At 42.1% G+C, this 72,089-nt stretch overlaps 1 long non-coding RNA gene across 1 annotated transcript; it reads right to left on the bottom strand.

The window, feature by feature from the left end:
- Window positions 1-27,669: 27,669 nt before the first annotated feature.
- LOC103164865 lies at window positions 27,670-68,624 on the bottom strand. The gene is made up of 3 exons (XR_484367.3): window positions 68,534-68,624; window positions 34,802-34,903; window positions 27,670-27,919 (listed from the first exon to the last, which is right to left on the bottom strand). It is a non-coding gene; the product is annotated as an uncharacterized LOC103164865 (long non-coding RNA).
- Between the last annotated feature and the right edge of the window lie 3,465 nt (window positions 68,625-72,089).

The raw sequence follows: 72,089 nt of genomic DNA, 5'->3' as shown, positions 1-72,089 counted from the left end.
CAGAGCCAGGATATCTGTAATACATTTATTTAATGTCTGACTCCCCTTCTACACTGTAAGCTTAATGTTGGCAGGGAGCACGTCTACCAACTCTGTTATACTATACTCTCCCAAGCACTTAGTAAAGTGTTCTGCACACAAGTGCTCAATAAAGACAATTAATTGATTGACTGAGCTATTCGTCAGAGAAGGCCACCTGGAGGAGATGTGATTTCAAGTGGGATTTCTGATTGGGAGAGCAGTGGTCAGCCAGATACAAAGAGGGAGGCATGAGCAAGAAGTGGGTAGTGAGACAGATGAGATTTGAGACATTGAGTGCAGACTGGTGCTTGAGAGGAACAAAGCGTATGAACTGGGATATAACGCGACAGGAGAGAGAGCTGATTGAGTGGCTGAAAATCGATGTGCAGAAGCTTCTGTCAAAGTGCTTAGTACAGTGCTTTACACACTGAGTGCTAAATACCATGGATGGATGTGGGGAGGAACAGGCAACATTGAAGGTTTCTGAGTAGTGGAGAGATGTGCACAAAACAATGTGTAAGAAAAACAGAGCCAGGCACAGTGTTCCACACTAAATAGGTGCCCAATAAATAATAATAATGAAATGTTGGTATTTAAGTGCTTACTATGTGCAGAGCACTCTTCTAAGCGCTGGGGTAGATACAGGGGAATCAGGTTGTCCCACATGAGGCTCAGAGTCTTTATCCCCATTTTACAGATGAGGTAACTGAGGCACAGAGAAGTTAAGTGACTTGCCCACAGTCACCCAGCTGACAAGTGGCAGAGGCGGAATTTGAACCCATGATCTCTGACTCCCAGGCCAGGGCTCTTTTCACTGAGCCACGCTGCCACTGATGGTGATATTGTGGTGTCAAGGAATCAGCTCATCAATTGGAGGTCTGCTTTCTCTTCGAAGAGCAAGCACAGTAGAAAGAATTACTCTTGGTCTGGGGAGAGCCATGGAGTTAATCAGAGTGTAGGAGGTCAATGCAAATTTTGTGGGACAAATCAAATTGTTCCAGTGATGGTGATTTCTAAAACCTTTGTGTGAGGCTGTACTCAAACCCATTTGTGTTCAGACCTTCCCATGATTTGGGAAGCTGCATGGTCTAGTGGAAAGAGCACAGGCCAGGGAGTCAGAGGACCTGAGTTCTAATCCCCACTCTGCCAACTACTTGCTGTGTGATCTTGGGCAAGTCACTTAACTTCTCTGCGCCTCAGTTTCCTCAGCTCTAAAATGGGGATTCAATAGCTGTTCTCCCTTCCACTTAGACTGTGAGCCCCATGTGGGACACGAATTGTGTCTGTCTCCAACCTGATTAACTTGTATCTATGCCAGTGCTTAGAAAAGTGCTTGACCCATTAGTAAGTGCTTAACACAATAACGGCTAGAAGAATAAAAAGAAGAATTAGAATAAAGAACAACCCATAAAAAGTAGGGATATACCTTAGAAGCTGAGGGTATCTAAACAGTCCAAAGTCAAATCCTACTCTCAAGAAAGATTAAAAGATGTAGAATTCCATTTTAAATAGAGTTCACTCCAACAACACTCCCACTAGGCTCCATTGTATTTCTCTTCTGTTCAAGAAGAGAAGAGTTATTCAAAAATACTGAGCACAAGGATCAGAAATGCCTTCCAATGATACAAATCTTGGCATGAGGTCAAGCTCCATCATAAGAATAAGTACAGATGCATTCCTCTGAGGAGCAATATGGGGACATATTGTATTTTCTACACTATTGCGGAGCCCAAGGAAGAACTAAGCTCATGCATGCATTTGAGACAGACTTATACTGAAATGCTCTTATAAAAATAATCCCAAAGAATAAAAAATGTGTTAGTACATTTGTTTAAAGCTCAGAAACCCAACACGTTATGTTAGTCATCCTTGTACTAGGAGAGTAGACACTGCAGGATCCTTCCCCAGATTTCATTCTCATTTCAAGAACAGGCAAGATGTCTGGAACGTGATACATCTCCACATTTCTAAACCTCTTTGTTATCTCCTTGATGAGATATTCATGGGAACACTTTGCTAACACTCTCCTTTGCATGCAGGAACCCAAATAAAGCCAAGTGTAATAAGTGTTCTTGTCGTGTTTTATCCACTTCCTGGAAAAAGTAATAGTGATTTGTTGACCTAATGCCCCCAAACAGGGATTCCAGTCATTTAGGGTAGTAAATAGCACTTTCCTGCAATCTCTGAGTCTCACCCTGTCATCTCTGTGCCCCTCCTCCGTGTGAAATTGCTCTAGAGCCTCATGAATGTGACAGCCGAATCCATCTGTAATTTGATTTCTACAGTCTTTTGCCAGTAATATTCCATTTAAACCGGGAGTCTTAAGGTGTAAACACGTTGGCCTAGTATAGTTCTGCAGGTTTGGCTTCAATGCCTCTTCCCACTTATGGTTTCAATGTCTTATACAGATACGCATAAAATGTTTAAGCTTCTGAAATGGCATGTCCCTTTACACTAGATTACATTTGCTTTGTGCCATCGAGGGAAACACAGAATACATGCAGCAACAGCTTTAGCATCAGGGTCACACCTAGCTTTGTAGGCAGTTGGAATATCCTCCAGCTCTCCAGAGGTAGGTCTCCCCCAACCAAGTGGCTTGGGGAGCCAAGCTCTCCATAGCTGGACCACTCAAAAATGCCCCCGCCGCTCTGTCCCAGCATCCGTCCTCTAAGATGGCTCTTTCCTGTCCTTTCTGACCCTGCCTGAGTCATAGCTACAATTACCCCCAACTTCAGCTCATGGAGAACCCTGATATTTGACAGGGTCCTAAGTCGACATTTTCTTGGTGTTTTTTGAGTGATTAGTGTGTGCTAAGCACTTGGGAGAGTATACAAAAATAATAATAATAATAATATTATTTGTTAAGAGCTTACTATGTGTTCTAAGCTCTGGGGTAGATACAGGGTAATCAGGTTGTCCCTCGTGAGGCTCACAATCTTAATCTCCATTTTACAGATGAGGTAACTGAGACAGTCACACAGCTGACAAGTGGCAGATCCGGGATTCAAACCCATGACCTCTGACTCCCAAGCCTGGGCTCTTTCCACTGAGCCACATGAAAAGTAGGTAGACCTGATCCCTGCCCTCAAGAAACTTACAATCTAGAAGACATTAATATAAACTACAAAGCAGGGAAAGCAAGAGTTTAAGGATGTGTACTTAAATGCTACTGGGATGGGGTTTCCTGTGCTGGTTCTGCAATGTGTTTTTATTTTGTATTCAAAAATCTGCAACAGAGCAACAGCAACAGAGTAGGTAAATTCAAGTCACACCTGCCTCAGTTTCTGCAAAATAGGGTAAGAAACATGCCCACCATGCCCCACTTGAGCCCTGAGTAGGAGAGAGTGTGTCTGATCTCATTAATATTATGGTACTGTGAAGCGCTTACTAAGTGCCAAGCACTGTTCTAACTGCTGGAGTACATACAAGTCAATCAGGTTGGACACAATCCCTGTCCCCACGTGAGGCTCACACTCTTCCTCCCCATTTTTACAGATGAGGTAATTGAGGCCCAGAGAAGTTAAAAGACTTGCCTAAGGTCACAAGGCAGATATGTGGCAGAGTCAGGATTAGAACCCAGGTCCTCCTGACTCCCGGGCTGGTGCTCTGTCCACAAAGCCACATTGCTTCTCAGGGCCCGGGGAAGAGAAAATGTTTGGAAGTCAATGGTAAACTCAAACATATAAATAGCTTGGATAGGCGAGCTGTGTACTAAAGGGAGAGGGGGACGACACTTAAGAAATAGGAACAGGTAGTTTGAACAAAGGTTGAAAGGGTTCCCCAATCCAGTAGAACCACAGGCTAACAAACAGAACGCACCCAACTGCTTTTCACTGTCTTGAGCAGCAATCACCCCTCAGGAAGATGTTTTTTTGGAGACTTCCCAGATATCAGAGCCCCTTGCAGCATTGGGTTGGAAAGAAAGGAGTCAGAGAGCCCCTCCTATAAATCAAATGGTCACACAAACAGCATTCAGGAACAACGGTGAGGGCCATTTCCTGTTATTGGAATAAAAGCTCATAACGATTTGATGCCCTGCACTGCTGTTCCTGGAACCCATTCCTATTTCTTTTATGGGCATTTTGGCTGCAAATGGAAAAATCAATCCTATGAATAGGGGATGTGGCGGCACGTGAATTCACCTGAATAAATATCAGACGGGGCGGTCTCAAAACATGCAGCTTTAAACTGAAATTCTTATGACGATTATAAGAATTTGAAATAAGGCTGACTTCATCAGACCGACGGTCCACCCAGCCCAGACCTCCATCTCCGATAATGGCGCCCGGGTGCTTAGAGGCAGCGGGATGATTCCTCTCTGACATTCAAACTGATGCTTGGGGCTGGACAATCCATCAGCTCTCATCGTCATCATCCACAATTGTATTTATTGAGGACCTCCACAGTGGAAAGCGCTAGAAGAAGCACTTGGAAGAGTTCAATCGTGTTAGCTGACAAGATCCCTATCAGCAAGGAATTTATAATCTGGCAGGAGAGAGAGAGAGAGAGACAGTGAAATAAACTACGGGCGAAGCAGCATAGCCTAGAAAAGCAGTGTTATCTAATGGAAAGAGCACAGGCCTGGGTTTCAGAGGACCCAAGTTCTAATGTTGGCTCTACCAGTTCATTCATTCAATAGTATTTGAGCACTGTACTGAGCGCTTGGAATGTACAATTAGGCAGCAGATAGAGACAATCGCTGCCCAATGACGGGCTGACAGTCTAAACGTCGCTGTGTGACTTCTCGGTACCTCAGTTTCCTCAACAGTAAAATGGGGATTCAGGTCTGTGTCTGACCTGATTAACTTATATCTATCCCAGCATTTAGAACGGTGCTTGATACAAAGTAAGCACTTAAGCATTCAAATAGAGAGACATATTCAGAGAGTAGCCTCCCCTACTCATCCATCACTATTACAGTCTTAAAAATCCCAAGCTTTTCTATCTTTTCTGATTTATTCATCAATAATGTATTTGAAATCCATTCTGAGAAGGTTTTAGGACATCTGCAGCATTTCAATTCATCAATGGCAGTTACTGAGCACTTAATATATGCAGAGCACTCTTCTAAGAACTTGGGAAAATAAAATACAACAGAGTTGGTAGACCCGATCCTTGCCCAAAAAGATCTTACAGTTCATTGGGGGAGACCTATATCAAAATAAATTAAAGATAAAGGAAATAGCAAAGAATGTGGATGTGAACATTAGTGCTGTTGCGAGAAGTGCATTTTCCCAGGAAATGGTGATGCTCCACAGAAAAACCGGTTCAGCAACAGTACTGAGATCACAGGATTCCTGGGGATCAGATGCTTTGTTTTCCATCCAATATCAGCTCTTTCTTGACCTTGGATTCCAAGATGTCAAGTTTGAATTATCTTTACGTCAGCTTGGGTATGGCAACCGCTAGGATAGAAAATAACTCTTCAATGTGGAGGTCACGAGAGGCCAGAGGTCTGTCTGAAGGAGTGTGCAGGGAGGGACAGAAAGAAGGGCTTTTTTGGGGTGGCCCCATCCACCCAGCATCCTATTCAGGTTCCGTTTGGTCCTAAGTGGAGGGATCTCACTGTTTGCCCCAGATCCAAGTCTCAGCAGCTCCACCTTCTCCACGACACGTCTTCTCCCTGCCTCCCCTCTCCTCCTCTGCCTTCCCCAACCTAACCAAGCCTACTTTCAGCTCAGCAGCAGCTATACAAGCAGAGCCAGGATGAGACAGCAAGCACGGTTAGCAAGCACCTCAGGACACGACATCAGGTCTAGTGGCAGGACAGGTGGGAGAGTATCGCCTGTTAAAACTGTAGAGAGACCAGCTTGAATCAGAAGGGACCGTGACTGCATTTGAGGGATCTGAGACGAAGCCTAGTAGTAGCTTTGGAGCAAGACAAACACTCCTATTTTGGGACTATAAACAAGACTACATCATATCCTTACTACTACTAAAAAATAATTATAATAATTGTGGTATCTGTTAAGCACTTACTATGTGCTAAGCACTGGGACTGATACAAATTTATCACATTGGACACAGTCCCTGTCCCACATGGGGCCCTCAGTCTCAATCCTCATTTTACAAATAAGGAAACTGAGGCAAAGAGGAGTGAAATGAGTTGCCTAAGGTTTCACAGCAGACACATGGCAGAGAGATTAGAACCCAAGTCCTTCTGACTCCCAGGTCCATGCTCTAGTATTATTAATAATAATGTCATAATAATGTTGGTATTTATTAAGCGCTTACTATGTGCAGAGCACTGTTCTAAGCACTAGGATAGATACAGGGTAATCAGGTTGTCCCACGTGGGGCTCACAGTCTTCATCCCCATTTTACAGATGAGGTAACTGAGGCACACAGAAGTTAAGTGACTTGCCCACAGTCACACAGCTGCCAAGTGGCAGGGCCGGCATTCGAACCCATGACCTCTGACTCCCAAGCCCAGGCTCTTTCCACTGATAAAATATAGTGATATTTGTTAAACTCTTACTGTGTCAAACACTGTTTTAAGCATTGGGAAAGATAAAGGATGATCCTGTCAGACAGTCTCTGTCATTCCTTCCTTCATTCGATTGTGTTTTTTGAGCACTTACTGTGTGCAGAGAACTGTACTAATTGCTTGGAAAGTACAATTTGGCAACAGATAGCGGCAATCTCTACCCAACAGTGGGCTCACAGTCTGGAAGGGAGAGACAGAAAACAAAACAAAACAAATAGACGGGCTCACTACCATCAAAATAAACAGAACCATAGATAAATGCATATCATTAATAAAATTAATAGAGAAATAAATATGTACAAATATATACAAGTGCTTTGGGGAGGAGGAGCTGAGGGAGGGCTCAGTCTGGAGGATTGGAGGAGGTGAGCTCTCAGTAGGGTTTTGAAGAGGGGAAGAGAGTTAGTTTGGCAGATGTGAGGAGGGAGGGCATTCCAGGTCAGAGGTAGGACTTGGGCCTGGGGCCGACAGCTGGATAGGCGGGAACAAGGCACAGTGAGGAGATTAGTGGCAGAGCAGCAGAGTGTGCAGGGTGGGCGGAAGATGGAGAAACAGGAGGTGAGGTAGGAGGGGGCAAAGTGATGGAGAGCTTTGAAGCCAATAGTGAGGAGTTTTTGCTTCAACCAAAGGTTGATAGGCAACCCCTGGAGATTTTTGAGGAGGGGAGTGACACTCCCAGAGCGTTTTGCAGAGAGATAATCCAGGTAGCGGAGTGAAGACTGAAGCGGGGAGAGACAAGAGGTTGAAAGATCGGAAAAGAGCCTGATGCAGTAGTCCAGTCAGGACATTATGAGAGATTGTACCAGCAAGGTATCAATGTGGGTGGAGAAGAAAGGGCGGATCTTGGCGATGTTGTGAAGGTGAGACTGGCAGCTTTTAGTGACGGAAAACCCGTCCTGTCTCTGTCCCACACAAGGCTCACAATCGAAGTGGGAGCAAGAACAGGTTTTTCTTGTTTTACAAGACAAAGAATCCCCATTTTACAGCTAAGGTAACTGAGGCACAGAGAAACAGTATTGTCTAGTGGATAGAGCATGGGCCTAGGAGTCAGAAGAACCTGGGTTCTAATCTTGACACTGCCACTTGTCTGCTAGGTGACCTCTGGCAAATCACTTCACTTCTGTGCCTTAATTACCTCATGTGCAAAATGGGGATTAAGGCTATGATCCCCATGTGAGGTCATTTATTCACTCAATCATACTTACTGAGAATGAAACATGTGCAGAACACTGTACTAAGGGCTTGGTAGAGTGTAATGTTAAATAGACATTTCCTGCCCACAACGAGCTGTATCTACTCCAGTGCTTTGTTCAGGACCTGGCTTACAACTATCATACAAAAGTGACTTGCCCAGGGCCACACGACAAGCATGTGGTTGGAACCAGGATTAGAACCTTTCAACTTGAAAATGGTGTGTTTAAACTCAGTATAACACAGACTGGCCATTGAAGTGGATCCAAGAGTCTGAATGGGATTCAAAACAAAAACTCATCTCTCTGCTGTACAAATAACTGCAAATCTCGGATGGCTGACAAGTTCAAAGCAGCAGAACGTTGAAATGCACTGGAATTGTTGACTGGCTTTATTTGTTCTATCCTCTTTTTTTCTTCCCCAGTAGGATCTAATTTTGTTGAGTAAGCTCAAGCTGCAATGAAAATGTTTATTAGATGCATATTCAAAACCCCACGGTCACAGGCAAACTGCTGTAGTGCTCACATATCGCAGCTTGGCTATCGTAGGTACCTCTGTAGTCAAAACCAGTTTTCCCATGGGCTGACTGTAATGAAAAAGTCAATGACCAGTAAATTACAACACTCAAGCTGGTCTTGTAGATGAACGCTTTTGATTACAGTCTACACTACATGGCATTCAATCTATTGAAAGCACAGGTCTGAGCTTTCTACCGAGGTTTAAACACAACCAAAATGGAAGTTGTTGGAGAAAAAATAGGAAAAAAAAAGAAAACACCTGTACATTTTTACTTCATCTTTGACAAAGAGCTGCGTGCCTTGTACTTCGGTCAGATACTACAAGATTCAGAAAGCAGTGAGTGGGGAAACTGGAGGATAAAATCAAGAACTCTTGATTTTTATTAATTAGATGATACCATCAATGACCAAAATTGGCTGGCACCAGGTGGATAAAAATGCAGACCAAACTTCTCAATACTCACGTTTGTGGTTTGTTTTTCTTTTTCTACATTTAAACTCCTGTGATTGATTGCCTTTACCTTTTGCATTAGATTACACTGTTGCCATCTGACTGCACTAGTCCAGGGAATCATAATTCATCATCATGAGAACAGAACCCCTTTGGGAGCTCCAACAGATTCATAAAAACGGTGTCACTTTTCCTAGCCACCAGCATCCAACATTTTTAGGTGACGGCTGTTCCTGAAAATCCCTCAAAGAAATGGCAACTCACTGGAATTGTAAGTGAAAGCAACTTTTGCATTCATTTTATTATTCTGTTAATTTTTCTGACGTTCCTGCTGACTTGCGGGGGGAAAAAAAATGGAAGGAAAAGTGGCCTGGCTGAGTGTCTGAGCTCAATCAGGTAAATTTTCAAACTTGCTAAGACTTCTTTAGAAGTAATGTAGTGCAAGCTAAAAGTCAACAGAAACTTAGCAGATGCCAGGGGATCACATCATTATCCTGTCTTTTACACTTCACATTACCCTAGGAAGGTAACAACTGCATTATTGCTACATTTTCAACTGAATGCTGACAAAGTGAAGAAAGGGCAAAACAAGTCATTGAGCATCTGGAGGAATCGACTTATTGGGAGAAAGTTATCGAGTCGTCACAAAGGGTTTTCCATTCAAGAGGGAACCATTCTGGTCTCATCAAGGGTTCACGGACAAAGAACAAGGGTGGGGGGTGGGAAATACCCATCAGTGGTACTAGCTGAGTGTTATTCTGTGCAGAACACTGTATTAAGTGTTTAGGAAGATAAAATAAAGAGTCTTGACCCTCGTCCTCAAATACCTGACAATCTAGAGGGGAAAGAAGACCAGTTAAAGAGACTAGTTTACTGCAGCTCTAGACAACATAAGGAGACGACTATTCGCATGCAATATTTCACCAAGAATTAAAGGCCTCTCCTTTAACAAACGCAGCCAGGATGAACATGTATAAATCACATTAAATAAACTGGGCGGCTGTTTCAAGCGTTACAGAATTTCAAATTGTCCCTTCCAGATATCAAGGCTGCTTGAACATGGTGCTTATTGTTGCTAAACTCCAGACACTTTGGGTTCAAACCCATTTCGTTACCCACCTGCTGTTCTTCCCATGTGCTTAACCTGTTAATCAAAACCTCCACCTGACTCATATGGTTTGGAAATTACTCTGTTTATCACTCCTGGATCATTTTATTGCTCAAGGAGATTTTCTGCCCCCATGAATCACGAGAAAGCGCTCACATTTTCTCCTCAGAACTCTCCTCTAACTATACACCACTAACTGGCTCTGGGTGACCATTTACCTCCTCCGGTAGAGTCGCTCATTGCTTGCTCTTATGCTTCAGGCAAGGAAGTAGCCACTGGGGGAAAGATGTAAGCTGCCAATCACCGGACCTTGTAAGCCAGAACACAGTACAACAGAGTTGGTAGACATGTTCCCTGCCCAAAAGGAGCGTACTGTCTAGAAGGGGAGAGAGACAATAAAGGATATGTGTACATATAAGAGCTGTGGAGCTGAGGGTGGGGTGAATATCAACTGCTTCGCACGCTTCGCTCCTCTCATGCTAACATTCTCACTGTGCCTCGATCTTGCCAGTCTCGCTGCCGACCCCAGTTCTCATCCTGCCTCTGTCCCGGAATGCCCTGCTTACTCAAATCTGACGGGCAATTCCTCTCCCCCACCCCTGCTTCAAAGTCTCACTGAAGGCATACAGCGTGGCTCAGTAGAAAGAGCACAACCTGATTCCCCTGTGTCTACCCCAGTGCTTAGAACAGTGCTTGGCACATAGTAAGCGCTTAACAAATACCAACATTATTATTCCAAGAGGCCTTCGCAAACTAAGCCCCAACTTTCCTCTTCTCCCACTCCCTTCTGTGTCGCCCTGCCTTGCTCCCTTTGTGCTTTTTCTCTCCCAGCCCCAAAGCACTTACGTAATTTATTTGCATTTCTGTCTCCCCCTCTCTAGCCTGCAAACTCATTGTGGGCAGGGAATGTGTCTCTTGGATGTTGTACTGTACTCTCCCAAGCACTTAGTACACAGTAAGCACTTGATAAATATGATTGAATGAATGAAAGTGCTTCAAAACTACACATATCCAAGTGCCCAGGCGATGCAGAAGGAAGAAGAAGTAGGGGAATTAAGGGCTTAGTTGAGGAAATCCTTTTGAAGGAGTTTTTAACAAGGCTTTGAAGGTGGGGAAGGAGGTCAGGAACAGGTCAAGGATGAAGGGTAATAATAATAATGTTGGTATTTGTTAAGCGCTTACTATGTGCAGAGCACTGTTCTAAGCGCTGGGGTAGATCCAGGGTCATCAGGTTGTTCCACGTGAGGCTCACAGTTAATCCCCATTTTATAGATGAGGTAACTGAGGCACAGAGAAGCTAAGTGAGTTGCCCACAATCACACAGCCGACAAGTGGCAGAGCCGAGATTGGAACCCATGACCTCTGACTCCCAAGCCCGGGCTCTTTCCACTGAGCCACGCTGCTTCTCTAATTCCCATACTGGAGCAGGGGTTCCACAAGCCATATTTGACTGAGATTGTTTGGGGGGATGAAGGAGGGGACAATGCAAAGAGTGGGGGTGGGTTGGGAGTGAGCTGACAGGGGAGGGGGATGAGGGGAGGAAGGTGAGGGGGGAGGAAGTTGAGGGATGGCTCTGGGAAAGGACCAAAGATGGGGTTGAGAGGGAGGATGAAAAGGGATGGGTATGGTGCTGGGAAGGTACAACAGAGACTGAATGATTAGAGGGGAGAGGAGAAGGATGGCTCAGTGGAAAGAACCCAGGCTTAATAATGTTGGTATTTGTTAAGCGCTTACTACGTGCAGAGCACTGTTCTAAGCGCTGAGGTAGATTCAGGGCAATCAGGTTGTCCCACGTGAGGCTCACAATCTTCATCCCCATTTTACAGATGAGGGAACTGAGGCACAGAGAAGTGAAGTGACTTGCCCAAAGTCACACAGCTGGCAAGTGGCAGAGCCGGGATTCAAACTCATGACCTCTGACTCCCAAGCCCGGGCTCTTTTCCACTGAGCCACGCTGCTTCTCAAGAGGTCATGGGTTCTAATCCCACCTCTGCTGCTTGCTGGCTGACTTTGGGAAAGTCACTTCACTTCTCTGTGCCTCAGTTACCTCATCTGAAAATGGGGATTAAAACTGTGAGCCCTACATGAGACAACCTGATCACCTTGTATTGCTCCAGCGCTTAGAACAGTGCTTTGTACATAGTAAGTGCTTAACAAATACCACCATTATCATTATTATTATTCAGGGGACATGGTGAGGTCAAAGAAGTTAAGCGTTAAAGAAGAGGTTGTCAACAGTCTTAACTGCTTAATTTGGTGGGCCATTTGACCCACCACTGAATTGAATGCAGGCCTCTGTATCCCCAGGGCACAGAGGCTTGAAAATTCAGAATCAAACAGGTAGGTGAGTTGATGTTAAGGCAGGCATCTGTTGACAAGCAAAAATACTAATTTATTAATAATTCCCCCATATCCAATATTCAGACCAGCCCAAATTTTACTAAAACCATCCTCATTTAAAAGGATTTCCCAGATGCGAAGCGGCCCACAAATCACACTCACTGTTGGTTATCTGATCTAATCAGTTTCCTAATTCCAGTTTTGTTTGGATAATAAAAAACAATTAGAAAAGACAAAAGTGGTGGGAAAACAAACAGGCCTACTGCAGATGATCAAATGCAGTTTTATTTCATTGCACAAAGATGTGATTGTCCAACATAGCACTGATGGCTATTGGTTCACACGCTTCATTTTCTACCGCATTTACGAACGGTTTCAAGTGAATAGGTTTCTGTGTTCAAAATAAAGGGTGCATCAACCCATTATATTTCATGCCGGGGAGGATGTGCACATCTATCAAGTCGGTCAGGCGACGGAAAATGAATTAAAGACAATAATGAGTGTCACTTCAGAGGGCAAGTGCAGATATGTCTTTGTAATCAATGACTCCATAGCATTTTTGTCTATTTGTTAAGTGCTTACTTTGTGCCAAGCACTGCACTGAGCTCTGGGGTCCATACAAGCTAATAAGGTTGGGCCAGTCCATGTCCCACATGGGGCTCACAGTCTAAATACCCATTTTACAGAAGAGGTTACCGAGGTAAAGGAAGCCAAGTGACTTACCCAAGGTCACACAGTGGACAAGCGACAGAGATGGAATTAGAAACCAGGTCTTCTGACTCCCAGGCCCATGCTCCATCCACTAGACCACACTGCTTCTCATCTACTGAGCAACTACTCTGTGCAAAGCAATGAACTAAGGACTAGGGAGTAGTAGAGGTAGACAATCATATTTACTGAGTGTTTACTGTATGCAAAGCATAGTACTAAGCGCTTGGGAGAGTACAATATACCAGATTTGGTAGACACATTCCCTGCCCACGAAGATCCTTCAGATCCTTGACCACAATAGCTTACAATCTTAAAGATAATGAGAAGCAGTGTGGCTCGGTGGAAAGAGCCTGGGTTTGGGAGTCAAAGGTCATGGGTTCTAATCCCGGCTCTGCCGCTTGTCATCTGGGTGACTTTGGGCAAGTCACTTCACTTCTCTGGGCCTCAGTTACCTCATTTGTAAAATGGGGATGAAGACTGTGACCCCCACGTGGAACAACCTGATCCCCTTGTATCCCCCCCAGCACTTAGAACAGTGCGTTGCACATAGTAAGTGCTTAACGAATCCCATCATTTTTATTATTATTAAAGGGGAGAGTGGAGTAAGAAGAGCATAGATGGTAATGTAAATCAATATTTGGAAAGCAAAATGACAGGCTGCACATGAAAAACTATTGTGATGAAAATTGAAAGGGATGTGACATGAGGAGAAGAAAATTTCATTGGAGAAAGCCTCCTAGAGGAAGTAGAATTCCAGACGGGCCTTGAACATGGGGAAATAATAATATTTGTTAACTGCTTACTATGTTCCCCACCACCCTCTGCTCTTCCCCCTTCCCCTCCCTTCAGCACTGTGCTTATTTGTATATATTTATTACCCTATTTATTTTGTTAATGCAGTGTATATCTCCACAATTCTATTTATCTTGATGATATCTTGTTTGTTTTGTTCTGTTTTGCTTTACTGTCTGTCTCCCCCGTTTAGACTGTGAGCCCATTGTTGGGCAGGGATTGTCTCTATATGTTGCCGAACCGTACATTCCAAGCACCTAGTACAGTGCTCTGCACATAGTAAGCGTTCAATAAATACTATTGAATGAATGAATGTGCAAGGCACTGTACTAAGTGCTGACTAGGATACAAAACGAATACAAACGGGGACACAGTCCCTGTCCTGCACAGAGCTCACAGTCCTAATCTTCATTTTACAAAGGTGGTAACAGGAGCAGAGAAGTGAAGTCACTTGCCCAAGGCCACACAGCAGACGAGAGGCAGAGCTGGGATTAGAACTCATGACCTTCTGACTCCCAGGTCTGTGCTCTAACCACAACACCGTGCTGCTTCCACACAGAGACGGAAAATGATGAATAATCCTCATAAACCCATTACGGAAAGCCTCTGTGCAAACCTGGTGGTTTGCCATTGCAGAAAAAAATTGAAGCCTCAGAGGAAACAATGCATGCCACAGTCACCAGTGAATGATGTCACAAGCGCTCTTTTATTAACATTTCAGTAACAACTACGTGCAGTTGGTTGCCTTTGGCACATAAATAAAACTATATTATATATTCATCCACGGGATAGGAATGACTGAGGAAACCAATGCACACTTTTACTTAATATAACAAATAGACTCCCTTCTGAAGTGACTTTTGGTGTTGATTCCGGTTCCAGCTCTTGCTATCACAACCTTCACTGAGCCTTTGCTCTGCTTGAACCTCCTCAGCCTAGTCTAGGTGCTACTGTTATCTCCTGGCACTTTACCACTAAAGCCCATTTTATGAAGCTGAGATTACATCTTGAAACAACTCAACTTGGTTCCCTACTTAAGGCTCCAACTTTAGCTCAACCAAGAGGAACTACTTCAAACAGTCCCTTCGTGGATTTCAAATCAACACCGCTTTGAGGAGGGACAATCAACTGCCTCGATGTTCGTATGGTTCAGCAGCCGGTAAGTGATCCTGCCTTGTCATTTGGTGATAAGGCCGTCAAATGCTTAAAAAAAGCTCAGAAAAGTCAGACGTACTTGCATATACTCCAGGTTCGGCTGGAAACATATTTTGGTTAAATGTTTTGGACACACCACGCTGGAAGGATTAGGAAATGGATTTCCCACACCACACGTCTGTTCTGTGTGGCATAATCCAGAAATCGGGATGAATACATACAGTGTAGATAGAAATGAATGGGCCTCTACAGTGGTGTCAATCCAGGCAAAATGCTGTTACACTCCTAGCCTCCTCCACATCAACCACTGTGGATAGTACTTTGTGATGGTGCTACTTTACAGACTTTCATACAGTAAAATGGCAATTAGTGTCAATGGTGAAAAGGATTGTTCTATTGGGGGAATAAAAATAAGATAGAAATTGGCTTCAAAAGTGTCTGCCACGGTGGAAATTTCACACTCTCTGCCCCCAAAATCGATTAGCCCTCAAAGAATCGGGGGTTATTATAGCATGATTATCCCGTAATTATTTTTAAAAGCATAGTCTCTATGTCATAGGAGGACTCTCTGAATTTCCTTTCAACTATAAAGATGATGTGGTTGATTGTGTAATGTGTGTGGCCATATGAGGGCAATACCTAACCTCTGGTTAGTTTCACACTGCAAAGGTATGGAGTAGCCTCTTTGGTCTATGGCCGCCTAGACAGCCCATTCCACTTTGTTCTTATTGTCTCAGAGAGAGAATTCTGTGCCCATTCGGACACCATCTTTGATTGTGTCCCCAAATTGGCCTCCATGCTCTTATTGCCCAGCATACCATAGTTCTGCCCTCCTGTTTCACCTATACTGCAACCGTGTACCGTTTCTTCAGGAGGCTGATTCGTGTGATTCTTGGATAATTCATTATCCTTAGCTAATTCTCTTTGAAAACTCACCTGATAAATTCACTCTCCTGGCCCTCAGGAGGGACGTTAAGCACTACAGGGGAGGAAATTGAGACCCAGAGAAGTGAAATGATTTAGTAAGGTCACTCAACCTGGCTGTAAAGCCACCAGTCGTAATTTACAGTTCCTGAGGTCATTGGTCGATTCACTCTGCTTGCCCCAACTAGGTGTCTTTGTTCTAGGCATGGGGATTCTCATGCCGATCCTCTGAAATGGAATACGATATCTGAAGATTAGCAGGGGAGCCATGTCGGGAATGACCTAAGTATTTTCCATATTTAATTGCAGAGATTGCTTCCCCTTCACCTCCCCTCTCATGGGTTTCCTAAAACTAGGCAGGGTTAGTAAAGCTCAGTTTGAACACTGGAAAGAAATAAGAACCAGCAACAGAGTCGGGCCAAATCTGGCCCAGGAGCAAGCACTGGGCTTTTGTGATACAGTGTTCTATACTCAGTAAGTGCTCGATGAATACGACTGATTGAGTTTACACAACCTGATTCTTGAGCTGTCCCAAATTCACTTTCAAAAACCAGCGGGCTTCTCCAACACAAACCTTTGCCCGTGACTTTTTCTAGCTGGACGTGATGAAACATGCACAGGTGCTTCTGAAAACTGTAAACTCCTTAAGGATAGAAATTGTGACTTTTGGACTCTGTTGTGCTGTACTCTCTCAAGAAATTAATACAGTGTCCTCGATACCATCAACTGACAGACTGGGTGCGCCTGGATGGGAACTTCTGTTTTGTACAGTGAACCCCAAAAGTTCTTCCTAAGTTTGCCTAGACTCAGCCCTTCCTGCCCAAGCCAAGACTTTACCCTCCACCCCCCAACTCTTCATTTCTACCCTACCTCCACCTAGCCTACACTGCAGCAATAATACATTCTCAGACTTCAATCGATTAGGACATTTTCCACCCAATAAACAACGGCTGTTGCTAATTATCACGCTCGCCTTCCAGTACTTCACAGAACACTTATTTTGGGAAGAAAAACCCTTCACCTCTTGGCAGGAGTTTTTATTGTCACCACCTTCCATTCAATTAATCCCAACGACGCAACCTAGCATATGACACATGGCAATGCGAGATAAGGCATTTTAATTTAAGAACTCGCTCTTTACCAGGGAGTAACGAGAAAACTAATGTGTCACCACCATCCTTTGCCTATGTCACACGGGGTGGCATAGTGGGAGGTTCTGTTGAATGCAAAAATGGAAAGTGAAGTACAAATTGAGCTGGTTGCGGTTGGAAATGTCTCCCAGCAAAAAGCATCAGTGAACTTTGCTGGGTACGTTGAACGTAACCAGCTGGGTAAAGAGAGTGAAATCTTCAATAACTAAGGATGAATAATACACAAAGTGCCTAGAGCACCTGCTAGAGAAGCTCAAGGTCATACCTATGGGCGAGCCACACACAGCATGCGAAGAAACGAAGGGCTGTTTCCGTCGAGTCAGTGATCAGAAATGCCATTAGGGCTTCAGAAGCTTTCTGCTGCCTGGATTCCTTTACCTGTGTCAGCAGCGACGCATCCCCAGAGCCACACAGATTTAATCCAGACAGCTACTTTTTAACGCTTGCAAACATTCCTTTTCAAGACTCAACTTCCAAAGGGTTACTCTGAAATAGTCTTCACCTTCATCTTGGCCTATACCTTGCTTTCTTCCCCAGTATCAGTCTGGCCTGCTCCAAGCTCTGCACAATGGCTGATCTTGGGGAACCTCCCATTTCCTGGGCTCATTTTCCTCTCCTGGGTATCTTTGAAGTGGAAATGAAATGGGATCTGAAAGTGCAAGACATGTCTTTTCTTAATTGCACATAAAAACCCTTGACACCTCTATCTGTCAAGTATTTATTTAAAAATCTCCAGGAGATAGTGTGCTTTTGAGAAGTGAAACAGGGAAATTCACTGAAGAATCACAAGTCTACTGACATCTCTCATGGCTATACCGAATCCATTGAAAGCACTGATAAGGTTTCACTTTCAAGATTTGTGGGCTTGAAAACATGAAGCATATTTTTCTTTATCCAAAAATGCTTGCAGATTGAAGGAAGAAAGAGTGAGAGCGAGAGTGCTTTAAAGAGCTCAGCTCCCTGACATGGAAGAAAGGGACACTGGTGGATTTGAAGGAATAATTCACAAGTGATAAACTATAAATAGGGCTCAATTTAGCAGGTGATCAACAGGCAAAGAGCCTTTAAAGGAAAGTTGAAAAGATAATCTGATCTGAAGAGACAATTTTACCCAATAAGTACTCTCTCTATTCAGCATGTTTGCTTACCCCACTGGAATTCATCAAATATGGCAAAAAAACCTGGCCTTATCCAATCAGTGGTATTCACTGAGCCTCCATCAATCCATCAATGGCATTGATTGAATGCTTTTTGTGTGCAGAGTACTGTACCAAACTACGGGCAGAGTTCTGTATTAAGCACATTGGAGAGTATAATAGGAGTTAAGAGATGGAATCCTTTTCCTCAAGGAGCTTCCAATCTAGTGGGCAGCCCTGATCGGAACTTAAGAAATGAGAAAAAACTTTTCCTGCAATAAAGTGATTGAATTGCGCTTCTGAGAAAGTCAACTTTGCGGAAAGCAGTTGTTAAGGCAGCCTCGCTTGCACATCTCCCCAATCGCAATTTAATACTGAACAGCAGAAAAAAAGAAAATAAAACCCAGAAAAACAAAACAAAAAAAACTTGGAGTTATTCAGAGCAAAGCAAATTGCCTGTGCACAGGAATGGTCTAGCAGCTGTCTGCTCTGCCAAGACAAGCAGCTTGCCAATTCCCTTGATATCCCCAACCCTGTGGCTGCTGCTGCTGCTTCTGCAACTTGCCACCTTCGCTGAGGCCAGCAGCAATCAGTGACCTATTTGGGGTTTGTTTTAGACTGTAATTTAACAACAGAATTGACTACTGGCCTACGGGATGATCAGTGGGACTGGCTCATGGCTGGTTCACATTATACTGACTCCTTCTTTGAGATGCTCTCTGGAGCACTGCGCAGGCAACTTCATCCACCTATATAGGGAGTTGAGCTGAACTCAAATTTGGGGCGGGGGGTGGCACCCAGCATTCTCCAATTTAACCGATTGAGTTTGAAAGACCCAACTTTCACCATGATGATAATCTCTGACACGGATATTCGGTCCACTGCGGCTTCCTGATAGCATTTTGCAGGACCCGGCAATCCCATCACACGTTTGATCAGCTGTATGCTCCCCTTGCCACTCCCTGAGGGAGATGTCTTTTAAGTGACACGGATCAATAAGACAGTGAGAGAAAGTGCAGTAAGAGCTCCAGCCACGAAGACCTCTGCTTGAGGCCGGGGTTGACAGTCTCTTCAGTACTAAAATGACATAGAGTAGCAAGCAGTGTGGCCTAATGGAAAGAACCCAGGACTGAGAGTCAGAGCACCTAGTTTCTAACTGCATCTCTGTGACCTTGGACAAGTCACTTCCCTTCTCTGGGCTTCAGTTACCTCATTTGAAAAATAGGGATTAAGACCGTGAGTCCCTGGTGGGACAGTGACTGATTTGATAATAATGTTGGTATTTGTGAAGCGCTTACTACGTGCAGGGCACTGTTCTAAGCACTGGGGTAGATACAGGGTAATCAAGTTGTCCCATGTGAGGCTCACAGTCTTAATTCCCATTTTACAGATGAGGCAACTGAGGCAGAGAAAAGGAAAGTGATTGCCCACAGTCACACAGCTGACAAGTGGCAAATCTGGAATTCGAACCCATGACTTCTGACTCCCAAGCCCTTGCTCTTTCCACTGAGCCACGCTGCTTCTCTATGCTATAGCAACCTTCCCCAGCTGGACTATATGAAAACATAAGCATCGTAATCTCCCAAGCACTCAGTAACTCAGTGTGCTCTGCACACAATAAGCGCTCAATATATACAAATACATGAATGAGAGGAAACTCTTCAAGGTTAGAGGAAAAGAAAGTGTCAGACAATATTGCACTCCAGTCGAAAGCTGGGAGTCTTGTGTCGAGATAGATGAGCATGGCATGATGCTATCAAGAAAGGAATGGCTCTTCTCGAGCAAATGCTCATAAGGTATAAGAGACAACAAGGCAAGAGGGAAAACGGTGGCGGCCAGTACAAATATTACATGTAACAATAGAACAAGGAACAAAATTTAGCACGCACATTGTGCCCAGGACTGTAGATCTCCCATTGGCCCCTTCAACTCCCCAGGCCCTCATAGGGGAATTTCACTGTCAGTGGTGTCTTCTTCAAATACCAAGGACAATTCATTCACTCAATCATATTTATGGAGCTCTTATTGTGTGCAGATCACTGGACTAAGCGCTTGAAAGAATAGACAATTCTATGTTTAGTGCTAGGCCCAAGGAAACAAAATGACCATTTCTGCATTAGACAGAGTTCTTTTGGAAAATACCCTTTCAGTAGAAAGTACCATTTTGGACCCAACCCTGGCACGACAAATGCAACATTAAACACCAACTTAACATGACCCATGTCTTTGGTGGCAAAAACTAATCATTCCCTCTTCGACCATTGCTTGGGAATCCTAATTTTGGCTCCCGCACCCAACAGCCAGACACCATCTCAGGTTGGAAGCCAGTCCCTAATCCAGTCATTTCTAGCGACTGCTGCCATCTTGGTAGCCCTCAGGATACTCCACGGTGTCCGATTAGAACAGCAGCGAGGTAGGAGGTGAGTTCTGAGACACGAGCTGACTCAGGCAGCAGCTGTCAGTTGGGCAGACTCTGGAGGTACAAACAACACTGCAATTGTCCAGAAGGAAAAAAGAAAGAAGACAGGAACATCTGCAGCCTAAAACTTGTCAGCACATCCGTGTTGAATTGCCATGAAAACTACTGGAGGACATCTCTTTCTCACTGGTGAGTAAAGCTAGGTAATGTTCTTGATACTTAGACATAAGAGAAGCAGAATGGTCTAGTGGAAAGAACAAGGTCCTGGGAGTCAGAAGGTCATGGGTTCTAATCCCACCTTCCCCTACTTGTTTGCTATGTGACCTTGGGCAAGTTACTTGTGTCCCTCAGTTCCCTCACCCGTAAAATGGGGATTAAAACTGAGGGTCCCGTGTGTGATAGGAACTGCCTCCAACCCAGTTATCTTATATCTACCCTAGCTCTTAGAACAGTGTCCTGAGACATAAGTGCTTACCAAATACCATATTATCATCATTATTTAATGACATACAGGGAATCCAAGAAATGTTTCAATCTGCCAATAAGCGTGTTAAGTCCAGATCACAGGTAAGAAGTCCTTGAAATGTTATTAAATGTTGAGAAGCAGCATGGTGTAGTGGATAGAGCGCAGATCTGGGACTCAGGAGGTCACGGGTTCTAATCCCAGCTCGACCACTTGTCTGCTGTATGACCTTGGGCAACTCATGTCACTTCTCTGGGCCTCAGTTACCTCATCTGGAAAACGGGGATAGAGACTGTGTCCAATCCGATTTGCTTGTATCCACCCCAGTGCTGAGTACAGTGCCTAGCATATAGTAAACACTTAAATACCATTATTATTATGAATTCACAATATCGTATTACAAAATGGCCCTATGAAATGTTACTTCAAAGGGGCTCACACTAAATGAAAAATAACTTTGAAAAATGCTCTTTATCTTGACTTCTCTTAGGTAACAATAATAGGTGGAGCTCACTCTTCGCCATGTTTTCTACAAGCCAGGTATACCTCTGCCTGGAATGACCACTGAATCCAGACAAAATTATTCCTTTTTTTATTTGGAGGTCGAGGATGGCTAGGGGAAAACCAACTGCAAACTGGCAGGCCACATTTGATTTTGGGGATTTTGAGAAAGTTCACCTCTCCACCTCTCTGACACAGAAAAGGAAAGGTCAATAAGAACTTCCCCCCAAGAAATGCTCTAAGGGGATATTGAGGGAACTGATGATCCAGAGGAAAACACAGATGCTCACTGTTTGAAGAGCTATGAAACATCTCAAAAAAAAATGCCTCACTGTATTTTGACTCTCTCCCTCTTTCCTGCCCACCCCCCATTGAAACATCATTCAAATATTAAGCATTTAAAAAAAATAGTCCCTTTGGTCTTTAATCTCATTTTCTAGTATCTTCTGACCAGGCCTCCCATCACTGTTCACCCCTGCTGAGTATTAATCACATTTAAAAGAATAAAGCTGTCTCCCATTGAGTTTCATGCCTCATGCATAGTAGGTACACGAGAAACTACACTATTTGTGCTCTAATCCACCGATTCCTCCTTCACTGTTAATTCCTTCTCCAGTCAAGTAAACCCATTTTCATTTCCACCTCAATAGCTAACCAAATGACTGTGCCCTTTGAAGAACCATGCTGCTCCGCTTACTCCGTTGACAGGACTTTTAATGCAAAATCCACATTTCAGCGTAATGTCTAGCTAAAAGACTAAAGCCTGCCCAGATTGATATGCCGGAAAACATGTATTTCTCGTGTTTCAAAAATCTCTTCATCGGTTGCTGAGTATGTTTGTGATTGTGCGATCTCTTCTCAGTACGCCGTAAGCTGCTTGAGAGCAAGATCCCATCTCTACTTAATTTGTAGTTTCCTTCACTTCAGAGACTTGTCCAAAGCTCTTCAAAGGATGCTCAAATATGTTGACATGATCCTATTATTGTAAGTATAAGTTGTTGTCAAGTACTAAAATAGTTGGCAGTTCAGCGTCCATGACTTCATGAGCACAATTACACTGACTTCGGCTTGACTCCAGACTGCACTTAACAGAAGAGGGAGCTTTTGATACAGCACTGTTAATCTATGTATTCAGCGCTTCCTACGTGCACAACACTGTACTAAGTGCTTGGAAGAGTATAATGCAACAGAATTAGCAGACATGTTCCCAAGTAAAATGTCAAAACTCAACATTCCAATGTTAAACTATGATCCTAAGCAGTTCTCCAAGCCGGTGGGTTCTCTTGAAGGCACCAATCATTTATGCAATCCTAATTTATCCAAGAGTTCAAGGGGCCAACTATCAAGAGGGCTCATTTTTAAAGAGGGGAGAAACTGACTTAGTGGAAAGAGCCCGGGCTTGGGAGTCAGAGGTCGTGGGTTCTAATTCCGGCTCTGCCACTTGTCAGCTGTGTGACTTTGGGCGAGTCACTTAACCTCCATTTTACAGATGAGGTAACAGGCACACAGAAGTTAAGACTGTGAGCCCCACACGGGACAATGTGATAACCTTGTATCTATTCCAGCGCTTACAACACTGCTTGGCACATAGTAAGCGCTTAACAAGTACCATCATCATTATTTAGAGGGTCCCCCTAACAGAGAGAGTGTATTCATCTTTTTGCACCTTGATCTGTGGCCTTTGGTCACTTGATATTTCCCCCCTCCCAAACTCCATAGCACTTACATATATATATATATATATATTTACATCATATATTATAAATTATTTATTCATATTAATGTCCATCCTCCCACCCTAGACTAAGCTCATTATGGGCAGGGAACATAGCTGTTAATTTTCTTGTGTTGTACTCTCCTAGATGCTTAGTACATGGTAAGTGTTCAATAAATATGACTGATTGCTCATGGCAGCCACGCAAATGCTCAGGTTACAAGTTGGGGGCTTGGAGCTTATGATGTGAGAGATATAAATCATGCAGGTACTGAGTTATTTGCTCTACCTTAGCTTTAATAAAATCTTCATTCACAACGGCATCACTATCGTCTTACTATTAATTCCACTGCATTGATCCCCATCGTGCAAGGAGTTTCAAATGTACAAGGACAGGTAATTGGCATTCTTACTGTATTATAGTAGCATTGCATTGCCAGGTTCTATGATTATATTTTCTTGAATTAAAACTATTGTGTGTGTTGTCCTTTACTGGGTAACTTGCTGATCCTCTAAAATTTGCCATTCTTTAGTGGGGCATACAAGATCTAGTGTAAAATGATATTGCTTGAGTGCAGGACACACTCACCCCTACACTCTTTGTGGATGAAAGATAATAATAATCATGTTATTTGTTAAGTGCTTACTATGTGCCAAGCAATGTTCTATGGGCTGGGGTAGATACAAGGTCATCAGGTTGTCCCACGTGGGACTCACAGTCTGCATCTCCCTTTTACAGATGAGGTAACTGAGGCACAGAGAAGTTAAGTGGCTTGCCTAAGGTCACCCAGCAGACAAGTGGCAGAGCCAGGATTAGAACCCACATCCTGACTCCCAAGCCCGTGCACTTTCTACCTAAGCCATTCTAGACACTCCACCAGTTTGATATTTGTAATCTTTCTTCTATTTATATGGTGCAGGTTATCTTCCCCTCGCCCGCACCCCCCCACCCCCAGCCCCGGACTATGATTTTTCTTCAATAAAGAAAGGTCTTTTGGTATGTTATTTAATTTATCTTTGCTTTTGCCCCTGGCCTTATTGTAAAAGTCATTATGCTTCAGCCTAGTTAAGATTAAAAATGAAACTACACACACACACACACATGCACACAGCGTCCATTTATAATGACACTTGAATTTCCAGCATTAATTTTGACGGGGATGAGGAAGGTGTAGAATATGGAAACAGAGTTGTATTTCAACAATGAACAGAATGAACGAATCACGAGTAAAATGAATCTTGCTTCTTATTCTTCAAAACAACCCCGAACAATCAGAAATATCTGAGCATTTCTGTTTGGAAATAAGCCAGGACAGGTTATTTAACCCAAAGGTGGGCAGGTGAAGGGACTATGACACTTTAGAATGAACACTGCCTGGGTCTGTGGTAAAACAAGAAAATATTTGAAACACACAGTTCTGAACTGAGGGTCTGTGTCAGCTGTGGGTTGGAGCGCTCTTAGGACTGGGGTTTGAGGGCTTCCACAGCCCTATTTTGGGAGCAGACACCTCTCCCTTCCCCCCAGACTCAACACCATAGGACAGAAATTCTCCCTTGTCCTCCTGGCAGTTCCTGAGCGTGGCTCAGTGGAAAGAGACCGGGGTCGGGAGTCAGGGGTCATGGGTTCGAATCCCGGCTCTGCCACTTGTCAGCTGTGTGACTGTGGGCAAGTCGCTTCACTTCTCTGTGCCTCAGTTACCTTATCTGTAAAATGGAGATGAAGACTGTGAGCCTCATGTGGGACAACCTGATTACCCTGTATCTACCCCTGTGCTTAGAACAGTGCTCTGCACATAGTAAGCGCTTAACAAATACCAACATTATTATGTGACTTGGACCCCTTTACGATTGGGGCTCAGGTCTCCCAACAGCCCAGGCAGATCAGCCTCCCCCAGCATCACAACACCCCGTATGCAGGAAGCCTTTATCAACAGCCTTTAGAACCTTTGGAGGCAGCATGACTTATTAATAATACTAAATTATGGTATTCCTTAAATGCTCACACTGCTGGAGTAGACACAAGATAATCTAATCAGAGACAGTACCAGCCCCACCGCGGACTCACAATCTAAGAGGGAGAACGGACATTTTGTCCCCATTTTACACGAGAGGGAAATGAGGCATATAGAAGATAAATGACTCGCTCAAGGTCACAGAGCAGTCCAACAGCAGATCTGGGATTCTTATCCAGGTTTTCTGACTTCCAGACTTGTGCTCTTTCCATTAGTACACACTTTTTACGATTAAGAACTTCTTGCTTTGAGCAATGGGGAGCTTAAGGACTCTCATCCTGAAGATTTGCTCTTTTACATTGTGGTCTTAGTTTGCTGACTGTTTGCTGTTGCAATCTACTGTTTCATTGTCTTTATCTGCCTGCCTCTCACTCCGATTCTGAAGTTCATTTGCGACATGGCCCATTTATGATGTGATATGTTTGTTTCCTATACCAGCAGAGAGATCTGAGGCGTATAGCAAGTGCTTAATAAATACTGTAATTAACAGGTTTCTCAATGGTCCAAAGTATTATTCAGTCTATTTGAGGGGTCCATGCTCTCAGGGAGGAGAAAAATGAATTTGAACATGCCAGATTCTAAATTTATACTTGGCTGTACTCTTTGATATCTATAGACTCGTAATACCAAAACTCCTTAGATTGTTTACGCTGGAGCTCTTATGTGTGGGTTCAAACTCAAATTATCTCGATTTACCGTACTGGCTCAAGTGCTTCAAACTCTCTGCCTTTCCTGACTAGACAACTAGATCAGTCTCATTGCCTTCAGGCTTTCCCTTCATCAGTGCATTCTACAGTCTGGTCACCATCATTCCTCTGAAGCATCTTTAGGCCCACCTCTCTCCATTCTTCAAAAATCTCCTGATAACCGACCAATCTTTTATTGCTTGCTTTACTAGATTGTGAGCTCCATGCGGGCAGAGATGTATCTCATTCTTATAATAACAACAGTATTTGTTAAGCTCACAGTATGTGCCAGGGACTGTAATGGGTGCTGGGGTAGATACAAGCAAGTCAGTTGTACACAGTCCCTGTCCCTTATGGGGATCAAAGTCTTAATCCCCATTTTACAGAGGCAACAGGCACAGAGAGGCAAAGTGACTTTCTCACAGTCACACAGCAGATAAGTGGCAGGGACAGGATTACATCCCAAATCCTTCTGACTCACAAGCCCGTGCTCTATCCACTAGACCACACTGCTTCTCTTTGTACTCTCCCCAAATGTTCAGTACAGCATTCAGCAAGCAATATGTTCATAAATATTAACTGGTGCACATACACAACTAAATACACGTCATATATACAACTGTTCACATGTAAGGAAAGCACAAGACAAGCACATTCAGTGGTTCTATTAAAATGGAGGTCATGCTCTTTCACAATTTGATTATGCACCAAAGTGCCTTTAACAGATATCAATCACCCATGGCACTAAGCATAATACCAACCACTTTCTTCTCAGAATAATATTGCTTCATTTTCTGTATCTTTTCAATGATTTACTATCTAAATTATTTATAATCTATATTTCTCTTAATTATTTATCAGCACCGTTCTAGCAGGGGACAAGAGTAAAACTTTGGAAGGAAAGGTTGGAGTGGATTGGGTACTTCTGGCTCTCAGAATTGTCAGAATATTCGTTATTGATTGCATTACAATAAACTAGTACCCTCCACCCATCTTAAGAGATACTCCAGTCTGCTTAAACTTCTATGCTTTGTACTCCTGTAGGAGTAACATTATCTCTCTGTGTTTACATCTTTGAGATTCACATGTATTTTCCTGTCATTTCTAGCTGCCTAGCCACCTTATTTAGCTTTGTCTCTTCTAGGTGATCTCCCTAATCTATATTTCTTTTGACCTCCCGCAAAGTTCAAAGAGTAAGAAAAATATTACCCGAAGTAATTTCCTCCATCAGTAATCTCACTGTGCCCTTCCACCATCCCTGGGAGGTAGGGACAGGGAGGGATAATTGCCATTTCTTATAGATGGTAATTCCTTGTGGACAGGAATCGGGTCTACCAATTCTGTTGAATATTCCTTTCCTGCATGCTCTGTACTGTGTTCTGGTTACAGTAAGTGCTCAATAAATACCATTGATTGATAGGTGGTTTTAAGATACTACCATAGTCTCACCTGAAATCAGTGGTATTTACTGAGCATTGCTATGTGCAAAGCTCTGTACTAAGCCCTTGGGAGAATACAACAGAATGTGCAGACACATTCCCTGCCTGTTATTGTCACTGAATCACTTGTTACTAAAAAAAAAAATTCTTCCAAAGAATGATGACAATGCTTCAAGAACACAACTCCCATATTGTAGGAAAACTCCCTGTAAATTTGGTTCCAAAATTTTCTATTTCATCTGCATGGGACAATTGCACAGAAAACTGTTTAATGGTAGTGGTTGGTCTTGTTTTGAGAGTATTTTAATCAAGAACTTACATCGCCGTAAAAATATCCCCTCAAACAATACTGCCCCAACCCGAATCCTAAAACCTTTTGAGAAAATGCTATGTAGATTAGCGTAATTTCCAAAGACAGAATGAGAATAGGAGAAATCACACTCCAGAATGTCAACTAAGAGATAAGTACTTTAATGCACTTGTATGTTTCACGTGAAACCTTTGCCTCTGTAAAGCTGTCTGAGAACAAAAATGAAGCCAAGTTATAGCTCTGTGTCTGGCAGTGTAATGATCTGTGCTTCAGATACCTAGTACTTCTGTCTTCTCCAGTGACTGATGGTTAAAATCAGGGCCCCTGTTCAAATTGAAAACAGAATCCCTTCTTCGCAAGATGGGTGACAATTCCTCATTCCTCCCATGCCTAAAAAAAAAAAAAAAAATCCCAGAGCTAGGGCTGTTTTCATTACTGGTTAGCAGAACCACTATCCTAGGCCTGCTGCACACAAAGCCAATCTTTCTGCATGGGCAAAGATTCTACTGGTTGGCCAATTCCCAGAGGATTGTCCATCTTCAAGGATGATTTTCAAAGCAACTATTTCCTTTCTCAAGCTGCACTAAGGCTTGAGGCTTGGTTTTGGCACTACTAGCCAAGAGGGAGTAGCGTGGGGGAGGTGAGGGGGTATACTCTGATCACGGTCAGGTGTCAGAGAAGCATTCCACTGAAAGAACCTCCATAGAGACCCTTCTGAGCTCTGAACCTGCTTCTCTCCTCCACCTCATGCCTGCGAGAAAAGCCTCACATTGCTTACGAGCGTAAAAGTAAAACGTGTAAACTTTGAAAATTAAAGTCTTAATATTACAGTGATCCATTCAATAGTATTCATTTAATATGGAAATATGCAATTACATTTCAACCATAATGATTCTCTCATGTACACATTAAATATTAATCAGTTTTGATATAACTTTTGTATGATGTAATTTTACTTCTAAATGATCTTCCCGGAGTCTCATTTTCTCTCCTCCCACCTATCTCACTGAGACTGGTTTCCTTTTTTTTTTTTTGGTATATTTCTCCTTCATAACATTTGATTCTGTGTATCTGTCTACATCTCTCATATAAGGGATTTCTAATGTGCAAAATACACTCTAACTTGCTAGAGAAAAAGAATGAATTACTATTCCTGATCCTCTTGGTCAAAGAAGAGAATCAGGACACATGCATTTGTGAAACCCCACAGAAGATTTCAGACTGGCTTAATTTCAAAGTACATTAGTGAAAGCTACTGTTGGGGTCTGAGGCTCAGGGTGAGTTGTCCAGACAAGATGTCGGAGTAAAAAGTGATCCATGGGAACATGGAGAAAAGAATCATTTTCCCAGGAGATGTCAAAGGAAGCAAGAGAAAAGAGCCCTGAGGTTCCATGATGGGTTGGCACATTTTGCTCTGAAAACATTATCCAGGTGAAATCCTACAAGAGAATATGACAAAAGGGCAGCTTATAATGGCTACCTGATGGACCAACTCATAATTTAAATTACTAGGTCACCTGATCTTCTGAACAAGGGGCGGCATGACTTTCCATGAAGCTCCATAGGAGGAAGGAACTTGGATATGGGGAGCAGACTGGGGCTCGAGCACGCGTGGTTTTCTCTGAAATTGAAGGGTGGGTGCATGAAGCTGGAGCTGACCCCTCCATGGTGGGGGTAGACGAACCCCAGTCTGGGCAGGTCACAGCAAGGGGCTCTCCTAGCTCCTCGGGAGGGTGTACACTGCCAAACGTATCTGTCATTTTTTTAAAAATTTATATTAAAGTATGTCTTCCCCTCTAGACTGTGAAATCATTAAGGGGAGTGAATGTGTTTATTGTTATATTGTCCTCTCCCAAGTGTTTAGTACAGTGCTCTGTACACAAGTGCTCAACAAGATTGACTGATGTAACAGGGAAAGCCGGAAAGCACCTGCAGTTCCTTGCCAGGCCCTGGACCCTCTAGCCCAAGTCCTTGGGGGTAGGCAGAGCAGATGTTTTTATTAATTTTTTTAATTAGAAAAAAAAAAGAAAAAAATGGTTCCTGGGGCCAGCAGCAGCCCGAGGCAGGGACAACCCTATGACTGGGGAGCGCTACAGTCTCTTCTCAGCCTGGTGAGGCACCACCCTGACATCAAATTGCATCAGATGACTGGCAGAGGGAGGCAGGACCATTTTGTGTTGCAGTTCAACCTCTCTACAAAGGATTGGTCCAACCCCATTTACTAAAGACTGGTAGGTTCGATAGGTCACCCAGTGATATTTGCCAATCAACCAAACATCTCTTAGACAAACAGCACCCCCATTGTAGATCTGCTGTAGCTAATGGGGTTTGCTTACCTAAAGGGGCCATTCATTCATTCAATTGCATTTTTTGCTTACTGTGTGCAGAGCACTCTACTAAGTGCTTGGAAAGTACAATTCAGCAAAAGAGAGATGCTAGCCAATAACGGGCTCAAAGTCTAGAATGGGGAGACAGACAACAAAACAAGTAGACAGGTATCAATAGCATCAAAATAGAGTTATAGCTAGATACACATCATTAATAAGTAGAATAATCAATATGTACAAATATACATAAGGGCTGTGGGATGGGGAAGGGAGTAGAGCAGAGGGAGGGAGTAGGGGCGATGGGGATGGGAGGAGCAGCAGAGGAAAAGGGGGGCTCAGTCTGGGAAGGCTTCCTGGAGGAGATGAGCTCTCAATAGGGCTTTGGGGGGGGGGGGGGGGGGAAGAGAGCTAGTTTGGTGGATGTGAGGAGGGAGGGCATTACAGGACAGCAGGAGGACGTGGGCCAGGAGTCGACGGCGGGATAGGAAAGAATGAGGCCCAGTGAGGAGGTGAGCGGCAGAGGAGCAAAGTGTGTGGGCTGGGATGTAGAAGGAGAGAAAGGAGGTGAGGTAGGAGGGGGCATGGGGATGGAGAGCTTTGAACTCAAGAGTGAGGAGTGTTTGCTTTATGTGAAGGTTGATAGCAACCCCTGGAGGTTTTTGAGGAGGAGGAGTGACATGCCCAGAGCATTTCCATAGAAAGATAATCCGAGCAGCAGAGTGAAGTATAGACTGAAGCAGGGAGAATCAGGAGGATGCGAGATCAGAAAGGAGGCCGATACAGTCATCCAGTTGGGATACGATGAGAGATCGTACCAACAAGATAGTGGTTTGGATGGAGAGGAAAGGGCTGATCTTGGTGAAGTTGTGAAGGTGAGACCGGCAGGTGTTGGTGACGGATTGGATGTGTGGGGTGAATGAGAGAGCAGAGTCAAGGATGACACTGAGGTTGCGGGCTTGTGAGACGGGAAGGATAATAGTGCCGTCCACAGGGCCACGTACAGGATGATTGGATTAATGAACACGGGGAATTTTTGTCAGACGTAGAAGTGTCTGTCTCCCGAGTTGGTAGGTTTGGGTGCCACACACATAAGCTTTAGCTTCTTGTGATGTGTAAAGAAATTTCTAAAACTTTCAATTTTTAAGGAGCTTCTTATCATTCACTTCCTAAACAGGCAGACTCCAGAGTGCCCTTCCTGCTTAAAAGTGAGGATTAACTCTAGTATTTAAAAAACAAGGCAAACCAATAAAACCAGAGAGCATTAGAGACATTTGTTCCTTGTCTGAGGTAGGCCAGCTGCAATAAAGCAGATGCTTGTTAATTGTTTTAATGATTTGCGATTGATTGGATGAGTTGACAATTTATTGGATGTGTTTAGGAAGGATACATTTACCCACCAAAATGCACACCGCTTGTTTATAATCCGATTGTTTACTGAAATAATAATAGGGCTTTGGCAGCTAAGGTGATCATTCATATTTGTAAGGTATGCTTGGAGCAATCATTCCTGCCATATATTTTCAATCTTGACGCTAGTGACAACATGATGTCAGATGTAATGGTTGTAAATCTCACGGTAAAAATTAGGAACCACTTCCTCCAGAGTATAAACGGGTAGAGTTTGCATTTTTGAGAGGATTTTTACCAAGGGAAAGCTGCCTTGAAATTTTCCAGTAGGCCTCTCCCTGTTTGTTTCTTCCATTTCCCTTAGCTCACGAGACTCCGGTATCGTTCCAGTAAGAGAAGGGTTGTAGAGAGATAAGGATTTCCTTATGTTTCATGGATGGATTTCCACCTTGCTGGGCTAATGGGTAAGGGAAAGATTCAGGAAACTTAGGTTCTAATCTCAGATGTCATTGGCCTACTGTGTGACACTGTGCAAGTCATGGCCTCTCTGGGCTTCAGTTTCCTTTTTACAGCTGCAACAGATGCTACTGTTGGTAAATACTTCACACAAATATTTATGTGCACAACTTGAAAAGAATCAATCAATGATTAATCATCAACCTTAGAGACCCATTTTACATACCTGGATAAAGTCTCATGATCATTAGCATCATTTTGGAGCCCCAGAGAATACCTATTTGGTCTAAAAGATTTGTAGAAACAGCGTGGCCTAGTGAATGGAGCAAGGGCCAAGGAGTCAGAAGGTCCTTGGTTCTAATCCGTCTCTGCCATTTGTCTGCTGTGCGGCCTTGGGCACATCACCTCACTTCTCTGTGCCTCAGTTACCTCATCTTTAAAATGGGGATTGTGAGGCCGATGAGAAACAGGGACTGTGTCCAACCTGGTTTTCTTGTATCTATCCCAGTGCTTATTACAGTGTCTGACACTAAGTAGGGGCTTAGCAAATGTCATAATTATTGCTGTTAAAAGAATATCATCCTGCTAAAAAGAGGGGAAGTACAAAAATCAGAGAGAATGAAGTTAAAGATCTTTTTTTAGAGAAATGTTATAGAAATCCCTTGTCAAAATCCATTTTTTCTAGTGCTTTTTTGTGATAATGGTACCTAATTTTATTGCCAACTTTTCCTACTACGCTTGATCACTTTGAGATAGTACTCTAGGGTCTGCCCAATGTAACATCTATCTGATTGATTGTGCTTTACTAAGCACTTGGCAGAGTATAACAGAGTAGGTAGATGGGATACTTGTACACGTGGGCAGTGGTGCAACCGTGTTGGCTTTTTTTTCTGCGATATCATGGAAAATTGTGTCCAAACAAACTTACATTGCTGAATGAGCACTGTTTCTTCCATTTCTCCTTGCTCACGAGACTCCACTAACACTCCAGGAAAAGAAGGGTGGTAGAGAGGTAAGGATTTCCTTATTCCATGGATGGATTGAAGCCCAACCTTCTGCTGTACTTTTACAGGCACTTAATACAATGGTTGGCACTCAGACCACCACTGACACTCCCAACAACATTCATTCAATCATATTTATTGAGCATTTACTGTGTGCAGAGCACTGTACTAAGCCCTGGGAAAGTACAATTCAGCAACATATAGTGAAAATCCCTGCCCACAATGGGCTCACAGTCTAGAAGACGGGCTCACGAAGACTAAAGGTATAGTGTCAGTAAATCAGTCAAGTCGATTGTATTTGCTGAGCACTTACTGTGGGCAGAGCACCATACTAAGTGTTTGGGAGAGTACAACACTAAAATAGACATTCCCTGCTCACAGTGAGCTTAGATTCTAGAGGAGGAGACATTGATATAAATAAATTAGATATGTGCATGAATTATAGCAGAATTGTATATATTTACCTATGAACATATAGGCAAAGTTACAGTCTCTTATTACCGGTATATATTTACATTGCTATTTGATCACGCAATTGAATGGCGAATATATTTCTATTGTTTGGGTCACTTCCTTGGATTTGGGGAATGTATCAATGCAAAATACTATTGAACGAATTTACATAAGGGAAACTACAACTTGGCTCTTAGAATTTTTCAGAGCCAGGAGTGCTAAGAGGGCTCTGTATAGTTTCTCGCTTATAAGGCCACCATAACCTGAATAGATCAAAACCACATCCTCTTTCCGTAGAGACCTCCTACCTGCCCTTGAAACCGCAGCACGTATTTCATGACGACGGAGGTGGGGAGGGAGGGATGGGACGGGGATGTGGAAAATGAGATAAGGAGTCTATTCCCAGTAGAGCTGAGAGAGAAGATTCATAGAGTGAACATACACAGGTACCTCATCAGTATGAAAGTTCACACTTTCCCTTTTAAATGAGATTCCAAAAGAGCCAAATGGAATGAGCAAAACAATGCCTCTGCTAATTACTTGGTTGTAACCCAGCTGTAACCCTGCTCCGGTGGAAGTGCTCCTTGACTGCTACAATTGTCAGATCCATAGGTTAGAAAAATGATTATTCCAACAAAATCACTTCAAATTTAGGTCAAATAGACATTATTCAGAAAAAGAAGATAGTCCTCAGCATGCAGATTAGTAATATATTTCCGATTTAGCAAATACAAGGATATGGCATCAGATTCTTGTGTTTTCAATTAGAGCTTAATTATAAAGCTTTGTCTAGTGCCACATATTTGCATTAAAAGTGGCAGTGATAATCTGTAAATTGTTTAAAAAGGCACAAAAATGGGATTTTCAGGCCTAAATGGGATAAGGAAATTACCTTCTGGTTTAAAATTTCAAGCCTACATATTTGCATGTAAGCCAACTAACTAAATAACTCATACTTTCAACAGAAGACATTCCCAATTTTTCCTCTGATCAATTAAGCACATCTTGAAAGCACGAGGGAAGCCCAAGCTAAGTTGGTGCTGTGAGCATAAGTTCTCTTATGAGGAACAATATTCTGGATGCTTAGAAAGTCAATGTTAACTCTTGTTTTCCACAGTTTACCCCAAATAAGCTTTTTCCCCCAAATACCACACATGTTCCAATGGGCAAAAAATAGTTCTTGGCAATTGTGAATTCAACTCTGGCTTTGCAAAATAGAAAAGTACCATTTTTTTCTGCATCTTGCTAAAGTTTCCTCTTGAGCTGGGCTTGCTCCACTCATTAGCACAGGATCACTGCCTTGAGAGATGGAGGTCTCCTTAGCAATTGGCAACATATCAGCCATCTGCATCTCGAGACACACTGGCATCTCATGGAGCAAAATCATTTCAAGTCTGTAGCTACTTGCTCATTCTGACCCACTACTGCCAAAGACCTCACAAAGTAACCCTGGTCTTCACTGGAACAAAGAATACAAAAAGCCCTTTTGGATTTACCATTAGAGGATTATCACACTTGGTGAAAGAGCAGAAAAAGGAAATTTTACAGACACAATCTCCTGATTAGCTATCAACAGTCTGCCACAGCTGTCCAAAACATAAATAACTCCTCTAGTTTGGTAGAAAAAATGTGTTGGCAGGGAAACTATGATGTCCAACAATACAGAGTCATTTGGAATGACTTACCTCATATAGATCCAATCCAAGAAAGCACTGAAACCGGATCATCTCAGGAGGAATAAACTGGAGAGTTGAGATTGTCATCCAGACGATTTATGTGTAAAGTACCTGGTAAAGAGGAAAAAAGGTGTTATGACCTGAATTATCTCAAAGGAACAATCTACATTTATCAGACTCATCAGGCACCCATTACGCTCTGTAGTTTTGCTTTGTAGTTCGGGAATTCAGGAATGATTCTCCAAGGATGTCAGGATTGAAGGTGAATTGATCCATGGCTACTATGTTTTGCATGCTTACTCTATGCAAAGTACTGTACTAAGCACTTGGAGAACAATGAAGTAGATATAATCCCGGCCCTCAAGGAGCTAACATTCAGAAGCCATGGTTGTGGACGCATGGTGGGCAAGGCACATCATAACACCTTGTTTAAAAATGGGATCTCCACATCAAAAGAAAATTAACAGCACCCAGAGACAAATTTTTCCTACTTATTTCCAGCATACCTCCTGAGGTCTGTTTATGGATAAGACAAAAAAAACCAAAAAGGAAATTCTGAAAATGCTGCTGCAAAGTGACACTTCATTCCTACAAAACTTTTAAGACAAACTCATGCTAAATTAAAACTGTGGCATCCTCTTCATGTGGCATCAATTGTCGGGCCTTCTCAAGAGAAAGATCCGGACGCTGCCGGGCAGCTTGGTGCCCAGGGCTGAACAAATCTTGTCATTTTTAGGCCTTTCCCTTTTTCAACTACTACTCTCAACTCTGGAGCTCAGGGTGCTTCAGCAAAGGAAATAGATTTTTAAAAGACCACTTTGAAACCACTTGATTTTTTTAAAAGCCTCTGCTGGATGTCCCACACTCTATAGTTGAATGATCGAATAAGCTTTGAGAGAGGGAAAAATACCCATTCAACTGTTCCATCTTGAGACCCCCCAAATGAGTCCAAATAGTTTTGCTTGAACTTTGGCCCGCTAGATCCCATTTCTGCTTGGTTTCCTTCAGCCAAGCTGTCAGTAAAAAACCCCACTCACTTAATACTCAGTATTGTCAGAAAGTACGACAGGCTGTGCCTTTTTCCTGACGTTGGCCTAGGAAACTTCATACCAAATGATCAGAGCAGAGGGTAGAAATAACCTATTTTTATATAAATCGCCACCCAATTTTAACTATCTACTGCCTACTGGAGTGCCAGGCCCCTGTGGATGTGCAGAGAATACCTGATATGAAAGAGAGAGCGGGAGCGAGGCTTCTAGGGAAGGTGAATGGCTTTATTAGGGTAGGATGCTAGAGGACTAATCTCAATTTGTGTACTTGCTGTGGCCACAGCATGGCTCAGTGGAAAGAGCCCGGGCTTGGGAGTCAGAGGTCATGGGTTTGAATCCCGGATCTGCCACTTGTCAGCTGTGTGACTGTGGGCAAGTCACTTCACTTCTCCCTGTGCCTCAGTTATCTCATCTGTAAAATGGGGATGAAGACTGTGAGCCTCACGTGGGACAACCGGATGACCCTGTATCTAACCCAGCACTTAGAACAGTGCTCTGCACATAGTAAGCGCTTAACAAATACCAACATTATTATTATTATTATTATTTTTTTTTTTAGAGTGTTGAGCAGTGACTTGGTGGACTATCTCCATGTAGATTGCCTGAATGGATATTACAATTTGGCCAAACTTTTTTTTTTTTTTTTTACCATTTCCTGGGCCTGCAAAAGACAGCTGAAGTTCCGTATCTAGAACAAAATGACTCTAAAACCCTTCCATTCCCTATTTCATTCAGTAGTATTTATTGAGCATTCAGCAACAGATAGACAATCCCTGCTTCATTTATACTATCCCAACTAGGGAAATGAGTACCACTCCCTTGAGGAGGCAGCCACGTGGCCTCGTGGCAAGAGCCCACGAGTTGGGGGGAGCTGGATCCTAATCCTGGCTCTACCACTTGCTTGCTGGGTGACCTTGGGCAAGTCACAGCTTCTCTGCCTTTCAGTTTCCTCATCTGCAAAATGGAGATTCCATGCCTGTTCTCCCTCCTACTTAAACTGAGTCTGATGCGGACTACGTCTGATTCCGTTATCTTTACCCGAGTGCCTAGGACGGTGCTTGGCATATAGTATGAGCTTAATACTGCAATCATCATTATCATTATTAAGCAAGCCCTGGAGAGGAACTGAGAGGATCCCCAAAAGCATCCTCCCCAAACCAAAGGCTTACAGAAACACACACACACACACACACACACACAGCTATGTGACAAGGGGAAGGAGGAGGAACAGTTGTTTCTACGGAAAGGATTACCCCACCCTACCCAGGCCATTAACCTCCAAACAGGACCATGGTCCCAGCTGGGCCAGAGACAGATCCGGAAGAGATCACCGCAGAGCAGAAATCATGGTCCTTTCAGGTGGACTCACTACTGCCGGGAGGCTCCTCCATGAGGAAGCCCTTAAATCGCTTTTGCAAAGGCCATGGAAAGGTCCAAAACAGCCACTGCCTCCCAAAGTCCGGGCTCAAAAGCAGTCAAGCCCTCCATGGGGCAAACACAATAACACAGCAAGGAGCAACATGTGGTGGAAACAAACAACGCTTCACACATTTGTCTTTTCAGCCACAGTCCACAAACGTGATAGGATCTGGCCTCCAGGAACATCACCTTCACAAACCAAGGTTAGCTCTACATACCCATTCTTAGCATCAGCATCTCCATGAAGGAGTGATTACTCAATGTTAGAGGTAATGTGAAACACAGAAAGATTAAAGCAGAAAACAGAACCCTTGATCAACAAAAACTGATCCATCAGAAAATGACCAATTTAACACCATGACAGCAATCAAACTAAAAGATTAGGGGGGCGGGTGGGAGAAGGGACTAGCAGGGCTATGCCTCTCATGTACAAGCAAAAGAGCGGCATCATAAGCAGACTCTGAATCAGTCACATCAGGCTCAAAAGAAGTTGAAAGGAAGACTAGAAACAGAGTGCCACACTATGGGATCCATTGCATGCCTGGTGAGGTAATTCAACAGAGTACTTGGCATCTAGCAAATAACTGCAGAAGGCAGGCCAAGCTATTGGGAAACATTCATTCATTCAATAGTATTTACTGAGCGCTTACTATGTGTGGAGCACTGTACTAAGCACTTGGAATGTACAATTCGGGCAACAGATAGAGACAATCCCTGCCCAATGACGGGCTTACAGTCTAATGGGGGAGACAGGCGGACAAAGACAACATAATCACGATAAATAGAATCAAGGGGATGGACACCTCATTAACAAAATAAATAGGGTAATAAAAATCTATACAAATGAGCACAGTGCTGAGGGGAAGGGAGATGGGGAGGAGCAGAGGGAAAGGGGGCATTCCTCTTTCAGAGCAGAGGTTTCACATTGTTTGGGAAATGAAGAGGCAGACACAAATCATAGTTCCTGTAAGAGAAGCAGTGTGGCATAGTGGAAAGAGCCCGGGCTGGGAATCAGAAGATCCTGGGATCTAAACCCGGCTCTGCCACTTGTCTGCTGTGTGACCTTGGGCAAGTCACTTTACTTCTCTGTGCCTCAGTTACCTCATCTGTAAAATGGGGATTAAAAGTGTGAGCCCCATGTGGGACAACCTGAATACCCTGTATCTACCAGCACTTAGTGCTTGGCACATAGCAAAAGCTAAACAAATACCATTATTATTATTATTATCATAAGCAGGAACCCCAAATAAAACCTGATTATGGTGGTGAGGATGACATAGCGTGGCTCAGTGGAAAGAGCCAGGGCTGTGGAGTCAGAGGTCATGGGTTCGACTCCTGGCTCTGCCACTTGTCAGCTGTGTGACTGTGGGCAAGTCACTTCACTTCTCTGGGCCTCAGTTACCTCATCTGTAAAATGGGGATTAACTGTGAGCCTCACGTGGGACAACCTGATGGCCCTGTATCTCCCCCAGTGCTTAGAACAGTGGTCTGCACATAGTAAGCGCTTAACAAATACCAACATTATTATTTATTAAGTATACACTATGGGATAAGTGCTCGGGTACATACAACATTATTTGATTGGATATGGATCCTGTCCCGTTTAGGGCTCACAGTTGATTTTATTGTCATTTCATAGCTGAGGAAATTGGTGATCAGAGAGGTTAAGTGACTTTCCCAAGGACACAGCAGGCAAATGGTGGAGCGAGAATATGAACCTGTGTCTCCTGTCTACCAGACCGGCTCATTTTTCCCAAGGTTATACTGCCTCATGACTCTTAGCAACTAATGGGTAAAGATAAGAGATTGGTCTTGTCACCCTACAAAGGGAGTACTGTTAAAATGGCCAGTGTGACCATGTGGAAAAAGATTGGAGCTGGGAGTCAGAGGATCTGGGTTCTAATCCTGGCTCCGCAACTGGCATGCTGTATGAGCCTGAGCAAATCACAAATTTTCTGTGCATCAGTTTCCTCAACTGCAAAATGGGAATTCAATACCTGTTCTGCTTTCTACTTAGTTCCTGCCCCACGTGGGGCAGGAACTATATCCAGTCTGATAAATCTGCACCTACTCCAGGGTTTGACACCATACTTAACTAATACCATAAAAGATCCACCCAATTGAAAAGGCAGTGTTTTAACTCACTGAAAACTGAATCATGCTCAGAGTTCTAGCTGTAAGTTGACAGTCTTAGGAGAGTCCCTTTCAAACAGGATTGTTATCTGTCCTGAAAACTGCAAAGTGGTTTTGCAATTTCTGAATTCTTGTCTAGCATATTTGTAGCATGATGATTGGCTAGTGAAGAAGCAGGCAAAGAAATTGCTTTGACAATATCTTTCAAATTTTTAAATCCTGGTGTTCGTGGAAAATGAACCATCCCTCTTACTGACTTTTAGACCCTTGATAAGATGTGATTTTCCCAGTCATTCGTTTTTCTAAAAGTTGCTAGTTTGTAACTTTAAAAGAAAGGAGACTAGTCTTTGTATTATGTAAGTATTTTACAGTGTGATAGCCCTGTAACATTTCTTTTTCCTGTGTTTAGAAAAAGGACTGAGGGAAAAACAACATTGAGTTGGAATTTTTGTTTTTTTTTTTTTTAAGTAGAATCTTGTGTAAGGGAAAATAAAATGGCTTATGAACCATAAGCCTCACTGACTCAAACCTTTTTCTAGAATATGGGCTAAAAAATATATATATATATATATATATATATGTATATATATATATATAAAATGGAAAAAGTGTAAACACTGAAGCTGAACTTCACTAACCTATAATTCAGATATCCATAATATGGAAATACACTTTTGGGTTCAATAAGGGGAAAGCACTGATTGAATTCACTCCACTAGGGTGTAAGTTTCTGATGGGCAGGGGACATGTCTACCAACTCTACTGCAAAGTACTCTCCCAAATATTGAGTACAGTGTTCTGGACATGGAAAGCACTCAAAAAACCACTAGTGACTATCAAATCTATGGTGTTCTCTGCCTATTACAAAGGGGATTCAATTTTGGCCATGGACAAACAATTCCACCTTAACCTTCTATAAGCATCTCTTTGATAAGTAGTTGAAGAAAGAACCCTACCGGTTCACATCAGGTATATGCCACCTCAAATGACGACACAAAAAGCAGATGAGACAATGCGGAGGAAGGATCTGATTATGCCTACCGGTCTGCAGCTCAGTGCTGGTACAGGGGGATCGAATAGGGAGAATAGATAGCCTAGTCCAAACCACCCCATTACTGGATAACACACATCAAGCACATATCCTGCTGAAGCAGGATAGCTCCTTCCTCTTCCTCAACAAAAGCATCCTAGCAATTAGGGAGGCCAATACGGCAGGAGCGATATTGAACAACATTATGGGTTTCTGAGTCTATTCAGGAACACGATGCACATTCTGAATGGTGAAGAGGGGTAGAAAAGATGCCTTCATCATTGCCTTCTTTATCAAACTCCACAGTGCCTCCTCAGAGGACTGCATCTAATGAATTATAATCTTACACTGCAACAACCTACAGAAAAACACAGAAGTGATTGCTAATCATATATATTCTTCAGCCACATCCTCACAAGCAGGATCTCACAGTTCTCAAAATGATGCCAATGATGGACATACACACTTGCAAAAAACATATGATTGTTTCAGGAAGAATTTTAGTACTGGTTGCCTAGGTGTTTTCAGAGTCAGCCTGAGGAGCACGGCCTTACGGAAAACACTGAATAGTCAGGAGACCCAGCTCCCTGTCTTGGCTCCAGCCCTCCGTAGGCTGTGTGACCTTGGGCAAATCAATTAAGTTCTTTGTGCCTCATCAGAATAATAGTGATTGAATAATAGGTTCCTGCTCTATGACCGTAACCTCAGTGTGGGAATGGACCCATACTGAAGGACAGGGACCATGTCTACTAATTCTCTTGTACTGTATTCACCCAAGTGCTTAGTTTAGTGCTTTGAAAACAATCATTTATTGAGCACTTACTCTGTGCGGAGCACTGTCCTAAGTGTGTGGGAGAATATAAATAATATCACATATTGGAAGACAAATTCCCTCCCCACAACAAGCTTTCAGTCTAGAAGGGGAAGACACTGATATATATAAAAAGAAATTAAAGATATGTACATAAGTGATATGGGGCTGAGGGAGGGGTGAATAAAGGGAGTAAATTAGGGTGATGCAGAAGGAAGTAGGAAAAGAGGAAATGAGGGCTTAGTCGGGGAAGGCCTCTTGGAGGAGATGTACCTTCAGTAAGGCTTCGAAGGTTGGAAGAGTAACTGGCCATTGGCTATAAAGAGGGAGAGCAACCAAGCCTGAGGCAAGATGCAGATGAGAGGTTGGTGATGAGATAGAGGTACAGTGATCAGGTCATCTTTAGCTGGAATTTATTTCAGTCCATACAGAAATAACTTATTGATCTATTAGTAAAATGTAATCTTCCAATGGGCCTTCGTTGGTCACTTTTTAATCCTCGTCCCAGAAATGTTTTATAGAATTGGCATGATATTCTTAAAGACAAACTCCTGAATTCCATGTGCTTGTAGTAGAGACATTAAAACCAGTATGGAGAGACTAAAATATGTTTTTATCCCCAAAGATGACTCAAACAAGAAAATGCAATACTAGCAGCTTTTTGATCACTAAATTGTAGCTACCAGAATCAAATAAGCTTCTGGTAGTTAAACACTGTCAATTTAGTAAAGGACAATAGGGATCTTGCAACTATAGGCATTCACTGAACATAGATACAAGAGAGGAATTAATCTTCTCAAATGGGCTTACCGCTAGATGCTTTTTTATATTTATATCAAATCCTCTCAGGATTGCTTGATGCTTATATCACATTTCTGCAGATGAAGCTTTACCAAACACCACATTTGGATTTAAACTCCCCAGATTTTTCAAAACACAAATGCACTTTTATTTGAAGATAAACCTCCTTTCATGTAAAAAAAAGTTAGTTGACAAAAATAAGAGTTTTCCTAGCTTTTTTCTAGTTTCAACCACAGTAGTGGCCCAGGCACCCTGACCAACTCCAGTTTCTCTCCCCATCTTCCTTACATTTCTCCATACCACCTCAACTGAAGAATCTGGGCAGTTTCTTTCTAGTTGACCTTTGTTGGCACCATGCTTTTGGCATTTTGGCATTTTTATTTATAAATCAGAAACCAATACCCATGAATATGATGGCTTCCTATGCGCTAAGATTGTAAGCTCACTGAGGGCAGGAATCAGTTCTACAAGCTCAATACCCTTCTAAGCATTAATACAATGCTCTGCTCACAATAAGCACTGAATAAATATTATTGATTGACCTATCACATTATTCTTGCTATGAATATTACTAAAATAAGATGAGAAGTATGGGATTTTCCCATATAACCCAATAGGTTCTCTTGTGAGATTGAAGCTTTGATTCAGATTTAATAAGGGCTAGGTAAAATGGCAATTGAGTTTTTGAGATTGTATATCCTTTATTCACATAGTGGTTTAGACTTATAATCATTGTTCTCTATATGGATGTTGTTGTTCATCATTTGTGTTAACTGGAAGGGAGGATTCCTTGTGTAAGAATAAACTAGTACCATAGAAATAAAGATTACATAAAGATCAACTAGCTTAAATTGTTCAAACTATTCAATTTAATAAATAAAACTCAGTGAATGTCTGCCTGAAAAGCCTTTGATATGCAACAAACACTGATCAAAACATCAGTCATTCCACTCCTCATTTTCAGGGCCTTAATTTGATACAAGCCTAGTAATGTTCGTCATGTCTAGAGCCTCCAGTCACTGAATAAAAGTCTTTAAGAATTAGAGGGGTTGTTCAAATTCTTCCGATTCAATACTGCCCTTTCAAATTCAGAAGAGGAGACTATTTTTGATTATCCCAGTAGGACAGTCCAGCTTATGGCATCTGTGTGAAAGCAAGGTCTCCATCTGTCTGGTTTAATTTCTCTGGTCTTTAATACCTTGCTTATTAATAGAAAATCAAAAATGAATCCAGATACATATAAAATGAGATATCAGCAATTCAGGATTCAGTGATGAACATGGAGGTGCCTTTACAATCCAGGTGAAACAAATAACCTGGGCTACTCTCCAGATAATTCAGACATAAAAATGGCTGTTGAGGACCAGACAAGCTCTTCTGCCCATCACATCCCAGGCAGCACTGCAATTGACTGACCTTCCACTTCCTTATCCCTGGGATGGATGAACATACACAGCCTCATACTTGGAGTGAATATTGTAGGGATGCAGGATGGCCAAGTAGCCAGGATGGCACAAACCTTGGAATCTGAGGACCTGGTTTCTAATCCCATCTCTGCCACTTACCAGCAATGTAACATCGAGCAAGTCAGATAGATTCCCCATTATACAAATGAGGAAACTGAGGTACAGAGAAGTTAATACCTGGTCTCCCTCCTAGATTGTGAGCCCCATGTGGGACACAGACTGTGACAGATCTGATTAATATGCTTCTGCCCAAGTCCTTAGTGCTTGGCACATAAACCCGTAACAAATACCACAATTACTATAACACCAAAATGGTGTTGAAAACGTTGTGAGGACAAACACTGGCCTTTTCACTTCCTCAAAGTTGTTCAGTCACAACCACACCACATCCTCCTTCAGGAAAAAAAAAATATTCAAAGACAGGGATTATGTCACACACCCTAGGTTCTGTGATATTTTCCCTATCAACTACTCCAAGTGCCTGATACAAATTAAAGTAATATTTATTCCCGAGTAAGGGACAAATATCCACAAGCTCGTTTGCTTACTTCCTTCTTTGGGTAGACCCATTTGCCACTCTAACCCACAGGGTGCAAACTGACTGTAAGCTCGTTACGGGCAGGAAATGTGTTCATGGTTTTAACGTGGTCTCTCAAATGCTTAATACAGTGCTCTGCACACAGTAAACACTTAATAAATATGATTGACAAATACAGAACCAGACTCCTTGCAAAGGCAGCAAGTTTTCCAAAAAGAGTGTTTTGCTCTTGAGCCTCAACCATCAACAGACTGATCTGAATGGGCTTTATTGATGTTTCAAAAGTAAGAAGACATAGTGAAAGTGAATTTAACGGTCATAGAAGTCTCGGGCCCGGGGTGGGCAGACCCTAGAGTACTTGAGGCATATATCCTTTAATGGTTGTCGGATACACTTTGCAGCCTATAACAAAGTCCCTGTTTCATCACAAAGGTGTGGTCCCTTAGAAACACTGTTCTACAGCAATAAAGCCTCACTCGAGAATGGCCCAAAGGTGCCGTAAAGACCCTGCTTCTTTCCTTCCAAACATATGAGCTGCAGTTCCACAGAAGACTATATCATCCTTGAGAGTCTTTCTGGACAAGTGGAAGTGTCAACAACACTATATTTTTAGAACAACATTCTACTGCAGCTTCAAAAAATATAGTAGTAAAATGACAACCACCACTAGTGAGGTACTGACCATAAACAAAAGGAAATCTTAGCATGTTTATTCCTGATTTCCTTCTTGAGTTGTCATATGATTCTGAAACTAATGCTAATATTTTCAAATTTTAACTCCTTTGATGTTGATGGATGTTACTGCAAAGTCTCTCCAACTTGGATTATTATTACTACTGCTGCTTGACTTTTTATTAGGCAAATGCATTTTAAGTGTTATAAATTTAAATACTGCAACAATGAAAATTCATGATTTTATCCATCCATCCCTTTTGAAATACTAAAAAAAATGTGTGACTGAAGAAAAGTTCTCTAAAAAATGAGTTTGGGAATTTTTCCAATTTGGAAGGTTATTGCTTAAATCCAAGATAAAGGCATAAGGTGTAAAGAAGTGATAGGACAGAGTTAAACATTGAAGGAACGCTAATATTTTTTTTTAAACTTGAACATGTTTGCTCAATTGGTTAAATGCAGAAAGAAACAAATACCTTGCAGGTCAACAATCATGTTTTTGATAGTGAGAGCTTTGAGATTGCTCAAAACAGCCTTTTTCCTTTGTAATTTGTGGTGTTTTTGTATTTCGATCTGTAGGATTCATAATCCTGTTTATTTCTGGTCACTACATCATGATTGTTAACTATTTAAATCTAATTTTCAAGGTACCAGCCATTACTGCAGTATTAAGTGCTTAGTCTAGTGCTTGGCACACAATAAGCGCTCAATACAATTAATAATTCATTTACCTCAATTTGGCGTCACCTGCCAATCCGAGCATGATTTCTATTCCTTCATCCAAGGCAGTAAGGAAAAAAAAAATCAAATAGTACCAGACCAGGATTCATCCCCATCAGTAGTATTTATTGGGTTCCGGTTGAATGCTAAGTACTGTATTCAAGACTTAGGAAGGTATAAGCCAGAAACGCATTCCCAGATCTCAAGGAGCTTAATGGACAATAAACAAAATTGACAAAAGAGAAAAAAATATGTTTACTAACATGTAGGTCCAGGAGATCGAACAAGGATAGAGCAGAAAAGCAGTGTAGCCTAGCAGATAGAGTACAAGCCCGAGAGTCAGAGGACTTGAGTTTTAATCCCAGCTCCACCATTTGTCTGGTGTGACCTTGGGCAAGTCACTTAATTTCTCTGTGCCTCAATTACCTCATCTGTAAAATGGGGATTAAAGTCAGAGCCTCATGTGGGGTATGGCTGTTTCCAACCTGATTATCTTGTATCTACCCCAGTGTTTAGTACAGTGCCTGCCACATGGTAAGCACTTAAGTACTAATAAACAAAGAAAATGGTGGCCAATCCAATTGATCTGAGTTGTCCTTATTGTCTATTCCTTGTTCAAAGGTAAGATTATGCTGGATTTATTTACTTGGGCCTCCACTTGCAATGCATCTCCGTGAGCTATAGTCAGTTAAAAAAAAAAAAAAAAAGTTGTATGAATATGGGAATGACAATTGAGCAATGTAAAAAAAATATATATATATATATATATATATATATATATATATATATATATATATATATAGATTGGGCCTCAGTTTCCTTATCTGTAAAATGGGAATATAATGCCTGTTCTACCTTTTAGGCTTTGACCTCCACATAGGACCTGATTATCTTGTATCTATCCCAAGGCTTAGTATAGCGTGTGGCACATTCTAAATGCTTACTACCACTGTTATAAATAATAAACTCAGCTTCTAATCTGCTTTTCCTACCTCATATTTTCCCCTCCAGCAATGACCTGACAAAACATAGAAGATTTCAAGAGTCACTTTTTTTTTTTCCCTTCTACTCCAAAGCTTTGGCCTCAGACTCTTCTAGGTCTTCAGTGCCCCATGACAACACAGATCAAATCGCAGAGTGCCTTTCTACAAAATACCAACCATATCATGCCTCTAAATGCTCATGAGATTGATCGAGCAAACTGGACCAAGTGACTTCCTCTCTCAGTGATTTCCACCACCTACCAAGCCGGGCTAGTGGCCAGATTCTTACGATTTAGCCCGAGACCAAAATGCACGTATCAGCTCACTGTGGGCAGGGAATTACACTCTCCCAAGCACTTAGTACAGAGCTCTGCACACAGTAAGCGCTCAATAAATACGAGTGAATGAATGAATTGCTTCCTGCACGTTAAAGAGGCTCCACAACCCTGCCAAATGAGAGTTTACTATATAGATAATATGCACTCTTAGCAGGCTGAAGAGTTAAAGGATCGTTGTAACTAACCTCTAGGGAGGGAGAAGTACAAATGGCTCTGTTCCTGAAATGATTGTCATCTGGTTAGAAGTGCCCTGGAACACTGCCAAATCCTTTGCACTTTATCAATTAGTATCCATTGAGTTATAAATTAGACCCAAACCTTAGAAGCAATCTACGATGAGTAAAATCCTAGAAAATATATTGAAGGGAGCTGTTGGGTGTTTCATTCCTATGTGATAAAGTATATCACAGTTTCTTAGTACTTGGTCCAGGCCGATATTCCCCTTTGCCACTGATTACAGTTTCTTCAAAATGATAAACCACTGAATCAGGTTTCCCTTTCCAAGCCAAGAGGGGACAATCATCTTCCCACTGGAATCTCCTTGTCAACATGATTTCTCATTCAAAAAACTGAGTTTCTCACACCACCTGATTGCTTCCTGCCAAGACAATCTGTCTGTTTTGGTCATTTCCAAGTTGTCAATGCAGATATTATATTGTCTCCATTTAGCTCCATTTTGTCCTCAGATCTTTTCTCCTGTCCAGTTCACATCTGATTGACTACCTTACCTAGTTTGCAACTCAGAGACTACCATGGCATTAATTGTTGCTTATTGAAATTGAACTATGGTGGATATGGTTCAGTTCCCCCAAAGTAAGAATACTTACTTGAAACTTTACTTGAGTTTCTATGTAGTATCTGCATTTTATAATTTTAACAAAAAAAAAAAAAAATCACAAAAACATGTACTCTCCCAAGCACTTAGTACAGGTTTCTTCACACTGTAAGCACTCAATAAATAATGATTCTGGTATTTGTTAAGTGTTTAAGTGCTTACTATGTCAGGCACTGAACTAGGCACTGGGGTGGATGCAAGGAATTCAGGTTGGACACAGCCCCTGTCCTGCATGGGGCTCACAGTCTTAATCCCCATTTTACAGATGAGAATTGAAGCACAGAATAGCAGTGACTTGCCCAAGGCCACATGGCAAACAAGTGGCAAAGCCAGGATTAGAACCCATGACCTTCTGCCTTCCAGGCCCATGTTCTATCCACTACGCTGTGCTACTTCCCTGTCTCCCCATCTAGTCTGTAAGCAGACTGTGGGCAGGGAATGTCTCCACCAAGTCTGTTGTACTGTCCCAAATACTTACCACAGTGCTCTGCACACAGTAGGCACTCAATGAATACCACTGACTGATTTCCTTTATTGATTTGATGTGGCTCAACCATGAATGTACACCAAACCTCCTTGGACTTATTGACAGTTCCTGCCCCCACTGCTTTGGGACATAATTAATTGTATTTGCTTACCATCTTTTTTGCTCAGGACACGAACAATATTCCTACTGTTACTATTAAATCTGGTTAAACTTTTGAAGCTTAGGTTCTCAAGGCTAAGAGATGCCATAAGAGAGCAAGGCTCTCAAAAGATACCATAGAAAAAGATTAAGTACTATTATAATAAATTTTGTTTTTAATGGAAAATTTGTTAAAGTTGGAGGATCCTCTACATTTAATCAGCCTGAAGAACTGCAAAACAAAAAGAAATGGAAACCAATTGTGTTGAGCTGAGCACCATAAAGGCAATTTTGCCTAGTGAACAGTGTAGCAGCAGACATTCAAGAAACCTGTGGTCTCAGTCTGATTGCTGTGTGTTGGCCAATTACCTTAACTCTGAGACTCAATATCTCTGGTGTTGAAATGGGGATTCTACTATTAGACCTTACTGACATCACTTGTGAAGATGAATGAGATAATCTACTTGAAAATTCTTTGGAGAAAAGACATTGTATAAATCCAAGGTATTGTTATATTGAAGAACATGCTGGACAAACATTTGCCATCAAAGTGGGAAATACAGCTATTACAACGTGCAAGCAATGTTTCACACAGGTATTTCTTTTCCATCGTGGTAAAAGAAAAAAAAGTGACATGACAAATGGTCACATATGGAAAATGGAATTGGATATGGGACAGGAAGATTGAAAAGCAAATCAGGTAATATACTTGGGCAGCCTCACGCTGAAATAAGAAACCAGAACTTGTTATTCTCTTTTTATGTGCTCCATTTTGTATTGCTTTATGAAAAATATTTATATGATATACCAGTAAAGATCTATCATGTGAATCCAGACTTTCCAAAGAAAGAAATACCAGGTTCTAATTAAGAATAAGTCCCACCTTGTCCTTTTCCAGAGATGTTTTATCTAATTATTGCTCTGTGGATGTTCTTCTCTGATTGAAGACGGGAAGGTAAAACACAAATCACGGATTATACTATTATTTCTACCTTTTTGGTAGCACTACAGCTCAACATTTGGCCTTGCAGAACTGAAAGAGATCTACCCAATTCAGTTTTTTCTTCCTCTCTCTGCCTTTCAAATGATTAAAGTGAGACAAGTGAAAAGCATCCAAAATATATTATCTACAAAACTAATTACTATGGGGAAGTCCCTTCAAAAAAATAACCTGGGAAGATTAGGCTACTTCTAAATGTTTTGTTGAGCAGCTGCTAACAGAATGCTTAGTGCTTGTCATTGGTCTAATGACCATTTCACTAAAGACTTAAAATGAAAATGATCGTCAGAGGAGTGGCCATAAAATGTATTTCTAAGCCTCCACTTAGCTTTTCAGTCCATTCAAGAACATAATTGCAAAGTGAAGATTTTTGGTGTGGTGTTTCAAACAGGCAACCTTTGAGAAAAATCTAGAGTATATTTAGATTCATCTCAGAAATGGTTTTCAAGCTTCATTAGTCCCACTATCATAATCTTGGACCCTCAAATTTTGCATTTACCCTGATCGTGTTTTCCAGTGACCCCATCAGCTATTCTTAGCCTCCAACTCCATCAAGCATATTTGAATGTTTGCTGTATGCAGAACACTGTACTAAGTGCTTGGAAGAGTACAATATATCAGAGTTTTTAGACATTATGCCTCTTCCCAAATCAACAAACAGATGCAGATATTCATTTAGAGCAGTCCTTCTGCAGACTCCCATGTAAGTCAAAGAAAATAAAGGGACTCAGCAATGCTACTGCCTAATTTTCATTTGAAGGCTCCTGATTTCTTTTGACCTCAAGGAACATAGATCATAGATAATATTCTTGTTCATTTAATCATATTTATTGAGCACTTACTGTGTGCAGAGCAAGGTACCAAGTGCTTGGAAAGTACAATTAGGCAACAAATAGAGACAATCCCTACCCAAAAATGGGCTCACAGTCTAGAAGAGGGGAGACAGACAACAAGTAGACAGGCATCAGTAGTGTCAACATAAATAGAATTATGGATGTATACACATCATTAATAAAATAGAATAATACTAACTGCAAACAATAGAAAAGATCTAACAGGTAAAAAAAACAAAAACAAAAACCAACTTTTTTTTTCAGCTGTACAGGGCACTGATTTCATGTTCTTCTGGACCGAGGATATTAGGTTTATAGATAAGCTGTAGTTAGGAAATAATACTCTTCCCATCTTCTACAGCCCATAGATCTCAAAGTAGATAAAATCATCCTCTAATTACAGAAGTCACCTACTAGATACTTTCAGAATTCTTACAGAATGCTCTGAAAAATGGTAATGAACTGGGTTGGGATATAGGAGGCTTCAGGAATTAGGCCCAAAATAGTCTGTATATGGAGCATTTATAGGATTTTTGTTAGTTGTAAATCCATAGCACAATCTGTTCTCCCCTAAGAAAAAAAAAAAAAGGATTATATTGCTTTCTCTCTGTTGGTAAAGGCCCAGTAAAAATCCAGGTGAGGCCCATGATGGAAGAAAAGCACTGAAATCTCCATTTCATTAGAGGTGAGAAAGAACAGACGCCATGAACAACCACATACCACATTGTAAAAGTGCCTTTTGGGGCTCCTTTCATTTCTGCAGTGTGAAGCGTGGTTCACAGAATCCCAAGTTGGGTGGTTGTGGCCGGGTCAAATATTTATTTTTCAAGTTGATAAGATGATGGCCAGAGGAGAGAACATACAGTGTTTAATGTTTTTCTGTACTGGGGGAAGACAGTGTAACCTTTACAATAGCTTAGAGATGGATGTTGCCATGCTGATATTTGGCCCAAAATGTTGAAGGAATATAGAAATCGAAAGGTACCAAGAATACAGAAAGATATTTTGCTTAAAAAAAAGTAATAAATCAGTGAACAGTATCTACTTTGGGAGGATTGTCTCTCTACAGGAAGGCCTAAAAGCTTAGTGCATATAATGATGCCCTGATTTTGACTTTTTTTTTTTTTAATTCCAGCGACAGGAAGATGTTCTTGCTAAGAGGCTTCAGGCACTATGACCCATCATTTCTGATGTCTCCAGAGGGCTCAAGAACATGTCTGTCCCTTCATGTTTCTGAGCTATGGTGGCTGAACAGCACAAAACCTAAAACTTGTTTTTAAAAAAATAAAAATAGTTCATTCACATTTGAACACTTAATGTGTGCAAAGTACTGTATTAGGCTTGTGGCAGGTACAATATAACAATAAGCAGACCCATTCCCTGTCCAGAACAAGTTTACAGTCCATCCCTAACTTGTATTTTTCTCCAGAGCACTGCCAAAGCAGCTCTGAATTCATAGAAATGGAAGGAAAAGGGCAAACCAAAACCATTAGTTTTATAATTTCTAAACATTAGCTTCTGAATCCCATTTGCTGATAGTCATTTCCCAAAGTCCAGTTTTATGTTAACCTAAGGTTACTACGAGTTTGAGAATAACTCCTAATTAACCCAGCAACTTAGCTGATGATTCCCTCAAGAAAACTATCCTTTTTTTTATTTGTTAATTTGCTATTTCTTTTTTGCCTTTGTTGTTTAACTGTTAACTTGGGGAAATCAAGGAACAGAAGTAGTATTTTTTGAGCCAAGTGAAAAATAAATTTGAGATTTTTAACACAACTGCATCATATTGGGTCACAAAAGAGAGTAAAGATATTGTCTTCCATCAAGACCAAATCAATGGAATTCACTGAATTACTTCAATATATAGAGAGAACACTGTCCTAAATGCTTGGGAAAGTAAATAAAGTTAGAAGATACAATCATCCCTGCCCTTAAGGAGCTTAGAGTCCACCAAATGGACCTGTAGAAAGAAAAATGGAAATATTAGTAAGTGCCTAAATAGTAGGGGAAATATGTACTTATCCATAGTACTTATGTATACGTACATTAGTGCTGAAAGGGGGAAAAAAAAAGTCAGAAGCAGTAATGTGTAAGAGGGTGGGGGGATGGAGTGGGCAGCGGCTGCTGGATGAGCCTCAGTTCAAAGGATTCACTGAACGCCTACAGGATATGAAGCAAGGTACTAGAAACTAAAGAATACAACAGAAACAAGACCCGATCACTGCCCTTCAGGAGCTTAGAAATCCCATGACTCCCAGGCCCGTGATCTATCCACTGTGCCAGCTTCCCTCCTACTTAAGGCTGTGAGCCCCATGTGGGACAGGGACTGCATATACTGCAGTTACCCCAGCATTTAGCACAGTACTTATAATAATAATGTTGATATTTAAGCGCTTACTATGTGCAGAGCACTGTTCTAAGCACTGGGGGAGATACAGAGTAATCAAGTTGTCCCACGTGAGGCTCACAGTCTTCATCCCCATTTTACAGATGAGGTCACTGAGGCACAGAGAAGTGAAGTGACTTGCCCACAGTCACACAGCTGACAAGCGGCAGAGCCAGGATTCGAACCCATGACCCCGACTCCCAAGCCCGGGCTCTTTCCACTGAGCCACGCTGCTTCTCTCATCACAAAGTAAGAACTTTAAATACTTATCCATTATTTGATAAGAACTTAAGAGTTCAATAAAGGCCTAGTACAGTGCCTTACTCAAAATAGGTACTCAGTAAGTGCTATTGCTGATGATGATCCTGTAGTGACTGGATTTCCAGGAGCCACATAAAAATGCAAATTCACTATAATTCTGCCATTTAAATAGGGTGTCCCGTCAGTGGGTCTATCCTTCTTTGTCTTGACAACAGTATCTCCCTTGGAAATTAAGCAAATTTTATCTGTACATTTTTTCAAAGATGAAAAGTGTGTGGAATTTTATCCATCCATTATGATCACTTATAAACTACATTTTTCCTTGCTGCTATGCAAGCTTGGTTTTTTCACAGCCTCTTATCTTTAAGGCAGAAAAGCCGTATGATTTTAAAAAAAGAACCATCACTCTCCATCCCAAAGGGTACTAAATGACAAAAAAGTTGGTGTTATCCAAACTTTTTAGTTTCCCAAGAGATATGAAATTTCATTCTTGGCAAAATAAGCTATAACTCTTCTATGGCCTATTTTCCTTTAAAGTGATAGTTGGATAATTTTTCTCCTTCAAAAATGCATCCTCAGTGCCCGATTTGAATGCTGGACTACACATAAAGGATTCCTCATGCATACTCCACACTTTCACCTGAGAAGAATAACTGCATACTTATCATCTACTGAAAGACAAGAGCGACATTCTCCCACAGCAAAAGGTACTCGAATTTTTCATTTATCTTATCCATTATTTACTATTCAGTTCTGGTTTCATTCTAAGTAAACCATAATAAGCTGATGTTTCATCTCCCATTTAGGGGCACTTTGCATCCCATTTTCCAAATTGTGTTCCTTGGATTCTCTCTCTATTTGTAACACTCCTGGAAGTAATACAGTGAGGATGGAAAAGTCCCCAAGTGAATTTCTTTAACTTTAAAAAGTAAAAAAAAAAAGTCTTCTTTCTATATCTCTAACACAATGGGTTCTCCTAGACTGTCAGCTCATTGTGGGCACGGAACATACCTGCTAACTCTGTTGTATTGTACTATCCCAAGTGATTAATAAGTGGTCTGCACTTACCTGCTCAAATTCCACAGATTGTTAAGTGGTTTAATTAGTAGCAGTGATTCATTGAATGCCTGCTTAGTGAAGTGCCCTATAGTAGGAGCTTGGGAAGTACAAGATAATGATTCCCCTGTCTGAGTGAAAAATGCTATTAAAGCATGATTCAGGCAGTGAAAATACAAATTATTAGCAAAAACAATGGATCATCATCCTGGGCTTTCTAATGTCAATTTGGATTAAGCACTCCCCGACCCACCTAGCTGAACACCCTCCAGGGATGAGGGTGATAGCCACTTCTTCCTGCTTCCCTCTTAATAATAATAATGTTGGTATTTGTTAAGTGCTTACTATGTGCAGAGCACTGTTCTAAGCACTGGGGTAGATACAGGGTAATCAGGTTGTCCCATGTGAGGCTCACAGTTAATCCCCATTTTACAGATGAGGTAATTGAGGCCCAGAGAAGTTAAGTGACTTGCCCACAGTCACACAGCTGACAAGTGGCAGAGCTGGGAGTCAAACTCATGACCTCTGACTCCAAAGCCCAGGCTCTTTCCACTGAGCCTCTTGGATTGTCCGTACTAGCCGTGCTCATTCCTGCAGCCTCAGAGACCAGGTACCCCAGAGGCCTCACTTCTGGCAGTTGAATGTCCAGGAAAATCCTCTGCTAGGCACAGTGTTTAACATTTCTCGAGATCTAACACCAAGGGATGTCAGGGGAGGTGGGGATTACTACTGGAGAATGACCAGAGCCAAAGCCTTCCTGCTTTAAAGCCCTTCCAGGTTCCAAGGATTTAGTAGTTATAATGGAATCAATTGGCAAGTGTGTGGCACTGCCCAGGATTTCTCCCCCTTCCCCCCCCAAAATGATGATCATTTACCAAAGACTGGGCCAATGTAAAACAACTTTTGTATAATCACATAGGAGGGTCCTGCATTGTTTTCCCTTTGGCAGTCATCACAAGAAAAGCTGCAATTGTCACCGCTCCTGAGTCGCCTCTCCCGAGGTGGAAGTGGGAGTTTTAAGTATGACAGAAACATCATCCAGTTCTGAGCCACCTGTGGTACAGGGACTGTGTCTGATATGATTATTTGGTATCTATCCCAGTGCTTAGTTATGCTACTTGCTACTTAGTGTTTGACAAATATCATATTTTTCCCATTTCCCATCTTCAACAAGTAAACCTGACTCAACCGAATGCTACTTTCAACTGCCACTTCTGAAGGGGAGGATTATGCCTGCTAACTCTATTGTATTCTTCCAAGTGCTTAGTACAGTGCTTTGCACAAAGTAGACACTCAGCAAATACCATTTGAGGCATTTTTTCTTCTCAATCTGGGCTTTCTCTTCCCTCCTGAACAGAGAAGAATCAGATAAAAATTAAGAGGGGATTCAAATCCAGTCATATATGGATGCAAAATACTTAAGCATATGCCATTTCTACAATTTCAGACATCATTCATTCATTCAATAGTATTTACCGAGCGCTTACTATGTGCAGAGCACTGTATTAAGCGCTTGGAATGTACAAATCGGTAACAGATAGAGGCAGCCCTTTGAAGGGCTTACGGTCTAATCGGGGGAGACGGACAGACAAGAGCAATAGCAATAAATAGAAACAACATCATGAGTATTGCTACTCCGTCAGATGCAATAGAGAATAAAGAGCAGCCTATTTATATCGAGGAAGTGATAATAAAATGAAACAAGATGCATTCACTCAACAGTAAGAAGACATGGGCCTTTCTCTTGAAGATCTTACAAGCTAACAAGTCTGGCTGCTCTACTCAAAAATAGAGCATTGAACATAGAAACTCTAAGGTAAAAATTGAATATTTTTAATATTTATTGGTTCATTAACATTCCACCATAGTCATTTCCAAAGATATTTCATTTCATATGCTTGGCTGAAAATGTGGCATGTGGATTACATTTACATTCCTTGAAAAAGATCTTTAATCTTCTGGTATATGCATAAAGATGAAAAACCTATTCCAACTGACTGTTTCCAAAGAGGACCCTAGACTTCTTGAAATAAAGGGAAGGAAAAAGGACATGCAGAGCTGAGTCAGAAACAATGTATATTAAAACAATTAAGAGATTGGCTGTCTAAAATAATGGACCTCAAGGTGACTGCCTATGAGCAAGCTCTAAAAGAAGTCTGCTAGAAAAATCATTCTTTCCAGTAAGCAGAGGAAATATGCAAAATTGAGTAAGATCTTGTAAATGCAAGCTGACCTATAACTTTCAGTTATTCTCGGAGGGAAAAATGAACAGCGTAAGCAACGATGTCAGACGGTTGAAATTCAGTTTGAGAATTCTCAGCGAAAGATGCCCTGGATCCCAGAGGCAGGAGAGGTGAACAGGGTAATCCAGGACCAAAGAGGAGGAATGGCACAGGAAGTTTGATCTCACTAATAGGATGAGATCAGGGTGGTCAGAAGCTGGTGCATGAGGAGGGAGAAGAGGGCAGAGGGGCTGCCATGTTGAAAGCAATTCCAGTCATTGTTACTCCAAACAGACTGTGATGCTGGGATTGCCCAACTGTGGGGTGGCAGATGAGACAGGTGGCAACATGGAGCTTCTCCTGCTTTGAATTTCTGTATCTGGAAGCTTCTCCTTTCTCCCTACTCACTCACATCAGCTCCCCACAACGGCAGCTGTAACACAGCAGGGTAGTTTGAGCGAATTATAGCACGTAATCTTGCGTCTCATTGTTGTTAGTCTCTCCCTGGGTCCCTTCGAGATCTATGATTACTTTATGCAATTATTATTACAGTCAATACCCACTTATTAGAAATTTCCATAAAAATGATCAGTGGATGAGATAATATTGGGCAGGTGTTCCCACCAGCTGTTCTTGTCACAAGGTGAAGCATTAGGTTGCTGGAAATTCTTCCTGAAGTTGTTTGGCAAAATCCCTCCGGACTGCTTGTTTCCCCAGCTATCACTGAGAATGCTGGGGTCATTACCCTCTTCCCCAGCCCACTGTGAAAGCTAATGTTTGAATTTTCTTCTCAGCAATAACTTTGCAATCCTTCAGAGACTTTGCCATTGAGGACTGCTCCATTTTCTCACTCCTGGGGCTGTGAACATGAGTCACTGCGCTTGTTACATAACCAGTCTTAACTCGCATCTTCAAGTCTCCCCCAAAAGGCCCTTGGCCCTATTGATTTTTTTTTCTGATGATGACTGTACGATTTAAGCAAAAAGAGCCCAGGCCAGGGAGTCAGAAGTCATGGGTTCAAATTCCAGCTCTGCCCCTTGGCAGCTGTGTAACTATGGGCAAGTCACTTCACTTCTCTGCGCCTCAGTGACCTCATCTGTAAAATGGGGATGAAGACTGAGCCTCACGTGGGACAACCTGATTACCCTGTATCCACCCCAGCGCTTAGAACAGTGCTCTGCACATAGTAAGCGCTTAATACCAACATTATTATTATGTGCCAGGAACTGTATTAAACAATGGAGCAGGTACAAGACTATCAGGTTGGACACAGTCCCTGTCCCACATGGCATTCATAGTCCTAATCCCCATTTCGCAGGTAAGAAAACTAAGGCCCGGCAAAGTTAAGTGACTTGCCCAAGGTCCTACAGCAGACAAAGTGACAGAGCCAGGATTAGAATCCAGGTCTGACTCCCAGGCCTGTGTTCTATCCCATAGGCTGTGCTGTGTTTTACTGACAGCAGACAGAATAATAACACCTTGTTATATATTATACATTCTAATTATTAAAATACAATAATAATAGTATCTGTTAAGCACTTATGTGCCAGGCACTGTACTAAATGCTGGGGTGGCTACAAGCAAACTGGATTGGACATAATACCTGGCCCGCAGAGGGCTCCCAGGCTTAATCCCCATTTTATAGAAGAGATAGCTGAGGCATAGAGCAGTCGTGTGTCTTGCCCAAGGCCACACAGCAGACAAGTGGCGGAGCTGAGATTAGAACCCGTGACCTTCTGACTCCCCGGCCCGTGCTCTATCCCACTACACCATGCTGCTTCATGAATCTACTGGTATTCTCCAGTCCAGTCCCTTCCACACTAGGTCAGTAACGGCAAGACGGTAGTTGATTACTTCTCTGCTCTGCCATTTGTCTGCCGTGTGACCTTGGACAAGTCACAAATTCTCTTTGCTTCAGTTCCCTCATTGGTAAATGGAGTTTAAAGACTGAGTCCTATTAGGAACATGGACTGTGCCCCACCCAATTATCTTGTATCTACCCCAGCATTTAGAACAGTGCCTGGTACAAAGTAAGCACTTAAATACCGCAAGTATCATTATTATTATTTCCCAAACCTTCAAATTGCCCTATAACCACAACTGCAGACTTCAACAGGGCAGGTACTACTACTGTTTTGTACTGGTTAGGGCAATAAATCCATTTCCATGGAGTAAGCTAAGAAAATGCAAAATGAAGTCTAATTTACTCTTGGAAAGTTTAAAATGCACCCTAGAAACACCCCCCCACCCACACCCAAACTGAAAAGCAATCCAAACATATTAAAAAAGTGATCAAACACTAATTATGAGCAAATAGCAATGTAAATATGTACCTATAATAAAATATTTTGAATGGATCTTTTTGGTTACCTAAGTAAATATTTAGTTTTCAAAGTGCTACCCTTCTCATTCAATTCGGCTATTTTGCTCAAAGACAGCCATGTTATTATCTACACTAAATTGAAGTGGGCTCAACTCACTTTATTCAAATCAGTCAAAAGGGAGGGGAAGGGAAGTGCTTAAACCAAAGTAAACTGCAACTATTATGGCTTTGTAAGTGATATTATCATTAAAATTCAATAGAGCTAATGGAGAGGGCTAAAAGAATAGTGCTGAGATGACTTGCACTGTAAATTGGGAGCGGTTTTTAAACCTTCTTTGAGATTCACGCTCATCCATTTCCCATTAGTCGAAGAGGAAAAAACCTATACCAGATTTGTGCTTCTGCTACTTTTTCCCTTTACCCGCCTTCAGTCTTGTTTAAAAGCTATGCTTCAGTGGGCAATTTACATGCTTCACTTACATTATACCTTATCTACCAAACTTGTGGCTGCCCTTTTCCAACCCACTAAAGAAACCCCTTGTGTATTCCTGTTTTCATCCATTCTCCCCAAATGGCCAACCTAAAGGAGTTGTGTAGTCATACACACCTCTAAAACCTTTGAATAATAATAATAATAATGTTGGCATTTAAGCACTTACTATGTGCCGAGCAGTGTTCTAAGCGCTGGGGTAGATACAGGGTAATCACTTTGTCCCACTTGGGGCTCACAGTCTTCATCCCCATTTTACAGATGAGGTCACTGAGGTACTGAGAAGTCAAGTGATTTGCCCAAAGTCACACAGCTGACAGGTGGCGGAGCCGGGACAAGAACCCACGACTTTTGACTCCTAAACCCGTGCTCTTACCACTGAGCCACGTCGCTTCTCTTTGGAAGACAAACCAGGCCAACTATTCATAAAGGAATAAGCAAACTCCTTTTCTAAAATGGGATTTTCTTTCAAGTGATAGTCTCTTAAATTCCCGTTTTAGCAAGGAGTGGAAAGAGCACGGGCTTGGGACTCAGAGGTCATGGGTTCTAATCCCCACTCCGGCACTCATCTGCTGTGTGACCTAGGCAAGTCACTTCACTGGGTCAGTTACCGCATCCATAAAATGGGGATTGAGACTGTGAGTCCCTTGTGGGACAGGGCTGATTAACTTGTATCTACCCCAGCGCTTAGTACAGTTCCTATGTTATAGGAAGCACTTAATACCATTAAAAAAAGATTAACTTGTATCTACCCCAGCACTTACAAGTTTGACACATAAGCACTTATTACTAAGCACTTAGTACAGTGCTCTACACACAGTATACTCTCAATACGATTGAATGAACGACAGCCTGATGGCCTTAGAACAGTGCTTGGCACATAGTATGCACTTAACAAAAACCATCGTTGTTATTACTATGGTACCAACAGAGGAGTAGAGTTTCCTTTCATGAAGGCAGGTGGGATTTCCTCGTAAGGTCTCTAGCAAAACAGAAAACTGCATGTGAGTTATAGGGCTGTCCTTTTTGATTTCAGAGCTAATTAAACTATCCTCTCTAGGGCAATTCTGATCCAAGGGATGACTGCAAGAATGAAAAAAGTCTGTTTGAAGTCCTAATCAAAGCTATCGGAAGGCAGGGATCATATCTACTAATTCTATTTTATTCTCCCCCAGGTGCTAAATACACTACAGAATAAGCAATCCAGAAGTACCTTTGAATGTTTAGATAACACAATATGCACTGCCGCAACACTTCAGCTACAAAGCCAATGTTTGTGCCTGATTTTAACCTTGTTAAAAGTTAAGTGGGTGGAGAAGCCTCTGCAGTAGAATAGACTAAAATCATTCTAAGTTCTTCATTTGACAAGATGAAGGCTGAGAAGGGACCAGAACTTTCAAGTTAACAAAATCTTGACATGTGGACAGGAAAAAATACAAAATTCTTAGAGAAAGAAAAAAAAATGTTTAAACAAAACCCACCAGTCAGGTTATGAAGGTACCCACTGAAGCACAAATGGAGTTGATTCAAATACGATTCAAATTGATTCAATTAGCTGATTCAAATAATTTTGTTCAATGAAAGGGGTTCTGACAGGAATAGAGAAGCAGCTTGATCTAGTGGATAGAGAACAGACATGGGAGTCACAAGGACCTAGGTTCTAATCCCAGCTCCTTCACTGGTCTGTGTGACCCTGGGCAATCATTTCATTTCTCTGTGCCTTAGTTATCTCATCTGGGATATGAGGATTAAGGTTGTGAGCCCCATCCGGGTCAGGGACTGTGTCTGACCTGATTATCTTGTATGTACCCCAGCACATAGAACAGTGCTTGGCACATATGCTTAACACTATAAAAAATTCATTTGGTCCCCCAAAGCAATAGATAAATCAATGGAATTTGAGCCCTCACTATGTGCAGAGCACTGTACGACATACTTGGGAGAGTATAACAAAGTAGGGAAGACATGATCCCTCCCCTTAAGAAGATTAAAGCAAAGTTTGGATATTCTCATGAATGAGAGATCTGTAATGGGGTTTTAGCAATATATCTCAAGACGTAAAAGGAAATGTTAAGGATGTGAGGAGAATGAGTTAAATGTATGGTTGAATAGCTCTATGGTAGGATAACTGGGAAAAAAACTAGGATGGTCCAGGACAACTGGGCAAATTCAAGGAGGTCAAATATCCTTTGTTACCACTGAGTTAATTTTCTGATCTAGATGGATCACTGATTTCTCCCAGGCATGACATTTTACTACATGCAATGAACCTCCATCTCCTCCCTTCGTCACACAAACCAGGCCAACTATTCATAATCATGGGAAAGAGATTGCAGGTGAGGGAGTTTTTTGGGCACAGGCTGAATCACAAAGCAGCGGCCTGCTGTAAGAGGGGGTGACGTATTAACAGAACAGCATCCTTCATTCAGTAGAACTCATTTCTTTTGATGGAGAAATGTGAGGGAAAAAGAATTAGCCAACTCAGTCAGAAAGGAAAATTCATGGTGAAGTCAACTGTTAGATATGAAGAGTACCATGGGCTAAGGCTCTTTATATTTCTTGGAGGTTTTCAAAGAGTTTGGCTAAAGAATGCCTTTCTAACCCTATTTGTACTGCTGACTGAAAGAGCCTCACATTGAGTAATGCTCTAACCAACCATTATCATGATGGAAAGAACAATAATGCCATAGAATTTCTTGTTAGAACCATTACCTCATGACTTACAATGCTGGGAAATCAGATGCATACAATGCTGTTGTGTTTAAAAATCTGCTCTCAACCTATTGCTTATAACAAAGGAATTTTGCAGCAACATTTCCTTGGCAAGGCTGATTGATAGAACTACCTTATGAAGTGCTTAGTAAATCGGGTCTCCAAAGCCAGTCAGCCTTACCCAAACAGAAGGTAGGGCGATTTAAATGACAGTTTTCATAACAAACTTTCTCCAGGGGAAGGTGTACATAGTGTTCATTTCTATGGAAATGATTATCTGTCATTTGTAATTTCGGTGTGTCCCCACAAAGAGTCCTACAGATGAATTCATCCACCCTTCTGAATAGATAAATCCCCAAATGAAACTCATCTACATGAGCCTAGGTGCATTTGCCATTATAAAAGTCCTCCAGTAATCTAGATAATGAAAGAAACCTTTCACTTAGACAATTATTAAACACACTATCATAATGATGAGGACAGCAGGGAATTAATTCAGGAAGCGGGCCAATAAAATTATACAGTTCAGGCCTTTACCTCCATTACCTCACAGGATATTGCTTAAGAATTATTTCCACTCAACAGTCTTTGGATGGGATATAGTGATAACTTACATTTCTAATGGGTGTGTGTCCTTTAAGTGTCTTTTTATTTTACATATTATTTGGGACCAACTTCTCAGAACCCTCCTGAAGTAAAAGAACCAGTACAAACATCTAGTAATATTCCCAGATCAAATAGTAAGATGCAAAAAAGGACATGAAAATTTCAAAAAATTTGTTTCCAGGGTTAAGTAATTAAGGATCTAAAATTGGGCCTTTTTCTTATGATGAACCTATCTGACCAAGGGATAATCCAGTGTTCATGATAACACACACGTTGAAAAAAGTAAATATTGACTCTTATCCACTATACTTGATGAAACGCTTTATGTAACTCTAGCTCTTCCTCCACTGAAGCCTAATACCACCCTAAAATATACTAGGAAGCAGCATGACCTAGTGATAGCGCACAGGCCTGTAAACCAGGAGACCTGGGTTCTAGTGCCCCTTCAGCCACTTGCCTGGGGTGTGACCTTGAGCAAGTCACTTAACTTCTCTGTGCATCAGTTTCAATCAACAGCAAGATGGATATTCAATAACTGTTCTCCCTAATTGACTTTGAGCTCCAGGTGAGACAGGGGCTGTGCCTGGCCGGATCAATGTTTACCTACCCCCCAACACATAGGACAGTCCTCGACATGCAGGAAGTGCTTAAATACCATAATAAAACACTGTTCAGGGTTTGTGAATTGACTAGTCTCACTGCAGTTCCAATATCAGTTTCACGCTATTTGGCAGTTTTCTGTAATAATAATAATAATGATGGCATTTGTTAAGCAATTACTATGTGCAAAGCACTGTTCTAAGCACTGGGGAGGATACAACATCATCAGGTTGTCCCATGTGGGGCTCACAGTCTTAATGGCCATTTTACAGTTGAGGGAACTGAGGCACAGAGAAGTTAATGACTTGCCCAAAGGCACACAGCTGACAAGCGGCAGAGCTGGGATTTGAACCCATGACCTCTGAGTCCCCAGCCCATGCTCTTTCCACTGAGCCATGCTGCTTCTCAATAAATCATAAAAATTTCATTACTGTCACCTAGCAGTGGACCCTCCTTGAAATAAAGAGGGTTAGGTAGCCTCTCATGGATTCTCCAGTCTAGGCGAAGGATTGAAATCAACCACTTTCAGAAAATGAAAATGCTGTAGTCATCGACCCTTGGACAGAGTACAGCAGTTTTCTCTGATGAACTCAATCAATGGCATTGATATAAGAGAGATAAGAGAAGCAGCATGGCCTAATGGATAGAGCACGGATCTGGGAGTCAGAAGGTCATGGGTTCTAATCCTGGCTCCGCCACTGGTCTGCTGTGTGACCTTGGGAAAGTCATTTCACTTCTCTGGGCCTCAGTTACCTCATCTGGTAAATGGAGATTGAGACTACGAGCCCCATGTGGGACAGGGACTTTGTCCAACCCGATCTGCTTGTATCCACCCTGGTGCTTAGTACAGTGCCTGGCACAGGAAGGTCTTAATACCATAATCATTATAATCATTTCTTACTGTGGGCAGAGCTCTGTACTAAGCACTGCCATTGATAACTCAGTCACTCAGGGATGGTTGTAGTGAAGGTCAAGCGTATGGTCACCAGAGGTGCCAGTTTGGATGATCTCAACTGGTGGAGCACCTGATGTTGGATGTCCTCAGGGGAGTCCCTTTTCATGCATTTCTTTCTACCCAATCCCCACTAGTGGGGATCTGTGGTGGCTCTTGGCTTTTTTGGATCCTGCGGCCTTGTCCTGGAGGAGCAGGGAAGATGGCATGAGGGTAACAGTAGCATTCACTGCTCCGTTAGTTCTGCTCCTCAAGCCAAACATTTCCCAGGCTCAGCCTAAGGAAACCAAAAGCCCAGAGCTCTGGAATTGGCATTAGAGGAGCAAAGTGTGTGGGCTGGGTTGTAGTAGGAGAGCAGAGAGGTGAGGTAGGAAGGGGGAAGGAGATCGAGTGCTTTAATCACTAGTAATTTACTGCTGAAAGGACAGCTCGTTCTGTTCTTGATGTCAACACCATAAATACAACCCTAATTCACTTCTAATGGAATCACCTTTCTATCTCTGTCTCATTTTTAGAGATGCTCCATTTCCACCTTCTGCCAGCCTCTAAATACCTGTTTACTTATGCTCAACAGATCAAGGTGACCAAGTATTTAATGACTAATGATATTAATAATTGCTGTACATTATCTGCTATGTGCCTAGCACTGTTAAGCACCCAGGTAAATATAAGATAATCCAATCAGACACAATCCCTACCCACAAATGGGGCTTACAGTTTAAGATAGAGAACGGTTATTTTTTCCCCATTTTGCAGATGAAGAGATTAAGGCACAGAGAAGGCATGTAACTTGCCGAAGGTCACACAGCAGGCTGGTGGCAAAGCTGGGATTTGAACCCAGGTCCCTGCTCTTTTCACTAGATCTCTAATAATGAGACAGAGACATAGAAAGTTGATCCATTAGAAGTGCCTTAGGGGTGTATTTATGGTGTTGACATCAAGAACAAAACAAGCTGTCCTTTCAGCAGTAAATTACTAGTGATTAAAGCACTTGATCACCTTGCCCCCTCCGACCTCACCTCGCTGCTCTTGTACTACAACCCATACAACACACTTTGCTCCTCTAATGCCAACCTACTCACTCTACCCTCATCTTGTCTACTGCCCACATCCTTCTGCCTTAGAATTCCCTCCCTTTTCATAACCAACAATAACTCTCCCCACCTTCAAAGGTGCTCGGCACATAGTAAGCGCTTAACAAATATCATTATTATTATTGAGGGCATATCTCCTCCAAGAAGTCTTCCCCAACAAAGCCCTCATTACCTCTTTTCCCACTTCCTTTTGCATATCATTGATTTGCTCCCTTTATTCACCAACCCCAGCCCCAAAAAATATAAATTATGGATATGCATATTTAGGTCTGTACACCCTTCTGGAATGAAAGGTGGTTGTGGGCAGGGAATGTGCCAAATTGTACTCCCCCAGTGCCTAGAGTGCTCAGTAAATGATTGACTGATGACACTGTATTTTATGTGCATCTTCCTTATAGCTAATTTTCCTTTTTTATGGTATTTGTTAAGTCCTTACTATGTGCCTGTTTTAAGCATTGGGATAGATAAAAAAGTTAGATTGGACACAGTCCCTGGCCCACATGGGGCTCAGTCTAAGAGGGAGAAAAGGAGAATGGAGACACAGAGATGTTAAGTGACTTGACTAAGGTCACACAGCAAGCAGTTGGCAGAGCTGGGCTTCAAACGCAAGTCCTCTGAGTCTTAAGACCATGCTCTTCCCACTAGGCCACACTGCTTCTCATTCAGAATAAATTCTCAACAAGGTGCTGTGGGAAGAAGTCTATTCCCATACTTAAATCAAAGGGTCTAGGGAGTGGGGCCAGTAAGTGGGGTTATTGCACCTAGCAAGGTTTTGTGTTGGCCAAGGAGACCACACAGGTGAGTATTCTTCTCTAGTCTAGAAGCTAAATGGCCTCCACATCCCATTGCTAGGGCCCACACAGACCGTCCTGACTGAGCTGGTATTTCCACAGAGAAACACTGCTCTCCTGGCCTGGGGGAATGTGAGCTACCATGGGGGAAGTGCCCTAAGTATTATTATGAGTAATAATGGTAATAATTAAGAGCTTACTGTGTTCTAAGCCTTGGAGTAGAGACTTCAAATCAGACACAGTCCCTGCCCCCAAGAGCTCCCAGTTTAAGTAGGAAGGGGAGCAGGTATTGAATCTCCATTTCATAGACAAGGAAAATGAGGGAGAGAGGAGGTAAGTGACTTGCACAAGGTCACACAGGCAGGCAAGTGGCAGGGCCAGGGTTAGAATCCAGGTCTGATCCCATACAAACCCACCATCCTGGGCTGGGTGTTCTGTCTCAGCTGTCTATTAGTACTAATAGCAATGTGATCATCGATAGATTTGTTATGCCCTTACTATATGCCAAGCAATGTTTTGAGCACTACAGTACATACAAGATATTCAAGTCAGACAGTTCCTGTCCTAAATGGGGCCCTAAGTGAAAGGGTGAACAAGTTTGAATCTCCATTTTACAGAAGTGGGAACTGAGGTCCAGAGAAATTACGATTCATTATGTCACCAACATGGGCCCAGCATATAGTTCCAGCCTGTTCAATATTACCTTACCTCCTTGGATTTTCTCTCTCTAAATTAGGCCATACCTCACACACAAAAAAATAAATCACACTGTAGAGATTGGCCTGAAGTTAAAGTGTTCTGCAACACAGCTCTGCATAGAAAGTCTTTACCACCATGGCAGTGTTTGTTCTTACTAAATGCATTTTTTGAGGTATAGACCTGATTTACCTACTCCTCAAGGTCCTGCTGTGTTTGCACTGAAATGCCACAGAGTAGTTTAAAAAAGGCAGTAGTGTGAGAAAGGCATAATTGTATTTTTCATTGTACCACATTACATCAATACCAGACCCTCTGGCTTTCCAAATTCCTCAGCTGTGAAAATTACTAGGACTTTTAACACCCTCTGTAGCCTGAATCATGTCCATGAAAAATTGGGTTACCTTTTGAAACTTATATCCTATAGAAATGCCAAACAACAACAACAACAACAAAATGCCTCAGCTATTTAAAGCCCCATCCCCTGAGGTTCTCAAATCCCTTGAAGCATCTGGCTCCATTCTGCTTCCCCAGTTTAGAGATTGACAGCCCCTTGTGGGACTGGCACTGTAAATGAATTTGCTGATTTTGCATGGGAAACCAGGACTTCTTACAGCACACGGAGTGATTAGACTGTAAGCGCGTCATTGGGTAGGGATTGTCTATCTGTTGCCAAATTGTATATTCCAAGCGCTTAGAACAGTGCTCTACATATAGTAAGTGCTCAGTAAATACTATTGAATGAATGAATGACCATTTGACACAATGTCATTACTATCTGGAGTGCAGCAGATCACCTCCTTGAAGTAAAGAGGGTTAGGTAGCCTCTCATGGATCCTCCAGTCTAGGCAAAGGAGAGAAATCAACCACTTTTTGAGCTGGTCTGCAGGTGGAATGTTACAGAGGAGAGCTAGTGACCCAGGAGTGACCACCGATCATTAGATTGAAAGTTTCTTGGGGACAGGAAATACATCTACCAGTTATTACACTGTACTCTCCCAAGTGCCTAGTCAGTGCTCTGCACACAGTAAGCATTCAATAAATATGATTGAGGACCTACTCTGTGCAGAGCATTGTACTAAACACTTGGGAGATTAGAATAAATTACTAGTCATTAATTCTACCCTTCAGGAACTCATGATCTAGCAGGCATATACTAGATCCATCCTGCTCCTTATTAGGATCTTTGACCTTTTCTTATGGAGAGAGGATCTGAGTGCACTTTTATAACACCTTTCAAAAATCAGGAGAGGTAGCGATGGGGTGGAAGGCAAGAGAATCCATCTCTCAGTTCAAGTACTCAAGTCCTAAAAAGAATCAGCTTTGGGTAAAGGGAGTCGGCTTGAAGGAGTGGCAGAAGTTTGATTCTCCTTTCCCTAATGCAATAGGGGTTTTATAGGCACCTCTGTGCTGTGTGGAAACGTAACTCATTAATTTGTACACAAGCATTTATTGTCTTACTCCTGTTAGCTTAGCTAAGGGAATCAGGAGCCATGGAAGTAAGTGACAGGAAGGAGGGTATCATGGTTCAATTTGGGCAGAGCCAGTGAATGTTCTGGGCCAGATTGAGTTTGGGAAAATGGAATGATATTCAAAAACAATTTTGGAAATTGCATAATCAAATTCATCACTGCCATTCCTATATGACATATGGTAACAGCAGACTGTTAATATTCAACATCAATTTCAAAAGAAAGCATATACAAAGACAGTGAAGCAAAAATAAATGAATGTCTTTCCTTAGGAAAAGAGATTAATAATAAGAGCACAGAAACCCCAGATCATGTGCCTGGAATCGCTAGCCACAGCTATTTCACACTAGTGGTGTTTGTGTATAAATTTGGATGTTAAAATGAGCACACACCTGTGTTGGGAATATCCTACCCTGACCTAACGGGCTGAACAATCCCCCTGAGACATGAGGACAGAACCCCATTTCCCAAGGGCCTGTCTGCTCAAGAGTTTGGGCCTGTCCCTAGCACCTGTGAGAAGAATGTATTCCTTCAACACCCACAATTTGGTAAAATGTCATAGGAAAGACAGTTGTCTTATACAGTCTTATAATAACTCCAATTTTCTGTCACCCAAACAACACTTGTTTTAAAAATATATCTTTGTATTCAGAATAATAGGAGCGAGTGTTACTTTAGGGCCCCAAGAGAGACACAAAGATATGCCTATTGAAAAACATTGAAATCACACACAGACTCTCTTCACAAGAGGCAGTAATACAATATTATATCAAACCCAGAAATGGAATATAAATAGGCTCTAGGGCCTTGAATCAAAAATCACTCACCAGAAATTATCAGAACAACAGAAGGAAGGACACACCACTGATCTAAAAGGCTCCAACAAATCACCACAATGAAGGCGGTTAAGGTCCTGCTTGCTGCCTTTAAACTGAGCACGGTGGCTCACACTTGGGCTGACTGATTAGGGGAGATGAGCTCCACCTGTGGAAGAGCCTAATAGAGGCAGCTGAAAGTACTGGAGTATATGAAGGAGAGAATGAGGTGAGGTCTGGCCTAGGAAGGCCTTGTCATCCAAAGGAGGTTTATCTATTTTAGAGACAAATCTGGCCAAGGAATTGAATCTTGCCCAGAAAGGAAGACTTTCTTTTACTTCCATTATCTGATGAGGGCCCCAATTTGGCCTCAAAGCCTGGGTCTCTCCGTGAGGTCTGTCGGTCCCTTAAGGAACAAAACCCCGGGTTGCGATCATCCACTGTATGTGGTGGGATTACTCAGTCTGAGAATTGCTTCCTTTCCAGTCAGGAAGAGCTCCCAGATATGGTGAAGATGGATTAAGATGGATTATTAAGATTATCATCTATAATAATAATACTGGTGGTATTTGTTAAACCCTTACTATGTGTCAAGCACTGTTCTAAGAACTGGGGTAGATATAAGGTAATCAGGTTGTCCCACATGGGGCTCACAGTCTTCATCCCCATTTTACAGATGAGGGAACTGAGACACAGAGAAGTTAAGTGACTTGCACAAGGTCACAGGGCAGACAAGTGGTGGAGCTGGGATCAGAACCCAAGAACGCTGACTCCCAAGGCCGGGCTCTTTCCACTAAGGCATGCTGCTTCCATGGCTACTGTGTGTGGCTGTGTCTTTATATGAGTCAATCAATCAATAAAATTGGTTGATCAAAACCTGTAAGCGGAGTCCTTTAGTTCAAGAATTAGTAGACATGGATGCTGCCCTCCCAAGGCACCTACAATCTTACCCCAACCTCTCTCTGTGTCCCCTTTTACTTTCCTTCTGTTCTGTCCCCATCCTCTTCTTTGCCTATTCTCTCTTTGCTGCTCTTCCTTTCTATCTTTCCTGATGAACATAACTCCCACACCCAGCTCACCTAGAGCTCCCCAAAACCTTATTACTATTGACCTGGGACACTAGTAGCAGCGCTCCACATCCTTCCCAGAGAACAACAGCAGCATCATCGAAGCTGGAAGTGAATGAAACGATGCAGCAGCAAACATAGCTCAAGCAGCGAAAGCCAATGAGGGGAAAATAGTCCATTTGTGCCTGATTTGTTTTGGTTGTTGACCATTTGTACTCCATTGATTTTTCCACTGCTTATTGAGTTGTCTCTCCCTACTTGTGAGGCATAATTCCTCTAGGCCTACTGCTGGCCAAGAGGCTAGAGAGATACCAGTGGGCCCCAGACACAGAACTCTCCCCAAACCCACATGAAGTCATGGCAACATGACACAGGACCAAAGGCCAAGGAAAGTCATACAAATTGAAAGTTGCGGTTTGCTTTGAGATGCAAAGGCAACCAACGTGGAAACACTGAAGAGGCAGGACATGAGACAGAATTTATATAAACAAAAGGTTATCTTTTATGATGAAGATTCTCTTCAGACATGGAGCAAGAATTGACATCAATAGGGATTGGTTTGTTATTTATCAAATCTGTTAAACCAAAATGGGATCGCAATTTATGTTGAAGTAATTATTCTTATGTGACTGATCTAAGCATCTTTTAGGGTATAAAAGTGGGATCCCAACCAACACATTTTGGGAAGATAATGTGTTTATCCAAGGGTACCTGGCGAGTTGCAGACCAATAGTAGTAGAATCAGCAGCAACAGCATCTATTGAGGAACATTTTGGCCACTTACTTTTTTTTTTATGGTATTTGTTAAGCACTTACTTTGTACCAGGAACTCTACTAAACTCAGAAGTACAAGATTATCAGGTAGGGCACAGTTCACGTCACACATGGAGCACACAGCTTTAATCCCCATTTTACAGATGAGGCAACTAGGTTGGTTATTCTCCAGAATCTCAGGGTCAGGGCTGTCCTGCCTCTTTTCTCCATGTGCAGAGAGATTTGGGGAGTCAGTCAGCTCCCTAAGAGCTGCTCTATCAGGCATGTGATTGATTCAAACAAGAACCCGTGCTTGAAGCGGATGAAGCCTAAGGGTGTGAAGTAGTTAAGCAGGTGGCAGAAAGCAGCTGGTGGTGCCTGTAGACAGGAAAGAAAGGAGGACCTGGTTTTGCCCTCTCTCCCTTCCTCCCCTTAATTTAGGCTCATCTCACACAAGATGCCCTTCTCCATCTACCTCATTCATCCTACTGAACTAGGTACTTGGAAAATACCATCCAGCAATGGTACTGTGGAGCACTTACTATGATCAGAGCCCTGTGCCAAGCTCTTAAGAGAGTGGAGAAAGAGAGTAGTACTATCCCTCTCCTCCAAGTGACATATCTCCTTCCCATAAGAAGATTACACTATAACAGGCGAGAAAGTTCATTCATTCACCCCTCCTGAATGGGTCTGTGAAAACTGGCCAGTCTTCAGTATACGGTCAATTCTGCTATAGTATGGTTTTTGAGTACGTGACAGCTACATCGTGATGGAAGAATTAAGGAAAATAATTCCCACGATGGAAGTCTGTTCTGATAAGATACGATCCACAAACTGGAACAAGTAGATTCAATGTAGGCAAGCTCCTCTCTTGTCTGTGCGTCTCCTCAGCTCACCCATGTCGGAATACCAAGCCAAGCCCACTGGGCACACGCCACCCACCACCCACACTATCTGAGGAGCCCAACTAACCTGACCAGAGCAGGGCAGGACAAGGAGAGACTGAAATGGCAGCAACATCTCCACCCATCTGAGAACACTGAGAAGGCTATAGCATTGATTGTACTGACTTCTGGGCTCTGGGCAACTGACAGGAAACCTGAAAGAGCCCCTTTAAACCATAATATCCTTGAGATATATTCCCTCTAGACTGTAAGCTCATTATGGGCAGGGAACACATCTGCAAATTCTATTATTCGTGCTTAGTACAGTGTTGTGCACATAGTATGCCCTCAATAAATACCACTGATTGATATATTTTTCTATTTACTGTGTTTGTATGTTGTACTGTTTTAATTTGTATGATTTCCCCATCTGCCTATTACCACCCTCCCGGGCCGACCATCTTAGTTGGTAGGGTCATTGAGGTTGGGTGTGGGGTTTGATTTATCTTTTATTCCATCCTTCCTCAGCGCTCAGTATAGTACTTTGCATAAAGTAGGTGCTCAATAAGTACCAATGAATGAATGTGTGAATGGAAGAAACAGGTGCACGCATGCAGTTGGCCATGACTTTGCTACCTTCCCAGCCTCCATTTTCACCTATGCTGTACCACATAGTATTTTGTGTTTCTTTGTAATTTTGCAACTTCACAATGTTTAGTATGGTGAAGTAACAGTGCTTGGCAAGGGTATTAAAGCATTCTCGAAGTAGTGACCAGGAGAGAAGAACATGCATGATTTGATGCATAATGCATGAACATGCATTAATTTGCCACTGAAGATTGATAATAAAAATGCTCACTTTAC

Source organism: Ornithorhynchus anatinus, chromosome 1 (assembly GCF_004115215.2).
Source record: "Ornithorhynchus anatinus isolate Pmale09 chromosome 1, mOrnAna1.pri.v4, whole genome shotgun sequence".
Lineage (NCBI taxonomy): Eukaryota > Metazoa > Chordata > Mammalia > Monotremata > Ornithorhynchidae > Ornithorhynchus > Ornithorhynchus anatinus.
This window is presented reverse-complemented; position numbering and strand designations above follow the sequence as displayed.